The sequence below is a fragment of the Oryctolagus cuniculus genome, chromosome 1 (assembly GCF_051225735.1).
Source record: "Oryctolagus cuniculus isolate XC-2025 breed Fujian yellow rabbit chromosome 1, ASM5122573v1, whole genome shotgun sequence".
Classification (NCBI taxonomy): Eukaryota; Metazoa; Chordata; class Mammalia; order Lagomorpha; family Leporidae; genus Oryctolagus; species Oryctolagus cuniculus.
The window spans coordinates 15,901,198-15,957,167 of NC_142867.1; the positions used below are offsets into that span (position 1 = coordinate 15,901,198).

Here is a 55,970-nt window from a genome sequence, read left to right on the forward strand (position 1 = left end):
TTACATGACTTTTTGAATGAACACTAATATTTAGCTTTGTATATAAACATCACTGAGAAGGATGAAAAAGGGGAATCTTATTTTCAGGGATTTAGCTGGTTTTAGTTCCCCTTTTTTTTTGCAAGTATACTGAGCACTTTATGTTAATATTCATGTTTCCTCTAAAATTTATTTTTGTTTGATTTATATTTGTATTTTAAGTAATAATAAAAAATAGCTTTACAAAAATTGAGAATTTGCTCAATATAAGGCAGCAATATTTAAAATATGCTAAGAGTAGAACAAAAATAGACAGCCGGGTGCTTTAAGTCCTGATATTTGTCCAGTAAGATAATCCTCCTAAATCTTCACTTTTTTATTTTTATTATTTTTTTGACAGGCAGAGTTACTGAGAGAGAGAGAGACAGAGAGAAAGGTCTTCCTTTCGTTGGTTCACCTCCCAAATGGCTGTTATGGCCAGCGCGCTGCATTGATCCGAAGCCAGGAGTCAGGCGCTTCCTCCTGGTCTTCCATTTGGGTGTAGGGCCCAAGCACTTGGGCAACCTTTCACTGACCTCCCAGGCCACAGCAGAGAGCTGCAATGGAAGAAGAGCAACCAGGACAGAACCTAGCACCCTAATTGGGACTAGCAACCTGGGTGCCGACGCTGCAGGTGGAGGATTAGCCTAGTGAGCGGCGGTGCCAGCCTCCTATATCTTCACTAAATGCTATCTTCCTTTATTGTCCTTGTTTAAAAATTGCAAAAACCCTTTTACAAATTATATTCTATTTATATAAAATGTTTATTTAGTGTCATGATTTATTATTTATCTGAACATATTCTTTTTTGGGTATGCAAGATAAATTTAAAACAACTCAAAATTTTCCCACTGAAATAGAGTTTCTAACCATTACTAGGAAATACTTTTAATAACAGTGAGCGTAGGATGAAATGAAATTCCTTAAATGAAGATGAATTTACATTGGTCTGAGTGATTGGCATGGGTGGTTCAGGAATCTCTTCAGGGCATCCTTCACATCCTTGTTCCTTAGGCTATAAATGACAGGGTTAAGCATGGGGATCACTAGGGTATAGAAGACCGAGGCCATCTTGTCGGTGTCTAATGAGTGGTTGGTCCTCGGTTGCAAATACATGAACAGGAGGGTGCCATAGAACACAGTGACAGCCATCATGTGGGAGGCACAGGTGGAAAAGGCCTTTTGTCGTCCCTCCGAGGAACGGATCCTCAAAATGGCAAGGACGATGTGGAAGTAGGAGATGAGAACTACAGTCATGGAGAAAAGCAAGTTGATCCCTGAAAAGGTGAACACAGCTGTTTCTGGAATGTGGGTATCAGAACAGGACAATGCTAACAGAGGGACATCATCACAGTAAAAGTGGTTGATGACATTAGAAGAGCAGTAAGACACAGAGAACACACAGGAAGAGACTGTCAGTGCCGTGGTCAGACTCTGCAAGTATGTGAGGGAAACCAGCAGCAGGCAGATCCGCCGAGATACCACCACCATGTAGAGCAGGGGGTTACAGATGGCCACATAACGGTCATAGGCCATCACAGAGAGCATGAAAATCTCTCCCACGATGAAAAATGCAAATCCTCCCAGCTGGGCTGCACATCCATAGTAAGAGATTGTTTTCCTGGTAGCCAAGAAGTTAACCAGCATGTTAGGGGCAATGACAGTAGAATTGCCAAGGTTGATGATGGCCAAGTGCCTGAGGAAAAAGTACATGGGGGTTTGTAGTCGAGCGTCAGTGCTGGTGAGGGTGATGATGCCGAGGTTCTCCACCACGATCAACCCATAGATCACCAGGAACACACAGAAGAGGGGGATTTGTAACTCCGGAAGCTCTGAGATTCCCATGAGAATGAATTCAGTTATTTGGGTGAGATTGTTTGGAGCCATTTTTTGTTGTATTGTTCTTTTGGTAGAGAAACAGAAAACAGATAGTCATAGGTTTTAACATTTCATTTAAACAAGTTCACTTTGGTTGGAAAACTTTTGAAAGTCTTAGATTCTGATTTGCTTTTTCTCTGTCTTCTGCCAATCTTGTGAAATACAAAATCACCAGAGGTTGTTGAGATTGAGATTCTTAGAACTGTTTCACAAAAAGTATTTGTACACTGATGGAAATAATCTGTATCTAGTGAACATGTGCATTAATAATATTCTGATTACGCTGATTATATTAACATGGTTTTGGATGAGTATGGATGTGTTTATGTGTGTGTCTATGTGTATGTATGTATACATGCACACACATATATATCCACACTATGTACCTGTGTTTGTTTTTATGTGCATGGTTCCAATAACAAAAGTGAGCCTTCAAAAAGTTGACAAGGTGGGGTGACCCCCACTTACCCATTTTGTGGCTTCCATGGGTTTCTTCTCCAGCCCATGCTCATCATTAATCACCAGTGGGAATCTCTGTATTTCTGGAGAAAACTTTTGGTACTCAGAGTTTTTTCTTATTAATGTCTGCCACACCTTTCTGCTTCAGGTACTCACCATCAGCTGTATTTCTCAATATTTACTCCATTTCATTTCACTGTGAACCTGAATTGTCTTAGCTACATTTCATTCTTTCTGTCAGATGAGCTCATCTCATCCTGTCATTGTGACTTCCAGGTACTCAGACTCCTCTCTCTTGTTTCAGCAGACCACTCTTCTTTTCCCTCTCTAGCTTCTATATCCTCCCTTGAATTAAAGTTGCTTTCATTTTTCTTAATTATATTAAAATCTTATTTGTTAAATATTACTTTAACATACTTGGTGTATATAGATTGTTTACTTTAATATACTTGCATGTGGTGAGAGTAATAATGAGAGTAATAATATTTATTTAGCAAATACTCTATGTCCAGTATTATGCTAGGAATTTTTAAATAATAATCTCATTATTCTACAGGAGTACTCTAGAAAATGTATGAATTATTTTCTTTTCTAATGATATAGTTTAGTTTCAGTTAGATAAATTTAGTAGAAGAATTCACATAAAATAATAAGTTAATTGCATGATTTCAACCTTATTTAGTCTGGTTTTATTTGTGGGTGTGCTTACTTTGTTGTTGGTCTAACAATTAATAATTACGTGATTCTACCAGTGCTTATATTTTTCTTTTTTTCAAAAATAAATGTGATAATGCATATAAACAAGTGTAAGCTTATTTACACAAAGCCTGATTCCAAAAGAATGCAAAATGCATGTTACCTGCAATGGATGATGTTAACATACTCGAATGATTTCTCATGTGGCTTTCTCATTTCAATCTCAATAATTCCTTTTTTTTTTTTTTTTGACAGGCAGAGTGGACAGTGAGAGAGAAACAGAGAGAAAGGTCTTCCTTTGCCGTTTGTTCATCCTCCAATGGCCGCCGCGGCCGGCGTGCTGCGGCCGATGCACCGCGCTGATCCAATGGCAGGAGCCAGGTACTTCTCCTGGTCTCCCATGGGATGCAGGGCCCAGGCACTTGGGCCATCCTCCACTGTACTCCCTGGCCACAGCAGAGAGCTGGCCTGGAGGAGGGGCAACCGGGACAGAATCCGGCACCCCAACCGGGACTAGAACCCAGTGTGTCGGCGCCGCAAGGTGGAGGATTAGCCTAGTGAGCTGCAGCACCGGCCAATAATTCCTTCTACCATACTGAGGACATCTATCATTGAAAGAAGTATAATAAGTGAATTATATTTCTGCTTATTAGAGAAACTGGGATATAATTCAAAAAATTAGAAGATTCTAAATGTTCTCAACATGTAGAAATGATAAATGTTTGAGGAGATGAAAATGTTAGTTATTTGGATTTGGTTTATACAAAAACTGTACACCTGTGTCAAACTATCCTGCTATAAACCAAAAATGTGTATAAATATTATGGGCAAATACAAATTAAAATGGGACACAAATGAGACAGGTATTAGGTGCTGTATTGAAAACATGACTAGCAGCACTAACATCTAATATCAGAGAGCTTGGTTTCATGTCCCAGACATACTACTGATCATAGCTTACTGTGTATGTGCACCCTGGAAGAAACCTGCTGGTGATGGTTCAAGTAGTTGGGGTCCAATTATCCATCTGAGGTTCACACCATGAGTTCCCAGCTCTGGTTCCAGAATGGTCCAGTTTTGGCTATTGTGGGCATTTGAAGAATGAACCAGTGGATTGCAGCTAACCCCCTTCCTTCTCCTCTCCCTCCCTCTCTCTCTTTCTGACTTTCAAATAAACAGAATTTAAAAATTAAAAAAAAAGAATTGTGTGTTTTAATGTAAAGATATTTTATTCAATGCATCGAATATGAGTCTAAGGAACTCGACAGATCATGCTGCACCAGTTCTCCCCATCACTTGTTTGTTGCCCGTGTCTAAAATTAACTGCCTTTGTAAGCATGTTAACTTATGATGGAAAACAGTGTGACAGCATTTGATTTGGTTAAGATGCTTCCTGATGACATGAACAACTTAGCGCATTGCTTATACACTCACACAATGCAATTCAAAAATTTACCCTTATTAATTGTGATCAAGAACATCTTCAACAATAATTACTGAATTAGTACTGTGAATTTGTGCAATTCACTCTGAAAATGGGTGATAAATTCACTATCTTTATCTATTGTTAACTCCTTCCTCAACTGAAATACGAATGAGGGCATATCCAGGGCTGTTTTCCTTTCAGTATATGGATATGGTGGCAATTAAAGCAATTAAAGTTGCTTTCATTTTTCTTAATTATATTAAAATCTTATTTGTTAAATATTACTTTAACATACTTGGTGTATATAGATTGTTTACTTTAATATACTTGCATGTGGTGAGAGTAATAATGAGAGTAATAATATTTATTTAGCAAATACTCTATGTCCAGTATTATGCTAGGAATTTTTTTTTTTTTTTTGACAGGCAGAGTGGACAGTGAGAGAGAGAGAGACAGAGAGAAAGGTCTTCCTTTGCCGTTGGTTCACCCTCCAATGGCCGCCGCGGCCGGCGCGCTGCGGCCGGCGCACCGCGCTGATCCGATGGCAGGAGCCAGGAGCCAGGTGCTTTTCCTGGTCTCCCATGGGGTGCAGGGCCCAAGCACCTGGGCCATCCTCCACTGCACTCCCTGGCCACAGCAGAGGGCTGGCCTGGAAGAGGGGCAACCGGGACAGAATCCGGCGCCCCGACCGGGACTAGAACCCGGTGTGCCGGCGCCGCTAGGCGGAGGATTAGCCTAGTGAGCCGCGGCGCCGGATATGCTAGGAATTTTTAAATAATAATCTCATTATTCTACAGGAGTACTCTAGAAAATGTATGTATTACATTCTGAATGTACTTCTGAAACAAAGTTTTCTCCTGCTATATTTTCAGGATATTGCTTACTTTAGCATTTTCCATTATAAGGGCTATTTTAACTTTCTGAAAGTACTTTTCTTCAAATTAGTTTTGAGTGGAAATACTGTATAGGTCTAACAAAATTATGGATTTTCACTGCAAATTTTTAAAAAACATTTTTAATGTTAATCATTTTAATCTGTCCCTTCACATTTGGAAATGTCACAATTTGGATAAGAAATAACAACATAAATTAGTTCTTAAATGACTTCTGAGATGATTTAGGGAGGATGTGCCACTGGTTTCTCACTATGGAATTTGTGCTAAGTTTGTCAGACATGGATTGTTTTGGGGACAAACACTGAATTTCAATGTGTGCTTTAATGATCCACCAAGGAAATTAGGACTGGCAGTTGACACCAGAGAATCTTGAACAGGGCTTCTCACCAGGGACTATCTAAAATTAAAGAGGAGAAAAATTCATCTTGGTTGTCTTAAGTACTATTGTACGCCTTTCTTGGGAAAAGAATAATGTATTTCAGACACATATATGGAGCTTCCTGTGATGCAGAGTATCCTAAAATATCTGTCAGTCCAATGGAGGATAAGATTCCTCTTTAAACTAGGATAGTATGTACCCCCTGCAAGGCCACTCATTATTCTGTAAACACACCTAACCATTCTCATTCATCAGGAAGGATATGGTTCATTACTATTAAGTCCTCTCAGCATCACTTTCACTTAGCAATCTGTGGGCAGATATTTGTATCTTTTTGAAAAGACCTCTCATTTCAATCCCGAGTCTGATTCAACTGAACAATCTTCAAGACATTTGCACCTTCCATTTAGACTTAATAGTAAGTAAGCTATTTGGTATAACTTACCCATGGAGAGGATGTCAAAACCCACTCATGAGACTGCTCCAAGGAGCATCCTGGAGTTTTACTCTAAGTGTCTGGTGTCCCTGAAGATCTTCACACTGAAATATGTTTCTGGAAACAAGTCCCTGAACAGGGGAAACAAATTTCTCAAATAGAGATTCGATTCCCAAGAGAAAGGAAGACAAGTTGAATGTTCATTAGTCCAGACTACATAAAAATTTCATCAGAAGTGAAAATCTAAAGATGTCCTGGGTCTTCATAATAAACTGATTCAATGGTTTCATCAGGTTCTTTTTTGAGATGCCCCCTTATACCCTATTCTAGCTTATATCCTATACCAGTACTAATTTAGCTGGGACATACTAATTTTGGCTCTACCATGAAGAAAATTCAACAGATAGGGAGGAGAGAACTGTGGCCTTAATAGTCAGTTGAATAATGGTCAATTTTAGTGTGTATATTGGGAATACAACAGAATGTAAAGTCATCATTCTGGTATCAAGAGCAAACCCTTGAGTATTTGCCATAAAAATCAGATAATATTGAATTAAAAAAATATTAGAAAGATTGTAAGGGATTTTTTTTTAACTTTTATTTAATGAATATAAATTTCCAAAGTACAGCTTATGGATTACAATGGCTTCCCCCCCCATAACGTCTCTCCCACCCACAACCCTCCCCTTTCCCACTCCCTCTCCCCTTCCATTCACATCAAGATTCATTTTCAATTATCTTTCTATACAGAAGATCAGTTTAGCATGCATTAAGTAAAGATTTCAACAGTTTGCTCCCATACAGAAACATAAAGTGAAAAATACTGTTTGAGTACTAGTTATAGCATTACATCTCAATGTACAGCACACTAAGGACAAAGATCCTACATGAGGAGTAAGTGCACAGTGACTCCTGTTGTTGACTTAACAAATTGGCACTCTTGTTTATGGCATCAGTAATCAACCTAGGCTCTTGTCATGAGCTGCCAAGGCTATGGAAGCCCCCTGAGTTCACTGACTCTGATCATATTTAGAGAAGGCCATGGTCAAAGTGGAAGTTATCTCCTCCCTTCAGAGAAAGGTACCTCCTTTTTTGATGACCCGTTCTTTCCACTGGGATCTCACTTGCGGAGATCTTTCATTTAGTTTTTTTTTTTTTTTTTTTTTTTTTTTTTTTCCAGAGTGTCTTGGCTTTCCATGCCTGAAATACTCTCATGGGCTTTTCAGCTGGATCCGCATGCCTTAAGGGCTGATTCTGAGGGCAGAGTGCTGTATAGGACATCTGCCATTCTATGGGTCTGCTGTGTATCTCACTTCCCATGTTGGATCATTCTCTCCCTTTTTGATTCTATCAGCTAGTATTTGCAGACACTATTCTTGTTTATGTGATCCCTTTGTTTCTTAGTCCTATCATTATGATCAAGGTGGCATGTACCAATGCCATCTCACTAATCCCAGTGATCAATTTCAATTTCTGTAAGGGATTTAATAGCCACACTTTAATGAAAATCTTAAGGCATCAGTCATACACATGTTCTTTTTTCTGGTTTTATTTAAAAGGATCTGAATGGGAACTGTATTTTTCCTAGAAGTCAGAAACCAAAATATATACAAATACCATAATTGAGTACTTATAACGTTTTGTATTTTCACCACTGTGTGGAATTTTAGTCATTATTTTTACAATATAAATGCAAAACTCTGATTTGAATAGTTTACTGTTGTATTGTCAGCCTCTAGACTAATTGTCAATGTAGAGTATTCAAGATACTTTTTGATAGATTAAATGATGAAGTGAAGGAGTGAATATATCATGCAACTTAAAATATTGCTCAAACAAATTTTTATTCCAGTGACATATTCAGGTTTTATGTGATTTTAAATTTGATGAAGAAGCAGGGCCAATTTTCATAACATTCTCTAGAGTATTCTCTTATTTTAGGATAGGAAAATTTTGCTTTTTTTTTCCTTCTTGGTACCTATTGAGTATCAAAATACTTAAATTAGAGCAAGCCCACTTGTGGATTTTAATCAAAAATAACTGAACCCAGAATCTCAGAAAGATATTGTGCACACCCATGTGCATTGCTGCATTACTCATAGTAACTGAGCTGTCGAAATCCTATGAATGACTGTACATGGAAAATAAAGAAAATGTGATATATATATATATATACACACATACACAATGGGGTGTTGTTTTGCCTTAAAAGAGGAGGCTATTCTGCAACATGTGGCAAAGAAAATGAATCTTGTGAACATTAGCCTTAATGAAATTGTTGTGCTCAGATTGTTAGATCCCCACAGAGACCCCAAGAGAGTCGATCACACCGAACTGCAATAGCAAGGTTTATTCGGGCGTACAAGCCGCGACAGGGACCCCATCCAACCAACCAGCACAGCGGAGGAAGGAGTGAGGCCCCGGTCTTTGGGAGAGTTTTTAAAGGAAAAAAGGGCTACATCAGCAGGAAAAAAAGAGTTACATACAGCATGGAAGCTTTGGGCGCAGGGAGTTACAGCGGAGGCTTACAGCACAGGAGCTTTGGGTACAGGGAGTTACTTTGTTTAGCAATGTCTACTGTGCTGTCCTTGGTCTACTGAGCTAGCTGTCCCTGGTGAGCTTTGATAACTCTGGAATTCCTGAATGCCTGCTTTTCCAAGGACTCGGGTCTGCCATGGGAAAAGGAGCCTGCTTTTTTATTGTTTTAAAATGGAGTCACTTTGGTTCTTCATTCCCCCTTGTTTTTGTACTTGTTTGAAAAACCGAGTCATGGGTTTTGGACTGATATTTTATAGGTTTTACAAACATTTAAGGGTTTATATTGGGACCGTTGGACCATTAATTGAATGGTGTCCAATCTGTTTCATAAACTGTACAAGTTTTTTAACAATGGAATGGCTGAAGGTTAAAATTAAAATCAGGAGAACAAGGGGCCCTATGAGTCCTGATAGTAGGGTGGCTTGCCATGGAGAAGACTTGAACCAAGACTCAAACCACCCCTGAAAGGCCTCCTGTTTTTTGTTTTTTGCTTTTTTTTTTTTTTTTTTTGTCAGCCCCTCCCTGATCTTAGCCAGTCATGTTATCTTTTATTAGGCCCGAGTGATCGGTGTAAAAGCAGCATTTTTTTCCAGAGTGGCACACAGCCCACCACATCAGTCCCAGAAGTCCAAGAGGTGCAGACGGATGACGATCCGTCTTCGGTCACCCCTGCCGACGTGGAGCAATGAGGCACTCTGCGCTGCCATGGGGCGATGTCTTAAGCCGCTGTCTCCTGGGTGGGGGGCCGAGCACATTCCTGTAGTAGCATTTGGTTGACCGCCTGGTTGCCGAAGGCCTTGGTTCGCTCCATCACCAGCTGTAAACACTTAACCAGACACTGTAGTATAGAGACAGGGCGAGAATAAAGCAGATTCCAGCCAAAACCGGGAGAAAAGTCACTCATTAGTGTGGGAGAGGATTACCAGTACACACCTGTTGGGAATATAAATGGCGATCTACTACAGAGAACAAAGAATTTACAGGAATCCTCAGCGTTTAATTTCTGCTCTACTTTTATACACAGAATAATGACTAGTTATTTGCAGTATGTCTTTTAACTTTTTAAGTTAGTGCATTTACTTTTCCTGAACAAGGCGGAGCTGCAGCTGCTATGTGTAACTGAGACAGTAGTTGATATTTAATAGGAAACACTGCTCACAGAACTGTATTCCCTACTAGCCAAATTTACCTAATAATGAATTATTTTGATAATGGAGAGTAGATTCCATATGCACTAATTATACAGATGTTAAAGTCACAGTTTTAAACAAGGTAATTTACATTTTGAAGTACACTATTTATGGTAATACTGTTTAAAAGATACTACTGCTGCCCCCACAGGATATGTACAGAATGTCTGTATACCACTGACTTTAATAAGCAACAAAATTACAAAGGAATGAGGCCCAGGAGTGGGCCAGACAGGGTCCAGAACAAAGGACAGAGTTGCTAATAGAGGAGTCAAGAAAGGTGTTGTCCAAGTTACAAATAAGTTATCTGATTGAGAGACAAAGAGAACTTGATAGAAGCGGCTTGATAATAACCTGGTGGGCTTTGGGCCTTGTAAGTTAAGGGACCTAGACCTATTTATCTTTTTACATAGGGTACATTTTAAGGGAGGTGTGAACCTCCTTGGGGAAGGCACTCTGTTGACTTTTATTACTTACCTGGCCTGGGAGGAGAGCTGGCCAGGTAAAGCCAGGTGGCATCTCCAACAGAAAACTTACAGCTCTGTCTGCAATGTTACGGACCCTACTTGTCCATTCTCTCAATAGTGGTGGTCACTTTGGAGACTGGGCTAAGTGAAGGGGTTTTCAGCTTAGAGCCAATAAGATCTGTGGCTCTGACCTGAAGTCCTTCGACTCCAGGGCAGTTCCATTTTCAGTGATCCAACTCTTGGCTGGCAGAGCTCCCAGGGCTCTTTATAAGCTGACTTTTGCTGAAGCCCAGGTTTACCACATTGAAAGTCACTGCAGTGGACTGGCCTGTTGGGTCTCCCTGAGGGCAGATCACTGCACAGAGCTGCCTGTAATAGGCCTGCCACCCATCTTTACATTGCTTCTGATGCCCAGCTCTCTTTTTCCTCTGGTTTTTGTTAAATCAGACCAGAGAATGAAAGTCAAGGGAGTGCTCAGTCCCACCTCTAATTTTTGTTGCCTAGACTAGAAGTCTATAGTCATAGGGTTGTTTTTTATGAATATTTAGCTGGGCTGAGTTACTCTGATTTCTGAACATGGTTGACCTTTAACAGAACTGACTTATGTCCTTACCCAAATAGCTATGCAAGGATACTGCCAGATTGTCACTACAAAATTTTACCAGTTACGAGCTATGCTTAAAAGCTTTGCACCACCAGAGACAAAACAGATACATTACTCTGTGTGTTGTTGCCTGGCAGTGGCTTTAATTTTCTAAGCTAGTCTTTATTCCAAGTAATTAAGTAATCTCACAAGGAATAATCATATATGGCAGGCAATAGGGTCAAAAAGGTAGGGCAGCTCTTCCATGCACAAACATTTTAAGAGTAATATCAAATGAAAACTTAGCAAGTAGATTTAATTATTAGACAACAATTTAGGAAAACACTTACCAGAAGGTCCAATGTCCTTTACAAATGTTAAGAATACATGTACTTGGAAACATCTCTTAAGTACCCAACATGGTGTAGCTTGTTTAACCAGCAAATATAAGCACAAGTATATAAAATGTTTCCAGTTTTTTTTTTTTAACAAGTTTATAGAGATTTAGGTTACACAAATTTTTGATTAACTTTAGCTGTTTAAACTTATGGGAAACATTTTGTTACAGATTACAATATAATCAAGCTCTACAGCAATATGAACACTTGAGATAACTTTCTTGTATAGATAACATTTAGTCCAGCAGAGACATTAGAAAAACATACATAATTGATACAGAGGAGTTGATTTAAAGGCTAACCACATTTAGATAGATGCATTTAGTTTCACAGCAAACTACAGGGTCACGTACATCAGAACAATAAAGCAGTTTCAGTAACAGCTGTTAAAATCTTAAACCTTTTTTATAAATTACTAATTGATTTCAATTACTTTTTGATTTTAGTAACCTCAGTGAACCATAATTTTTTTTCAGTTGATACCTGTAATACATTATGGGCTTTATCACTTTACAGAGTCATCCCAAAGTACTGAATACAATAGATGTAGCTGGAAAAAGTCCATTGCAACCTATTGTAGGACAGTTAAACACAGAACCAACAACGCTTTAGTTTTATGAGTAGTAAATCTGATATACAAAACTGTGGATGACAAAAGACCTTAAGTTGTTATATTTAAAATTACAAACTCGTTAACCAAGAAGAGACACTTATGTTTACTTTACATAGTATTTTGAAAACACCTGTAGGATTTTACAGGGCACACTTAACTTTTTTAGGCCTCTGGGACCCCTTTACCAAGATGACCATTATGTTTAGTAATACTAGATTACCAGACTTTATAATTTTCAGACATTTGTATTAATACCATTTTATATTATGACATAATACAGACCAAATTTGATCATTGTTACAGGGTAATTATTTAAAGGTTTGAAAATAAGCACATATTTAAATAACCCATAGCTCCTAATAAAAACTCAGTTGTTTTTAAACAATTAGAATTTAACAGAGACATTAAGAGAACATAATAGATTACTTTAACTTATTGCTTTAACAGAGAATCAGTAATAGCTTTTGTGTCCAAAATTTTTTATAACTTTTCGTGACTTTTACACACCCTTTTAAACTTACTTGAAACATTTTATTTTTATACTTGTGATGTCTTTTTATCTGTCCAGACAACATTTTTAAACAAGGTAACTGTCGCAAGCGCCTACTGTCACGTAGCTCAACAGTAGCAAGTGCAACGTACGACTTGTCAGTCACGGGGAAGAAAGGAACACACGAACACAAGACTGTCTTTTCCAATTTTATTATTCACATACCAGTGACACACCAGGGGTTTTATATCACATTACTCATCAGAATGCTCATTGATGTCAATACGCTTATCAGTACCAATATACTCATCAATCTATCCTATTTAACACACTTATCACTAAACTTAACACTATTATTTAATGTGACTTAACTATTTAACTACTCAATCACTTAATCATTTAACTACTTGACTTAACCACATAACTACTTAACTACTTAACTTAATACATCTACCCAATCTTAACAATATCACTTATCTGCCAGGCAATCAATATTATTATACCACAAGTCACAACAAACACTATTAAAATAATCTTAAGTACTATCACCATGGACAATACATGCACAGCAAAAGAGTCAATACATAACATTGGTTTGCTACGTATCTAGGCTTGCAAAACTGTCACAAATGTGTTTCTCCTGCGGGGAGTGTCCAGTGTCCAGAGTTCAGTGTCCCAGCAGGTACGGAACTCGGACCAATCACTTACAGGAAGGAAGTTGTGGGAAGGTTGTCTCTCTGGGCAGTAGGCTCAAGGTTCTAGGTGGACAAACAGGCGAGAAGTTGGAGAGGTCCCCTGCTGAGAGGCCTGGTCTGGCTCTGTGGTCAACTCTGGCAGTGGGCTGATAAGGACTCCAGGCGAGGTGGTGAGACAGCAGCTCCGCTGGTCATCAATGGCCGGGCAGCACCGCAGCAGTTCCAGATGACCTCTTGATCCCGTTGTCACCTTGTGCCGCATAGCAAAAGCTAGCAGGCTGGCTCTTCGTCTCCAAATGTGAGGAGATCCAGAGGTTCACTCACACTGGGCCACACACACACGTACACACACACAGTGGGGTCTTACAGCTCAGGGACAGCTCTGCAGGTTGGCTTGAGCTGCTACCTACTCCACGCAGAGTAGCAGGCTGCCACTTCAGCTCCGGCTGTGTGGAGATCCAGAGGTTCACACACACGGGGCCCCTTACTCGGCTGCAAGGCCGAAAGTGTTACAGCAACTTTTATTAGACAGGAACGAGACCAGAAGGTGACAGCTCATGCAGCTAAAGCCGCTTAGGAACGGCGGCTAAGGTCGCTCAGGAACAGGTACAGCTCCAAGAGCTGTGGCTGGAACAAGTCAGGAACGGGTCAGGATCTCTTCAGGGACAGCTCAGGGACAGCTCGGCTCAGCTCCGCGCTTCTTTCTTTTGCTCCCAGTGGTTTACGCGCACCAGGCCATGATCCCCAAAAGGATGGAGAGCAGCACCAGGGCTCCTCTTTTATTCTCATTTTTTGGCAATCCTCCAATTTGCCATCATACAACTTGTGTAATTTTATTGGTTTTTACTTATGTTTGAATGGCCCAGTCAATACTGCTCCCGCCTTACTTGTGTTTGAATGGTCCAGTCAGCGTGGGTAGGAGGGTATTGCCCGCAGTGCACCGTTATCAGACGGACCAGAGATGTCTGCTTGGTATGATTAGGAGCGTCTCCCTAACAGCCGTTAGGCATTGCCTCAGCTCCTGACTTATAACTCCACTTTACTTTTATTTTGTGGCTAGTGGTAACTTCTTAACTCAATGTTTTATTGTGTTTCCACAGTTCATCTCCTTTTCAGGTAAGAGGTGATCCGTGACTCTTTCTGAGATTCCTGTGGGATTCCCCACAGTAACACATCAAATTTTAGCATTAATTACTTTTAAGTGATGTTGAACTATGACTTAAGATGCTGATAATATATATATATATATCTGAATTTAATAAAATAAAATTGTATTTACCTAAAACAAGTGTTAATTACCTATTACTGTTTTATTGAGTACTGACCACCCAGAAATTTTTTAAAACAAATTGCAAAATAAGTTCAGCAAGTTACAAAGCACTATCTTCTGGCTTGCACGAGATAAAACAGAAGAGCCATCAGAAGGGTGGGATACCCGATTTGTTTCAGTGATAAGACAGGGAGAGTAGACTTTGGACCAGACCTGATTTTAAGATAAAGTTCAAATTCTGAGATAAGGTAAGGGGAGGAGAGCTACCCAGTCCACGCCAGTCTCTAAGGCCAAATTCGAATTTTGCGCCAATCTTGCGCACAGCCACTTTGAGACCCGCCAACAGAGCCTAGGGATAGACATGGAGTCACTCCTTTACAGAAATTAACCCAATTGTAATTGTCCTTTTTAACATTTACATTGGTCCAACATGCCAGAGGCTGTTTACCTTGGAGACCTGTTGCAGATATGGGTAAGGCTGGGAGTGAGATTTACACCCTCTTTCCCGGATTTTTAAGGTCCAGCAAGAACTCACTGGATGCCACCATTGGCCCCCAAGGGCTCCCGCTGGCTTTCCGCGCTTCATTGAATTTCCTTACTTTGACATTTAGAGCACTGGGCAGAAATTACATCACGTTAACACAAGCCACGGGCCCTCATCATGCTTTAACAGTTGGATTCCCCTGGTCTGCACCAGTTCTAAGTCAGCTGCTGGGCGCCGGCCAAGGCGAGCCGCTTCGCGGGACCGGCCACGGGACGGGCCTGGCAGGGGGGAGGGGGGGCATGCGCCTGCAAGGCACCGTGGGAAAAGGCAAGGGGTCTCCTCCTCGCACCCCGACCCTGGGAGCGCTGCACATGCAGCGCCTGCCAGGCTCCCCGAAGGCAGCCACAACTCCTGTTGCAGCTGGGGCGATCCATGGGAAGGGCCCAGCTCGCATCCAGAGTCCCCGCCTCCTGCTCCCGGGGGGGGGGGGGACTGGGGGATTGGGGTAGCACCTTGTCCAGCTGCGGCGCGCACCGAACTCCGCTTCATGCTCCAGCCCGACCAACCCAGCCCTTAACCTACATTATTATGAGTCACTTTTTTTACATTTTTTTTTCCACTGTGCAAGAGTTAGATCCAGTGGAGTTGCCCCCATGTTCTGTCTAGTTAAGTCAGTTGTCAACAGAAATAACACAAACACCACTTAACAAAAAGACAAACACGGCACCCGTACAGAATTTCCGCGGACAGATTCAGATGGTTATATTACAGAAGATCTCTACTGCTCTGTGGGCAAACCTCCGGGAGTATGAAGGAGACCAAAGACCTTACAGGTGGGACCAGAACTCTGCAGCAGTCCCTCTTCTCTTCATCCCTAGATACAGATTGGACCTACCCAGGTACCCAGATACAGATTGGACCTTCCCAGGTCCCAGACGAGGAATCAGGACGTCTCCCATTTCCTCCGGGGTGTGCCCTGTGAGCGTGTCCACTCAGGAAGTGACCCTCCACAGATTCAGAATACAGATGCAACAGCTGATGCTACAGATTCAGATTTAGACACAATTAAACAATGAACAAATAGACTAACGAACTCACCCAGTCAAGGTCGCTGGGGGGGCTGTTGGGGATCACAATCCCAGACGAGCCCCCAAATTATGTTGTGCCCAGATTGTTAGATCCCCACAGAGACCCCCAGAGAGTTGATCACACCGAACTGCAATAGCAAGGTTTATTTGGGCATACAAGCCACGACAAAGACCCCATCCAACCAACCAGCACAGCGGAGGAAGGAGTGAGGCCCCGGTCTTTGGGAGAGTTTTTAAAGGAAAAAGGGCTACATCAGCAGGAAAAAAGAGTTACATACAGCCTGGAAGCTTTGGGCGCAAGGAGTTACAGCGGGGGCTGACAGGGAGTTACTTTGTTTAGCAATCTCTACTGTGCTGTCCTTGTATTAACGGAGAAATTGCAGGGTTCTTGTCTTCGCGCAAGAAAGAATTCAGGCGTGAGACAGAGAGTAGTGGGAGGTAAAATAGCAAGGTTTATTAGGGAAGGGACATCCATAAGGATGGATGGGCACCTCTCCAGACAGGACCTGGGAAAGAGTGCAGTTGCTTGGACTGAGGGGTGGGGGGGGAAGGAGTGAGGTTACATGGTTGAGTGGAGTACACCTGGCCAGACCAGGTGGACAGCTCAGCAGAGAGGCAGAGAGCTGAGCGTGCAGTCCAGTTGAGGCCGGGGGTATGTTCACATACAGAACACTCAGTCTCCTTGTTTGTTCTTAGTCTATGGTCCCTAAACACGGACTACTGTGCTATAAAATATTCTCAATTCTTGCTTTTGTAATTCATCTCTTTGTGTCAAGGAAAACAAAATATTTTATTGTTTTTTCACTAATGCATTTACAGTATTTAGAAGTATGAATAGTATTGAGAACATGAATAAATATATGTCGAGTCTATATGTGCAATACGCTATAGAGGAAAACAGAAAATTCACACCCAGATCTAATTGTAAGACTTATAATCATTGTGAACTTTAGTAAACAATATCCCATATTTTATTCAATGTCCTTTGCAGGGCATATTTTACATCCTTGTTCCTCAAGCTATAGATCAAGGGATTCAACATGGGGATAATCAGGGTATAAAATATAGATGCTACTTTATCAGTATCAAAAGAATGACTGGACTTGGGCTGCACATACATAAATATCAAAGTCCCATAGAACACTGTGACCACTGTCAGGTGTGATCCACAGGTGGAGAAAGCCTTGTATCTGCCCTCAGCAGAGTTCATCCTGAGAATAGCAATAAGTATAAGCAAGTAAGAGATAAGAACTATTAGAAGAGATGAAACTAAATTGAAAGCTGCTAAGATCAGAATTATCATTTCAATTTCATGTGTATTTGAGCAGACCAAAGATAACAAAGGGAGACTATCACAATAGAAATGACTGATTACATTGTAGCCACAGAAAGTTAAAGTAAAAATCTTTGTGGTGACAAGAAGAGACACAAATGTACAATAAAGATAGGGAATTGCCACCAGCACCCAACATACCCTTTGTGACATAATGACTGTGTAGAGCAAAGGTTTACAAATGGCCACATAGCGGTCATAGGACATTGCTGACAGAATAAAAAGCTCACTAATAATGAATACGAGAAAAAAAGAAAGCTGTGTAGCACAAAAATAATAGGATATTGTATTCTGATCCACAACAAAGTTAACTAACATTTTGGGTCCCACAGCTGTAGAATAACCAAGATCTGTAATAGCCAGGTGTCTGAGAAAAAAGTACATGGGAGTGTGCAGCTTGTTGTCTGTCTTGGTGAGGATGATCATGCCCAGGTTGCCCACTGCTGAGATCAGATAAATGATGAGGAACAACACAAATAGTGGAGCCTGCAGCTCCGGGCGATCTGTGATTCCCATCAGAATGAATTCCTTCACCACTGTGATGTTGTGTCTTTCCATGCAGGTTGATCAGAAAACCTATTCTGGATAATGGCATCAGTATAGTCAGTAGATTTTAGAATTTTCATCTGGTTGATATTTATCATGAAAAACTAGTGAAAATAAAATACATCTCAACTCCCAATTCTGAATATTTGAAAATTAGCCCATCTCTACATTAAAAATGTATGTAAGTAGATAAAACAACATAGATATATGAGTGGTTTTCAGTTGGGGTCATATTACAAAAGTAATATTATCCATTGTCAAAGAGGTATTTTGGTAATCATAACTGGGATCTGAGTTGCTGCTGGTGTCCAATAGTTAGATGGCAATTATGCTCATATACATTTTAATTATGCAGTGTATAGATGACAACAGTATTCAGCCAAAACCACCAGTCGTGAAAAGATTGAGAAACTCATATAGAAAGACTGGTAGACATAGATAAGAATGCAGATATATATATAAATATGAATGCAAACTTAGTTCATAAAGTTTGGGTAAAGAGGAATTAAAATATTTATTTAGGAGCAAAAACATTGAAATACATGCATATAAGTGGTTTTCAAAATGTATGCAAATGTGCTATGACAAACTATTATGCATAGAATTCAAAACTGTTACCTTTGAATTCCAATTTCCATGAACTTTTAGATAATCCTTTATATATAAAGCCAAAATGAAAAAAATTCTAAATATTGTTCATTTTAATATTGTTAAAGCTTTGGGTGTTCAATAAATGGACAATTGTTGCAGTATCATTTAAGTTTTTATTTACTATTTATATAATTTTAATTATAATGAATCTATTAATTATATGTAATATAATTCCATTATGTATATACCAGTTACATATATAAAATTAATAAAATTTGAAAAATGCATTGTATTCCTGACATCAAATGTATTCCTATAAAATCCTTATGTCTACAGATGGACAGTCAAAATCAACTCTTGATAGAGATTGGATAGTTGCATGAGAAAGAAGTCTGTAAATCACATTGGGGATAGTCTTTATATAAGAAAATGTGCCAGAATATGTATGTATATACATGGGTACGTAGATAGGTAGAATCCCTACAGCACTTTAAGTTATGGTATACACATAGATGACATTGGACAAACTATATATATATATGTGTGTGTGTATATATATATATATATATGTATTCTCATATATAAAACCAACATTTCCTTGCAGGGTTGTTGGGAAAGATAATTGATGATTAAATTATCTTCCATGTCCATTTACTGGAAATAGTCTCAAATATTATGTGAACAGTATTTTATTTTTGTGTTTTTTTATTTAGGGTGATAGTAGCTTACCAGAAAGGTATTTTCTTCACAAATAAACATGTACATTCTTCTCATATGTGACTTAACTTTTTTCCCAAATCTGTAATGATGAATAGGTGAAAGATCAAGTAAGAAAGAACACATGAAATTCATCTCAATTCCTACCTTAGCCTCCTACCCATGAATAAAATTGGACAACATGGTGTTGTTTTGTATTACTTCTATTTCTATTTCTGTAAGTATCTTAATATAGGTTAACTTGATATAAATTCACTGAAATATCCATCTTCCTTAGGAAGATTTTTATCATAACTGAGATATATTTAGTTGTCTATAACAAATCATAGCCGGCGTCGAACTCAATAGGCTACTCCTCTGCCTTGCGGCGTCGGCACACCGGGTTCTAGTCCCGGTCAGTGCACCGGATTCTGTCCCCGTTGCCCCTCTTCCAGGCCAGCTCTCTGCTGTGGCCCGGGAGTGCAGTGGAGGATGGCCCAAGTGCTTGGGCCCTGCACCCTATGGGAGACCAAGAGGAAGCACCTGGCTCCTGGCTTCCGATCAGAGCAGTGCGCCGGCTGCAGTGCGCCTGCCAGGGCGGCCATTGGAGGGTGAACCAACGGCAAAGGAAGACCTTTCTCTCTGTCTCTCTCACTGTCCACTCTGCCTGTCAAAAACAAAAACAAACAAACAAACAAACAAACAAAAAAACCAAATCAGATGTACTTTATCATGTGGGAACCTGGGGAGTATGGAAAAAAAAGACAAATTATGAGACATGTCTTTCTAATTTGCTTTATACATTGAACACTCATAAAAATTTTCCTTTTGATAAGGAATTTTTTTTCTATTTTGACAGGTAGAGTTATAGACAGTGAGAGAAAGAGACAAAGAGAAAGGTCTTCCTTCCATTGGTTCACTCCCCAAATGGCCACCACGGCTGGGGCTGCACCAATCCAAAGCCAGGAGCCAGGTGCTTTCTCTTGATCTCCCATGGGGGTGCAGGGGCCCAAGCGCTTGGGCCATCCTCCACTGACCTCCCAGGCCACAGCAGAGAGCTGGACTGGAAGAGAAGCAGCCAGGACTAGAATAAGGCACCCATATGGGATGCCAGCGCCACAGGTGGAGGATTAGCCAAATGAGCCACTGCGCCAGCCCCAGGAATACTATATTTTTAAAGGGAAAAATTTGTTTTGACCTTTCGTAATAAATTTTATAAAATTTTATGTTGAATAAAATTTTCAGTTTGTTACACAATAGTATTTTGGGGACTAGATAAAATGCACTAAAGATGAACTTATACCTGGATTCTTGAATGAGATTAAAATCCTTTTGCACATTAAGATCCTAAAAATTCAAATATCCTGTGACTATTTAAATTTCACCATATACGAGTGAAATAGACATCTTTTCATTTCATTATTCGTTATAACCCCTGCCTAGATTCCTACTGAGCTATGTTCTTTTTACTTCTTATTTGTTGAATTTTATTTAGTGTAACATTAAGCCTTTGACAATGATGGAAATTAAAAATAATTTATCTCAAAGATTAAAAATAGTAAAGAACCCTCCAAGAGATATGACACACAATGCAGATAATTATGTGTAACAAGCAAAGGTATAGCTGAGTATCTAGAATAACTTGAAGATTAAGAAGTATATTCTAATAGCATATATGTGGCATAATACATAAGATAATTATTATTCATGTAAAAAATTTGAGAAATAATGATTTATGCATGATTTAGAGAAAAACTGTACTCTGTACAATGAAATCATGGAGGTAAATGGTCTCTGAATAAGCTATAAGAAAATAAAAACACATAAGTTTACAGCATTGTATTTGTATAGGTGATTACATATAATTTGCATGTAATTTTGTTAATACCATGCATAAGGTTATCGTTACCAGATAGTCTCTCAGGCTCCTATGTAAACACATTTGTTTTAGTAGAAATATGGAAAAATGGGGGGCCAAATTGTTTCATAACAGGTAATACTACCATCTACTGTGGCGACTTCCCATATGGACACTGCTTTATGTCCCAGCTGCTCTGCTTCTGATCCAGCTTGTGCTAACGGCCTGGGAATAGCAGCAGAGGACGGCCTAAGTGTTTGGGCTCCAAATACCCCTGTGGGAGACAGGCAAGCAGCTCCAGGCCCAGCTGGGCAGTTGTGGCCATGTGAATTATCAGCAGATGCAAGACCTCTATCTCTCCTTCTGTCTCTGTAACTCTTTCAAAATAAATAAATAAAACTGTTTTTAAAAAAAGAAATACAGAAAAATGTATCTGATTATAACATTAGAGAAACAGCTGTACTAAATACAATAAGAAACAGTGAAAAGCTTTTTGTTTTGTTTTGATTTGACTTGGCTTGCCTTTGTTAAAGACTGAGAAATAAAGTTCCCATGGTAAGGGCCAATTTCCATAAAAGGTAAGGAACGTATTATCCCACCAGTGCTGTAGTTCAAGGTTTAAAAAGACAAATTGATTTTCGTAATGTACTACCTTTGCAGATTTCTAATATTTTATTTTAAAAAACATTCTTGTTGAGAAATATTCCATCTATTTTTTTTGTCAAATCCCACTGCAAAATGAAGAAGGTTTTTCCATGACCAATAAAACGGTGTAGTTAAAATTTATTAATTAACAATTTGACAGTCTTGTTTATGGCATCAATAATCACCCTAGGCTCTTTTCATGAGTTGCCAAGGCTATGGAAGCCTTTTGAGTTCACCGACTCTGATCATATTTAGACAAGGTCGTAGTCAAAGTGGAAGTTCTCTATTAATTAGCAAACAATGCTTTTCATGCGGGAATATGAAATAGAAAATTCCTTTCCCCAAAAAACGATCAGAAATGAGTCATATTTAGGAATAAATATATATAATAAATAAATAGTGACTAATAATAATTCATTTTTGAGCAAAAACAAAACGAGTCTCGAGGTACTAACAACTGTGTAGGTGGAAGGCCATCAAAATAAGAGGACGCACCTCTGCAGTTCCAAATTCTGCCCCTGGGAGAACCCATGTCCCTTTGCCTTTTATCACTTGATGTGTGCTCAATATATAATTATTTGTAATAAATGTTTTTTTAATTTCTGAACTCACAGTGTATGAGTTTAAAGGATTCTCATGAATGCTTAACCTCTCATGTGAAAATGTATGTGAAGAAAATTCATGCGAAGCAAAAAGGAGAGAGGTCCTAATACGGCCAGGCCTTATTGGGAAGCAGAAGGCACACACTTAGAGTGGAAAAGAATACATTTTGTCATAACTCTGACATCTAATATAAGTGAAAATTTTCATATGTCACTGAAACATTGCAAATACATACGCATTGCATGACGCCGCCTTGGTTATCTGCAGTGAAACCTCACTGTTGACTCTCCCGTGGTGTATTTCTTCACTCTCCCAAGGTGTTTCTTAACATGGCATTTTTGAGGACAATTTATGGATTTTTTTTCACCTTTTGAGACTCTCCCTGAGGAGATGCCAACCAATTTGTTGATCATCCCTAAAGTATTTGAAAATTTAATGAAATACCGGGAGGTTGTCCACTAATTACCAGTGACAATTTATAATGAATTGTGAATTGTGATTTTATTTTTTTTTTTTGTCTGTTGTACACTCCTGCAATCCCACTTGACGCTATTTATCCAAAGCCTTTGGTATCAGGATTTCAGAGATTTACGAGTGTTGCCGTATACATTGATGCCTGGTTTGAAATATGGAATCATGGGGCTGGTATTGGGGCATGGCAGGTAAAGCCATCGCCTGCAGTGCTGGTATCCCATATGGGCACCAGTTTGAGTCCTGGCTGTTCCACTTCTAATCCACCTCCCTGTTAATGTGCCTGGGAAAGCAGAAGAAGATGGCCCAAATGTTTGCCACCCATGTGGGAGACCCAGAGGAAGCGCCTGGTTCCTGATTTCAGATTGGCCCAGCTCCAGATATTGAGGCTGTTTGGAGAATGAATCAGCAGATAGATCTCTCCCTCTTTGTCTCTCCCTCTCTCTCTGTGTATCTCTGTGTTTCAAGTAAATAAATTTTTAAAAATGAAAAAAATATGGAAACAACCTAAGTATGCAATTGGTTAATGAATAATAAGTAAAATGTGGTATATTCAAGAAGTCTTCAAAATGCTTATGAAAATGTGTATTATAAAAAATTGTGCATACATTTCAATATGGTTTGCAACAAAACAACAAACTACATGCATTTTAATTCTACTTCTCCACAACCTCATTTTTTTTTTAAAGATTTATTGTCTTATTTAAAAGGTAGAGTTGCAAAGAGAAGCAGAGGCAGGGACCATCTGCTGGTCCACTCCCCAACATGTCCATAATGGCTAGGGCTTTGCCAAACCAAGTTCCCCAGTTCTCCCATGTGGGTGTCAGGGTCCAGGACTAGGGCCATCCCTCTCTGCCTTCCCAAGCACATTAGCAGGGAGATGGGTCAGAAGTGGATCAACCAGGATTCGAAGTGAAGACCATATGGGACACCAACACTGTATAAAAAAAGTAAAAGTAAAAAAAAAATAAACTAAGTATCAATATATGCTATAATAGTATGACTCCTGGAGACATATTTTTGTTATTTTGAAGCAGATAAGTAAAAAATAGCTCTCTGCTTTGTCCTGGGAAAGCAGTGGAAGATGGCCCAAGTGTTTGGGCCTCTGTACCCACATGGGAGACCTGGAAGAAACTCCTGGCTCCTGGCTTCAGACTGGTCCAGCTCTGGCCATTGCAGTCCTTTGGGGAGTGAACCAGCAGATGAAGAATCTTTCCTTCTGTCTCTCACTCTCTCTGAAATTCTACTTCTCAAATAAATAAATAAATATTAAAAAAAATAAAATAGCTCATTTTCTAGTTAGTGAATTTTACCTCAGTGAATTATTTTAAAAACAGCTATATTTTACATGTTTGTTATTTGTGTGTCTTAAGTGAAGTACATAATTTTATTTTTAGCCATGTAATATACAGGCATTCTTAATAAAAATTGTCTAATAGATGAAATAAAATTACTGCTCACTTAATTAGCTTATGATAGCTTTTGACTTATTTTTTTTTTTAAGATTTTATTTATTTGTTTGAGAGGCAGAGTTACAGAGAATTCAAAGCCAGGAACCAGGAGCTTGCTTCGGGTCTCCCATGCAGGTACAGGAGCTCAATCACTTGGGCCAATTTCAACTGCTTTCCCAGGTCATAAGCAGAGAGCTAGATTAGAAAATGAGCAGCTGAGATACGAACCGGGGCCTGTGTGGGATGCTAGAGCCGCAGATGGAAGCTTAGCTTGTTACACCACAGTGCCAGCCTTTGGCTTATTTTTATAGCTGAGAATACTTGAATAATTTTTCTTTGAATGCACTCAACTTTAAAAACAAAAAATAAGTAGAGGTGTGTGGCACAGCACTTATTATGAAGTTGGGAAGCGTGTATCTCATTTTGGAATGCCTATGTTCAAGTTCTGGATTTGTTGCCTTCACAACTCCCTGCTAATGAAGAACCTGGGAGGCAACAGTGATGACTCACACAGTTGGGTCCCTGCCACCTGTGAGAAAGACCTGAATTTAGCTCCTTGTTTAGGCTCAGGTCTGTCCTAGATGTTGTGGACATTTGGGGAATGAATCAACAGATGGGAGCACTCTTTCGCTCTCGCTCTCTCCATTCTCCCTCATCTTCTGTGTCTCTGTCTATAAATTCAGTAAATGTAAAATAAAGCAAACAATAGATGAAAATAAGAGGGTTTTTGACTACCCTTAAGGGTTCTGGTAAATATTAACAATGTAATCATGCATTTTCCTTAGTAAAAACATAACTCGTGTTCACAGTGTTTATTACCTGAAAATACAATTTATAAAACATATTCCCTTTAGAGCCTTTAGCTCATTTTTACCATATAAATTCCATTTATGTAGCTGAAACTTTTATTTATTCCTTTGTCTTTCTATTAGTACTTGTCCTCATGTTTTATCAAGATGAGTGTTCTTTACCATTTCTCACACCCAAGTTGTCACTCGCTAAGATTAAATTATGTGCTCACCAACAAAATATACTCTGCAGATATTTTAAATAAATTTATTTGATATACTAAAGAACGTCTATTGTAAAAACTTATTCTTTTAATTGGCTTGTGTGGGGAGCAACTCGGACTAGACTAAGTTACTGAAATTAAGACTTATTCTATGCATCTGCTCTCCCACAATATGGCGCTGGGAGAGGAGTAAACAGCTTCTACAAGGCTGCCTCCAGTTCAACCAATAAACTGTAGGACCTGCTCCTGATTGGAGGAGAGCAGCGTACTCGGCGTGTGGGTAGCAGAGTTGGGATTGGTGGAAGAGGACTATAAAGGAGGAGAGAGACAACATGCGCCAGGAACATCTATCTGAAGGAACACCTGAGCAGCCCCCGAGAGAGCCGGCCGGCGGTGTGCCGCTCCCCCGCGGAAGTGGGGAAAGTGGCAGGGGGAACCGCCCTTCCACGGAGGTGGAAGGGTCGGTAGCCAACCGGGAAGAACCAGCAGCAAACCCGGGGAGGGCCGAGCAGACGAAAGAACAACGCAGGGTCCTGTGTCGTTCCTCCACGAAGAGGGGGAGCGACAATAATGGTGCCATGACTCGGATAGGAAACCTAGGCAGGGTTTAGTGTCGTTCCTCCACGAAAAGGGGGAGCGACAGCTTGCTTTTGGATTCATCCATATTAATTCAATTAGATAAAAATTCTGATTTTGTTGAATATATAAAATTAGGAATATATAATTATAGTCTCAGTTGTCTATTGTTTTAATTTGACAGGTAGAGTTATAGACAGTTAGAGAGAGACAGAGAGAAAGGTCTTCCTTCCATTGGTTCACTCCCCCAATGGCTGCCACGGCCGGCGCTATGCTGATCTGAAGCCAGGAGCCCGGTGCTTCCTCCAAGTCTCCCACGCAGGTTCAGGGACCCAAGCTCTTGGGCCATCCTCCACTGCACTCCCAGGCCATAGCAGAGAGCTGGACTGGAAGAGGAGCAACTCGGATTAGAACCCGGGGTGCTGGCGCCGCAGGTGGAGGATTAGCCAAGTGAGCCACGGCGCTGGCCCTCAGTTGTCTATTAATTTTATATTCCTACTAGAAGACTGGAAATATTTTCTTTTTTTAAAAAAAAGATTTTTTATTTATATGAAAAGTAGAGTTACAGAGATTGAAAGAGAGACAGAGGGAGGGAGGGAGAGAGAGAGAGAGAGAGAGAGAGAGAGAGAGAGAGAGAGAATCTTCTATCTGTTGGTTTATTTCTCAAATGGCCACAATGGCTAGGACTGAGCCAGGCAGAGGACAGGAGCCAGGAGCTTCTTCCAAGTCTTCCACTTGGATGCAGGGGATCAAAAACTCAGATATCTTCCACTGCTTTCCCAGGTACATCAGCAGGGGTCTGGGATCAGAAGTGGAGCAGGGAGAACTCTACCAGTGCCCTTATTGGATGCCTGCGCTGCAGTTTGAGGCTGAACCTCCTGCACAACAATGCTGGCTCCTGGAAATATTTTTTTCTTACTCCACCTCATCAGCAGTACTTTGAAGTCACTGGTAAATTTGTGTCAATTGTATGAGTATGGAAGAATGTTTTGTATCATTTTACATTATATTATCCAAATCATTTTAAAGTACATATATTATCCCTAAACAGTTTCTTATTTTGTGAATTGTCTGCATATATACTTTATTTAATATCCTATGACTTTTAGGTCTACTATTGTTTAATTTTTTTTTGACAGGCAGAGTGGACAGTGAGAGAGAGAGACAGAGAGAAAGGTCTTCCTTTTGCCGTTGGTTCACCCTCAAATGGCCGCCGCAGCCGGCGCACTGCAGCTGATCCGAAGGCAGGAGCCAGGTACTTATCCTGGTCTCCCATGAGGTGCAGGTTTTATGCTGTGTTTAAGATCTCTGCAATGCTTAATAACACACACACACACACATACACACAGTAATTAATGGGGCTGTCTTCATTCACATGGTGTAAATATGTGCAAATAATGATTAAAAGTGACCATGACTGGGGCCAGCACTGTGAGGCAGCGGGTTAAAGCCCCAGTCTGCAGCGTTGCCATCCCATACAGGCGCCAGTTCGAGTCCTGGCTGCTCCACTTCCGATCCAGCTCTCTGCGATGGCCTGGGAAAGTGGTGGAAGTTCTTGGGCCACTGCACCCTTGTGGGAGACGTGGAGGAAGCTCCTGACTCAGCTCCAGCTCAGCTCTGGCTATTGCGATCATTTGGGGAGTGAACCAGCAGAATGGAAGACCTTTCTCTCCCTCTCTGGCTCTGCTTCTCTCTGTAACTCTCTCTTTCAAATAAATGAAATACTTCTTTTAAAAAAATGACCATGACTTTGTTTTGACATATTAAGGAAGGAACCATGTGATATCGGAGGACAGGCAAAGTGTTTCCAAACAGGAAACAAATCTGAGACACTGTGTAGGAATGCCTCCTATTAAGATATACTCTGTATTTTTACGGTTGAAGTATCCATTCTAGAAAAAATACCTCTTGGTTGTACTCTGTGTTCTAAGAATATTGTCCTGTTGTGAATAACAAATAAAATAAATAAATGCTAAGTAACACACTGAGTTCACAAAATAGTCAGACACTAGAGCAGGCTCAGCTGTGAAGATCCCAGATAAGATGCATCCATTCCACATCCGATTACCTGGGTTCCATTCTGAATTCCAGCTCCCAAATATTTGTCTCATCTCAGAGCAAGTCCTGTTCAGAGTAAGATTATGGCTCAAGTAGTTTAGTCCCTGCCATCCATGTGGGAAACCTGAATTGACTTCTGGTCTTCTGGCTTGGCCGTGGAGAGCCCTGGATACTGCAACTGCAGGCATTTGGACAGTGACCCAGTAAATGGTAAATGGGAATATTTCTCTCTCTCTCTCTCTCTCTCCCTCTCTCCCTCTCTCCCTCTCTCTCTCTCCTCTCTCACACACAAAGAAAAAATAAAACATTAAATAATGATCAAATATGAAGGAGAGAAGGTAAACACTATCACTGAAAATCATCTATGAAAGGCACAGTTTTCTGCAATGAAAATGTGGTCTGTGGGAAGCAGGGCTTACATGAACAAAGTCAAGACCCTCTTCTGAACTTTTGTCCCTGGGCAATAAGGAATAGTGCTAACCCTTAGAGCATCACAAAGTAGTACAGGTTAAAGAAAACAGAACCAAAAACTGAGAATAATCAGATCTTTAGGGAATCCCATGGAGATGGCTGAGAATTTAGTCATGGGAAGAATCCAATCTGCTAAGCAGTTTGTACTTTACACTCTGAATTGGGCATTTTATTATTGTTATTATTATTATTATTCAGCTTAAGGATAGGCTTCATAAGTGCTAACATGTAGTGTTTATATTCTGGGGCATTTTGAATAAGGGTTTATGCCTATACTCTGTAAACACAGTGAAGAGGTCGAGATATACTCTGATAGGTAAGCCCAGTAAGGGCATCTTGAAATTTGGCCACATTACCTGTGATACTTGAACCACAGGCTCCAATTAGCTTGTTGCATAGACTTATGGATAAAGCTCAATGCCTTGAACTGAAATAGATTCCAGTAACTCCATGGAAAATGTCCTATATCTATGAGGACAGTGGATTTTCCTGGGATTGAGTGGTATTTGATCAAGCTAATCAAGTATAATGAAAAAAAATCTTTCAAATTTCAGTTCTGGGATCTTCCATACAATTGGAAAATAAATAAGAAAAAGAAAAATGTATTTGAAGATTATACATGAAGGAATTAAGGGCATGCCATCTCAAGATATGCAAACTGGTTTATTGATAATTTCAACCTAAAATCACCTGAAGAATTGTGACTTCAGAAAGTTCCAGTTTTGCCCTGTGTTTTCCTATGTTCAAAAAGCCATAATATTCTTTTGATGAAAAGATTTGTCTATTCATATATTTGGAAAGGACAGTCACAGAGACCAGAGACAGCAGGAATGAGCTAGAAAGAGAGAGATCATCTATCCACTGAATCCACTCCCAAATTGTTACAATGGTCAGGGCTGGGCCACGCCAAAACCAGGAGCCTAGAATCCCGTTCATTATCTTCCACTTGGGTGGGAGGGATCCAAGCACATGGAGCCACTAACTTTTGCCTTCTCAAGAAAATTAATAGGAAACTGGATCAAAAGTGGGGCAGTCAGGACTCAAATTAGCACACACATATGGGATGTTGGCCTTGCAAGCGGTGGCTTAACCCACTGTGACACAATACCAGCACCCCATTCAGATTCTTTAAAACAGATGTCCTTTGTGTACTTTGTGTTCTAAAATGGTAAACAGCCTTAATCATTAAGTATTAATGAATAATCTTGCTATAGTAACTTTATCTTTTCCTAGATTGGTTCTCTGAACGTATGTCCCTTAGCGATGTCCATAGAAGTAATTACCCTAGTTTAGAGATTTGTCTGTCCTACCATTCCTGCACACATTTAGGTTCTTAGATTGAAGAGCATAAGCACATTATTCTCTTATCTTTCCTTCAGAATTCACACTCTTGTGATGATCTTCGCATACTTGCAAAATTAGTAAAACTTGTATGTTTGTCTCTTGTTAATCATACACTATATTAATTCATTTCCAAAATTCAGTTAAAGAGTTCACATACGAACTAAGGAGAGGGGAGCCAGAATGAATCTCTCATATCTGTATATCTGTATCTAGCTATCTATATATAGAGAGAGATCCATAACTTGTACAACTATTAGTATCTACATGGAAACACATCTATGTGGTATCTACATAATCAATATGATCATAGCACAAAGAAAATGAAGGGGTTTCATTCTGTATGCAGAAACAGCATGTGCAGGGGGTTGCTCAAGGTCTTTGTTTTAAATGACCAAAAAGAAATGAATTACACCAACAAACTGAAACAAACGTTTCCATCATAACTTCTTTATATTGAGGTGCAGAATATCACTCTCAAAGTTCTCAATTGAGTTTTTAGTATGAAAAATAAACTTTATTGATAAACTTATTATTCCCAAACACTCTTGCCATTGCCTCTTTTACATCTTTGTTCCTCAAACTATAGATGATGGGATTCAACATTGGGATCACAATGGTATAAAATATCGACACTATCATGTCATGCTCCAAAGCATAACTGGAACTTGGTCTCACATACATGAAAAGCACAGTACCATGAAAAATGGACACTCCAGTTAGGTGGGAGCCACAGGTAGAGAAAACTTTGCGTTTCCCTTCAGAAGAACGCATCCTCAGAATGGCTAACAGAATGAAACCGTAGGAGATTAGAACAATTAATATAGTTGATAATTCTATAGAGCCAGCAAAGTAGAAGAGTAGAAGCTGGTTCATTTGGGTATCTGAACAAGAAATAGCCAGGAGAGGAGGGATATCACAAAAGATATGTCTAATTTCATTGGATCCACAGAAAGACAGGCTAAATGTGGCCACTGTGTGCACAATGGCGTGCAAAATTCCACCAATATAACAAGCGATGATGAGTGGTACATAGACCTTGGGTGACATGCTCACTGAGTACAGAAGTGGGTTGTAGATGGCCACATAGCGATCATATGCCATGGCAGCTAAGAGAAAGCATTCTGTGGTTCCGAGGGTAACAGCAAGAAACATTTGTGCTGCACATCCTAGGAATGGAATGGCTTTATTCTTTGATACAAAATCTACTAACATATTTGGGGTAATAACCGAGGAATAGCAGGCATCTACAGAAGACAACACACTCAGAAAATAATACATGGGGTTGTGGAGCCGGGAATCCCCAATGACCAATACAATCAGTCCTAAATTTCCCAAGAGGGTAAAGAGGTAGATTGCTAGAAACAGGAAGAAGAAGACGATCTGAAGTTCAAGATTTTCTGTGAAGCCCTTCAGAACAAACGTGGTAACCTCACTGATATTTTTCATGCTGAAATATCATAAAACAAACTTGAAGATATCAATAAAATTACAGTTCAATTTACTACAAAAAGGACAAACAATACTGTGAACATAATTTCCCAAAAGTGGATTAGAAGACAGTGGCATGATGATAGATTGGTCGACAGTTCATGCCACTCACTGCAGAATCAAATGGAAGGTAGGAGTGATTGAACTCATGTCATTTGTAAAGTAATCAAGTCACATTTTAAATTTACCACTGAATTCTACTAACTGTTTTCATATTAAAACTCCATATGAGTATCTAAAAATATTATCCCAACATCTAAATAAATGAGATTGGATACCAGTGGGCAAAGTATTAGAATAGAATATCAGAATTCTAGAACTTTCAGCAATTGTGCATTTTACAATGATTTTAATAATTTAATCAAATGTAGAACACTCCTATTTCTCTTTAATTGATACTGATACTAATTAACGTTTTAATTAATTTATTAATGTTTTAGTTTTGTAAAATTCGAATAAATATTGATGGAAACTTTATAACAATAAAATCAACTTTAACAATCTAATGTACTGCATTGTATTAGATCTATAGCTCATTCTATATGATTAATTCCATTAAAGCATATTTTTACCATTTTTTGTTGTTCTGCCCATGATGAATTTGTGAATTGTAAAAACTTCTGATACATAGAATTCCACATGTAAATTACTGCAAATTTACTTTTATACTACAGAAGGATTAATTTTGCTTTGGAAAATATACTACAGTTAACTTCCTCTTGATATAGGCATTTATACTAGATTCCTAATAAAAATAATACTGGGCATGACTAATTACTCTTAACACATTTTCAAATAATTCAGAGTCATATAGAGAAAATTATTATAGTTCTTGGATATTACATAGAATCAGATCAACTCTAAAAGATGATAGAAATCTATTTACAGTAATCTGATTTGGATAGAAGGAAGAAAGCTCCATACAGCTTGGGCTAAATGATAAAATGCTAACTTTGCAAAAGAGGAGAGAAATGATAACAGTGGTTTGTTGAGCATTTGCTTCAGGCATGGATTTTTCTGTGCACACTACTTTATTTAATCCTGTGACAATTTTCATAGCTAATATTGCCTGAGCCAAGATTCAATCCTGGGTCTCACTCACAGGGCATTTGCTTTCTGCTGTTTTTCACTAATTCCTACTAAACCATGGCTTAATTCTACAAAAGGCCCACCCTTGATACAAGGAAATAAAACACAGACTGATTTTTTTTTTTGTTTTTAGATTTTTTTAACTTTTGCCTTTTGCTTTATTTTTTCGGTTTCCTGGTTTTATTTTTAAATTACATTTATTTTTAAGATTTAATAATACCATTTTGCCATAATCATTCATATGTATATATTATATACATACACATACATATTATTTTTCTGTGAAACACATGTTGATGTCACTTAATATGGGATTCATTGCATTGTGCATAAAATGAGTAAAGGACAGTATATCATGTAGATTATATTGTTAACAGAGGTGGATAGTCAAAGGTTACTGTCTTCATGCAAGAAAGATTTCAAGTAATTGCTCTTGTTCTATAATCTTGTTAGATGGGTTCCAGGCCTCTCCCTGGAGGCAGCTCAGGGGAATCCCCTGTGCCCTGCATTCAAGGAAGCTTTTAGATTCTATAACACTGTGCTGAAGTTTGTAGGAGGATTTAGAGGCACTCATCATCCAGAAAATCCCACCTACAGTTTCCCAAGAGAGGAAGAAGGAGAGAAGAAAGAGGGACCTCATACTCACATCCATAAAAATTCCAGTCTGAATATTCAGTGGGTGCTCTGTTCTTTCCTTAGATGGCCACAAGCTCTGTCAGATGTATTTCTCTTCATTAAACTTTGCAAAAAGCAAAATAACATCCAGGTAAGTTAGATACTGAAAAAACAAAACAAAACAAAACAAAAGCCAGTTCCTACCTCAGTTTCCATTATGCTTTGTCTCACATCTGAATTCTATTCACGCATGCAATAGGCTAGAAACAGTTTAGTATGAGGACTTGGTGTTTCCTACCTAAAACCCACAGGGTAAAGTAACATAATTGTGACACTCCAACTCCTAGACACCTTCAAAGTATTTGATATATACTCTTACCTGAGTAAACAAGTGCAGGTTTAGTTGCACCATAAATGTGACTAATTTAGGTTGTTTATATCCACGTGTTCAACTGCTGATGAAACCCACAGGAGATGACCCTGGGGAAATAAACCTAAATTATCTTCTAGTCAGTATAGCAACATGATTACATACTTAATAATAAAAACAGATAGGGTTCTGGAACAGGCACAACATGGGGCTATTTGTTGAATAAATATTGTTATTTGAACTGTAATTTAAAGTGCTTTAGGTGCCAGTTTTGGCACAGTAGTGAAGACAATACATGGGATGCTTGAAGCCCATATCAAGCACCTGGGTTTGAGGACCTGCTCTGATTCTGGTCCCAGTTCCCTGCTAATGAGAACCTTGAGAGGCTTCAGTGAGGGCTCCAGTATCTGTATTACTGCAATTTACACTGGAGACCCAGATCCAGTTCCCAGGCTCCTGGTTTAGACCTAGGCTAGCCTGGGCTGTTATTCTCAGGTGGAGAAGAAGGAGAAAGATACCTCTTTATCTGCCCATATACCTGTCTTTCCTTCTCTGTGTATCTCTACCTTTCAAATACTAAATTAATTAATTTAAAAAAAGGCACTTCACGTCTGCATTTTCCTGATTAGTGATGCTGAACATATTTTCATACACCTGTTGACACTTTTCATGTCCTATTTGTAGAAAATTATAGCCTCCTCATCTGTTCTCCTCTCACTTCTCTCTCATCTCTGCTCCTTTCTCTTCTATCTCCTGCTCGCTCTCTCTTCCTCCTGCTCTCTCTCTTCTCTCCTCGCTAGCTCCTCTCCTCTTTGTCTCTCTCTCTCTCTTATATGCTCTCCTTCTCTCTCTTTTTCCCTCTTTGCCCCTTCCCTCCAGCCTGCTGGGTTTTCCCCAATAAACCCTTTCCCTTAACAAAAAGAAAATTATATTCAGGTCCTCTGCCCCATAATTAAGTATCACCATCATTGTCATTGTTATTGTTATTTCCTATTGAGTTGAAAGTGTTTCTCATTTTTTTCAATGTCAATTCCTTATTATATAAATGCTTTGCAAATATTTCCTTCTATTCTGTAGGTTGCCTTTTCTGTGTGCTGATTTTTGCCTACAGAGTGCAGAAGCCTTTAGCTAAATATAAGTACCTGTCACGAGCGCCTACTGTCACGCAGCTCGACAGTAGCAAGTAGACGGATGACTTGTCAGTCATGGAGACACCAGGCCACAAGATTGCCTTTCCAATGAGAGATTTTATTTTTTACACACCAGGGTTTTTTTTATCACACTACTCATCGGCATGTTCATTGAAGTCAATACGCTTATCAGTATCAATATATTTATCAATCTATACTATTTAATACATTTATCAATAAACTTAACACTATTACTTAATGTGACTTAACTATTTAACTACTTAGCTTAACATAAGTAATCTTCTACTTAACTTACTATAATAACACTTAACTATCAGAGTAGCACTATTTCCTTAATGACTAGAGGACTACTAAAATCAATACCATCAATATCAATATCAATATTACTACTTGAGCTTATTCATTAATCCACAGATCACAGTATACAGTGTTAAAGTAACTTTGAGGTTATCCAATTATTATTGTTTTTTTGACAGGTAGAGTGGACAGTGAGAGAGACAGAGAGAAAGGTCTTCCTTTTCCGTTGGTTTACCCCACAATGGCCACTGCGGCCGGCTCACTGCGGCGGGTGCACCGCGCTGATCCGAAGGCAGGAACCAGGTGCTTTGCCTGGTATCCCATGTGGGTGCAGGGCCCAAGCACTTGGGCCATCCTCCACTGCACTCCCTGGCCACAGCAGAGAGCTGGACTGGAAGAGGAGCAACTGGGACAGAATCTGGTGCCCCAACTGGGACTAGAACCTGGTGTGCTGGCGCCACAAGCGGAGTATTAGCCTATTGAGCCAAGGCACCGGCTGAGGGTTATCCAATTATAATAGTATATGTACATCAAGGTCTCCAGCATTATTTGCAGATACCTTGCATAGGATCAAAACATAGGGTCAAAGCATAGTTATATTATATTACACATGACTAACATTATTTGTAAAAGCTATATTTTCAAGGCTCGCCTCACGGTCACAAAAAAGAGTGTCAGTGTTCAAGGTCCAGAGCTCCACGTCTCAGCAGAGACGGATCTCAGATCAGTCACTTAAAGGCAGGAAGTTGTGGGAAGGCTGTCACTCTGGGCAGTAGGCTCAAAGTTCCCAGTCGGATGGCCAGGAGAGAAGTTGGAGAGATCCCTGCTGAGAGGCCTGGTCTGGGTTTTGTGGTCAGGTCTGGCAGTAAGCTGATAAGGGGTCCAGGCACGGAGGTGAGGTGGCATCTCGGCTGGAGTTTTGATCCTGTAGTCACCTTGTGTCGTTTAGCAAGGGGGCTAACGGGCTGGCTCTTCAGCTCCAAGTGCGAGGAGATCCAGAGGTTCACATGCACTGGGCCACACACACACACACATACTCACACACAGACAGTGGGGTATTACAGCTCAGGGACAGCTCTGCAGGTCAGCTTGTGCCACTACCTGCTCCATGCAGAGTAGCGGGCTGCCTCTTCAGCTCCAGATGTGTGGAGTTCCAGAGGTTCACACACACTGGGCCACGATCCCCGAAAGGATGGTGAGTGGTGCATGGGCTCCCTTTTATCCACATTTTCCGGCAGTCCTCCAGCTTGCCATTCTCCGACTTGATGTGCAATCAAATCTGTTTCCTCCTTGCTTGCAGTTGAACAGTCCAATCAATACTGTTCCCGCCTTACTTATGTTTGAAGGGTCTAGTTAGCGTGGGTAGGAAGGTATTGTCCATAGCACACTGATCTTACTGACCAGTATGATTAGGAGTGTCTCCCTAACAGCCATTATTATCGCCTCAGCTCTTGACTTATTATGAATAACTCCACTTTATTTTTATTTTGTGGCTAATGGCAACTTCTCAATGTTTTACTGTGAAGTTTTCACAGTTCATCTCCTTTCCAGGTAAGTGGTGATCCATGACTCTTTTTTTGAGATTCCTGTGGGATTCTCCACAGTACCATTTGATTTGTTTTGTTTATGTTGACTGGCTTTGGTGTTCTATCCAATAAATCATTGCTGAGCCCAAAACGCTGAGTCAGTTTTCTGTTTTTTTTTTTTTTTCCTAGAAATTTCACCCATGAATCTTTTATTCTTTTTAGATGTTCTCTCTTGTTAATATGATATAACAAAGTTAATGTGGTTCCAAAATGCAATTCTAAGAATGTAATGGCTCTTCCCTTACAGTCTGCCTTCCTCCTCCCTATTCTTTCCTTCTTCCTTTGTTTTGTTCTTTTCTTTCTTTCTCTTTATTTATTTATATTTAGTTTTTCTTGTTTAATTTTTATAACAGAATATTTTTATTTACATTATATTCAAAGGCATTTTGTTCCACTAAACAAAGAGTTTAACAAGTATAGGCAAGGTCTATAAACAATAATCCATTCTAAGTGTCAATTTCACTCATATCAGTATATTTATATACAGTATATTTATTTATTTAAGTATATATACTCATATACAGTAAATTTTAAAATAATCACAAATCATTATGCTATGCTAATATATCTATAAATATATATTAACTATCATAAATAAGAGAAAATGTGATTTTTTTATTTGGATCTCATTTAATTCAGCCTAATGATCTAAGGTTGTATTTATTTTGTTGAAAAGGTCAGGATTTCAAACTTTTCTTCTAAGATTTATTTATTTGTCTGAAAGCCAAAGCTGTAGACAGGAAGAGACATAGAAAGAGAGATTTTTCCATCAATGGTTCACTTCCTATATGTTCACAAGGGCCAGGATAGAGGCATTCTAAAGCCAGTAATCAGGTGCTTGTTCCAGGTCTCCATGGGCTTACAGGGACCCAAGCAATTAGGCCATTTTCTGCTGCTTTTCCCAGGCCTTCGGTAGGGAACAGGATCAGAAGTGGAGCACTTGGGACATGAAACAGCACCCCTTTGGGGAGCTGGTGTCACAGATGGTAGCTTTGCTTAATCTACTATGCAGCAGCACCAGCCACTGGATTTCATTCTTTTTTGTGGCTGAGCAATATTGCTACTTCTATATAGACATCACAGTTCTTTATCCAGCCATCAGTTGATAGACATCCAGCTTTGTCCCATGTCTTAGCTATTGTGAGTTGAGCTAATATAAACATTAGTACCCAGGAGGCTCTTTCATATGTTGCCTTCATTTCATTTGGATACAGTCCCTGGAGTGGGATGGTTGGTCACAGGGAGTTCTGTATTTTCAGTTTTTCGAGGAATCTCCATACTGCCTTTCATAACGATTGTACCAGTTTACAGTCTCACCAGCAGGGTTTTAGGGTACCATTTTATTCTGCACATCCTCAGCAGCATTTGCTGTTTTTGTTTTTGTGTGACAGCTGTTCCAACTGGAGGGAGGTGGTAACTCATTACAGTTTCTATTCGTATTTCTCTACTTGGTACTGATCCTGAGCATTTCTTTAATGTGTCTATTGGCCCTTTGTACTTCCTCCTTTAAAAAATTCCTGTTCATATACTTAGCCCATTTTTTTAACTGTATTGCTTTGCTTTTCTCCTGTTCCTTATATATTATGGACATGAATCCTTTACAAGAGACAAGGTTTGTAAATATTTTCTCCATTCTGTTCTAGGACTCTTCACTTTGTAGCTTGTTTCCTTTGCTGTGCAGAGATGTCTTAGCTTGCTGCATTCCCATTTGTCCGGGTTTGCTTGCAATGCATGTACTTCTGGTTTCTTATCCAAGAAGTGTTTTATTATGCCAATGTCTTTCAGTGTTTCTCTTATATTTTGTCTTGCAATTTTATTTCTCAAGTTTAGGACCTTGATCCATTGTAAGTTGATTTTTTCCATAGGACTAAGGTGGGGTCTTGTTTCAAACTTTTTATTGGAAATTGAGTTTTCCCAACATTGTTTGTAGAAGAGTCTCTAGTTTCTCCAGGGAGATATTTTAGCTTATTTATCAAAATTCAGTTTGTTGTAGATTTATAGATTGCTTTTTAGGTTTTCTACTTTGTCTCATTTGTCTGCATGTCTATTTTTCTTCCAGTACCAAGTTGTTTTGATGTTAACAGTCCTGCAGTATGTCTTGAAATATGACATTGTGGGCCAGTGCCATGGCTCACTTGGTTAACCCTCCACCTGCGGTGCCGGCACACCACGTTCTAGTCCTGTTGGGGTGCTGGATTCTGTCCCAGTTGCTCCTCTTCCAGTCCAGCTCTCTGCTGTGGTCCGGGAGTGCAGTGGAGGATGGTTCAAGCGCTTGGGCCCTGCACCTGCATGGGAGACCAGGAGGAAGCACCTAGCTCCTGGCTTTGGATCGGCACAGTGCACTGGCCACAGCACCCCGGCTGTAGCGGCGATTTGGGGGGTGAACCAACGGAAAAAGGAAGACCTTTCTCTCTGTCTCTCTCTCTCACTAATTCTGCCTTCTTTCCCCCCCAAAAAAGAAAGAAATATGACATTGTGATGCCTCCTACTTCGCTTTTATTAAGATTACTTTGAATATTGAAGGTCTTTCATATTTCCATGTGAATTTTAGGATTTTGTTTTTCTGTGAAAATGTCCTTGAATTTTGATTGGGTCACATTGAATCTGTAAATTGCTTTTGATAGTATTTACTTACACTGTGATGATATTAATTCTTCCAATCCAGAAACAAGGAAGATTTTTCCATTTTTGTTTCTTTTTTTTAAATAATATTTTATAGTATTCATTTGGAGATCTTTCACACCTTTGGTTAAATTGAATCCAGGATATTTAAATGCTTCATACCCATTTTGAATGGGACAGATCATACTAATTCTTTCTCAGCCACAGTGTGGGTGATCCTGTGCCTAGTTAGGAGTCTGCCTGCCTACCCTATGCAGGAGGTTAAGAGAGCATGGCACATCATGCCTCTTTGGACACTGATCAGGGGTTCAGCACGCTGAGCCACACACGACCTGACTGCAAGCAGGCGGTAGGAGCCCCAGGCACATCCCTCCCCATTCCTGTTGAAGGGCTTGTAATTGTCAATCAGGTAAACAGTTCCTGGGTGTGGCCCAGACCCATTAGGACCACCTGGAAGGCAAGGTAGGCTATGTGACCTTCAAGTTGATTGGAGAGACATAGAGGAGCCAGTATAGGCTTAATCCTATAGAATAGTGTTTCACTGAACTAGCTACTCCTTCTTTGCCTGCCCCATAAAAGCCTGTTCCATGATTTTTTTTTAAAACAGGCAGAGTGGACAGTGAGAGAGAGAGAGACAGAGAAAAAGGTCTTCCTTTTCCATTAGTTTACCCCCCAGTGGCGGCTGTGGCCTGCGCACCACGCTGATCTGAAGCCAGGAGCCAGTTGCTTCTCCTGGTCTCCCATGCAGGTGCAAGGCCCAAGCACTTGAACCATCCTCCACTGCACTCCCGGGCCACAGCAGAGAGCTGGAATGGAAGAGGAGCAACCGGGACAGAATCCAGCGCTCCAACCAGGACTAGAACCTGGGGTGCTGGTGCCACAGGCGGAGGATTAGCCTATTGAGCTGCTGCACCGGCCTCCATGATTGTTAATAAACCAACGTGTTCACCGAAACTTGTCTCTAGTGCTTCTTGTCTAAGAACGCCTTCGCCCTACCATCCCTACAGTGTGGGCCTTGCAGGACGAGCCCACTCCATAGCATTGTTACTATATCAAAATTGTATTGATTTTTGTGTGTCAATTCTATATCCTGAAAATTTGCTGGATTCTAGTATGAGTTCTAATAGTCTTTTAGTGGAGTCTTTTGGTTCCCCTATCTATAGCATCATGTCATCTGAAAACAGTAATAGTTTCACTTCCTCTTTTCAATTTGTATCCCTTTGATTACTTTTCCTTGCATATTTGTTCTGGCTGAAACTTTCAGGACTATATTGAGTAATAATATTGAGAATGGGCATTCTTTTCTGGTTCTGGATCTTAGTAGAAAGGCTTTCAGCTTTCCCCTATTCAATATGATGCCTGCTGGGATGCCCACTCTCACCACTGCTATTTAACATAGTTCTGGAAGTTTTAGCCAGAGCCATCAGACAAGAAAAAGAAATCAAAGGAATACAAATCAAGAAGGAGGAAGTCAAACTATCCCTCTTTGCAGACGATATGATTCTGTACTTAGAGGATCCAAAGAACTCTACTAAGAGACTATTGGAACTCATAGAGGAGTTTGGCAAAGTGGCAGGATATAAAATCAATGCACAAAAATCAACAGCCTTTGTATACACAAGCAATGCCATGACTGAGAAAGAGCTGCTAAGGTCAATCCCATTCACAATAGCTACAAAAACAATCAAATACCTTGGAATAAACTTAACCAAGGACGTTAAAAATCTCTACGATGAAAATTACAAAACCTTAAAGAAAGAAATAGAAGAGGATACCAAAAAATGGAAAAATCTTCCATGCTCATGGATTGGAAGAATCAACATCATCAAAATGTCCATTCTCCCAAAAGCAATTTATAGATTCAATGCAATCCCAATCAAGATACCAAAGACATTCTTCGCAGATCTAGAAAAAATGATGCTGAAATTCATATGGAGGCACAAGAGACCTCGAATAGCTAAAGCAATCTTGTACAACAAAAACAAAGCCGGAGGCATCACAATACCAGACTTCAGGACATACTACAGGGCAGTTGTAATCAAAACAGCATGGTACTGGTACAGAAACAGATGGATAGACCAATGGAACAGAATTAAAACACCAGAAATCAACCCAAACATCTACAGCCAACTTATATTTGATCAAGGATCTAAAACTAATTCCTGGAGCAAGGACAGTCTATTCAATAAATGGTGCTGGGAAAACTGGATTTCCACGTGCAGAATCATGAAGCAAGACCCCTACCTTACACCTTACACAAAAATCCACTCAACGTGGATTAAAGACCTAAATCTTCGTCCTGACACCATTAAGTTATTAGAGAACATTGGAGAAACCCTTCAAGATATTGGCACAGGCAAAGAATTTCTGGAAAAGACCCGGGAGGCACAGACAGTCAAAGCCAAAATCAACTATTGGGATTGCATCAAATTGAGAAGTTTCTGTACTGCAAAAGAAACAGTCAGGAGAGTGAAGAGACAACCGACAGAATGGGAAAAAATATTTGCAAACTATGCAACAGATAAAGGGTTAATAACCAGAATCTACAAAGAGATCAAGAAACTCCACAAAAACAAAACCAACAACCCACTTAAGAGATGGGCCAAGGACTTCAATAGACATTTTTCAAAAGAGGAAATCCAAATGGCCAACAGGCACATGAAAAAATGTTCAAGGTCACTAGCAATCAGGGAAATGCAAATCAAAACCACAATGAGGTTTCACCTCACCCCGGTTAGAATGGCTCACATACAGAAATCTACCAACAACAGATGCTGGCGAGGATGTGGGGAAAAAGGGACACTAACCCACTGTTGGTGGGAATGCAAACTGGTCAAGCCACTATGGAAATCAGTCTGGAGATTCCTCAGAAACCTGAATATAACCCTACCATTCGACCCAGCCATCCCACTCCTTGGAATTTACCCAAAGGAGTTTAAATTGATAAACAAAAAAGCGGTCTGCACCCTAATGTTTATTGCAGCACAATTCACAATAGCCAAGACCTGGAACCAACCTAAATGCCCATCAACGGTAGACTGGATAAAGAAATTATGGGATATGTACTCTTTAGAGTACTATACCGCAGTAAGAAACAACGAAATCCAGTCATTTGCAACAAAATGGAGGAATCTGGAACACATCATGCTGAGTGAAGTAAGCCAGTCCCAAAGGGACAAATACCATATGTTCTCCCTGATTGGTGACAACTGACTCAACACCAAAAAGGAAACCTCCTGAAGTGAAATGGACACTATGAGAAATGGTGACTTGATCAGCATAGCCCTGACTGCTAATGGACAACTTAATACATTATCCCTCATAGTATTTTTTTTTGTCTGTTCTACTTAATATGACTGGTTTAATTCTGTAATTATCACACAGTTATTCTTAAGTGTTGAAAATTAACTGAAATGTGATTCCCGTTAAACATAAGAGTGGGAATAAGAGAGGGAAGAGATGTATAATTTGGGACATGCTCGGGCTGACTTGCCCCAATTGGTAGAGTTGGAAACATACCAGGGGATTCCAATTCAATCCCATCAAGGTGGCATGTGCCAATGCCATCTCACTACTCCAAGTGATCAATTTCAGTTCACAATTGATCATAATGAAAGGACTAAGAGTCAAAGGGAGCACATAAACAAGTCTAGTATCTGCTAACACCAACCGATAGAATAAATAAAGGGGAGAGTGATCCAACATGGGAAGTGAGATACTCAGCAGACTCATAGAATGGCGGATGTCCTAAATAGCACTCTGGCCTCAGAATCAGCCCTAAAGGCACTCGGATCTGGCTGAAAAGCCCATGAGAGTATTTCAGGCATGGAAAGCCAAGACACTCTGGCAAAAAGATCTCTGTGAGTGAGATCCCAGTGGAAAGAACAGGTCTTCAAAGAGGGAGGTGCCTTTCTCTGAAGGGAGGAGAGAACCTCCACTTTGACTATGACCGTGTCTAAACAAGATAAGAGTCGGAGAACTCAAGGGGCTTCCATAGCCTTGGAAACTCATAACTGGTGCATAGGGAGATTACTGATGCCATAGACAGGAGTGTCAATTGGTAAAGTCAACAACAGAAGTCACTGTGCACTTACTCCTCATGTAGGATCTCTGTCCTTAACGTGCTGTACACTGAGGCTTAATGCTATAACGAGTACTCAAACAGCATATTTCACTTTGTGTTTCTATGGGGGTGCAAACGACTGAAATCTTTACTTAATGTACACTAAACTGATCTTCTGTAAAAAAAAAAAAAAAAGAAAAAAAGAAAGAAAGAAATTTTCAATTCCCAACTTGACTCTCACTGGGATTAAACATGACAATAGCTCTGATCTGATTTCATCATCATTTAAAAAAAATCATCTATTATTTTTCACTTTATGTTTCTGTGTGGGAGCAAACTGTTGAAATACTTACTTAATGTATACTAAGCTGATCTTCTGTATATTAAGATAATCGAAAATGAATCTTGATGTGAATGGAAGGGGAGAGGGAGTGGGAAAGGGGAGGGTTGTGGGTGGGAGGGACGGTATGGGGGGGGAAGCCATTGTAACCCATGAGTCGTACTTTGGAAATTTATATTCATTAAATAAAAGATAAAAGAAAAAAAAATATGATGCCTGCTGAGAGTTTGTTTTATATTGCTTTTATTGAGTTCAGGTGAATTCCTTCTATACAAAAAATTTTAACAAGTTTTTTATCGTGAAATGATATATTAATTTCTCAAATGCTTTCTCTGCATTTTATTGATATAATCATATATTTTCCTTTATGTTGATGAAAGGTTGTATTATATTTTCTAATTTGCATATATTGAACCATCACTGTATCACAGGAATAAATCCCACTTGGTCCAAACATATAATTTTTTTGCTGTAGTTTTTTGGATTCAGTCATGCTGAATAGGGAGAAGTTGTACTAGCTTAAGGCTCAGATACAAGAAAGAACAAAGGAAGGATCACATAACCCTGGGAACTGATTGAGGAAAATTTTCAAGAGAGAATGGACAGAACAGAGACTATGGAGCAATGAGGAGATAGAATAGACTCACAGCACTGTCAAGGTCTCCTGCATATTCACTGCAGGCACTCAGCTTGGAAGAACCGTCTTCACAGGCCAGAGGAGAAGAGAGTGCAATAGGCTTTTCCCTAGGGAGATTTGACTAAAGAATTCCATGGGACTCACTGGCTTTAAGTCCAGCCTGGGGAGCTGTAACAGGGAGAGGAGGCTGAGTGATTGCTTTACTCAGTGAAAGAAGACCACACCACTCTTCTTCCCTCCTGCCACCATAGCACCAGTTTAAATTGGCTGAGGTAAAGCTGTAGCCAATCTCTGTCCTTAATCAGGGAATAATGGGTTGCTTGCACTTGGGATGGGACAGCTAGCAGTGTGGGGAATGGGCCCCCTGTATTCTATGATTTGAGAGTTCTTGGAGTAAGCAGTGGAGCTTAGAGAGACTTGGGATGCGGCTGGATTCCTGTGCACCCATGTGGTCTGACTACGAATACTGAAAGTTTCCTTCCCTTTAGAAACCAAGCACAAGTCTCAGGCACTCTACTGACTCAGGTATGCACATTTCCAAGATTAGGGACTTCAATTAAAAATAATCCCCCAGAGGTGAAAAAAAGTGATCCCCCAGATATATAAAGACCAATGTAAAAACACAAGAAACATGAGCAATGAAGGCTATATGACTCTCCACAAGGAACATAGTAATACATTAATATTGGACTGCAAAGAAAGAGAGATTGAAAAAATGGCTGAAAAGGAATTTTTAAAAAGTGTTTTTAAGGTTACTCAAGACATAGAGAAACTGTTACATAAAATAAGGAAACTCATACAGGTCACAGACGAGGAATTATGCAAAGAGATAGAGATAATAAAAGTCAGACAGAACTAGTAAAAATGAAGTATTCCATAAGTAAAAAAATACAGTAAAAAGCCTTAACAACAGATTTGGTGAGGTAGAATAAAGAATATCTAATCTAAAAGATTTTCTGTAATGACTCAGAGAAGAAGAAAAAGTAGAAGGAAGAGGAGGAGGAGCAGGAGGAGGAGAAATTACAAAGTTCATAAAGTTCATAAAAAATAAAAACAAAGTGTTCAGGATCTATGGGATACAATAAAACAAAGAAACACAGAAGTCTTAGGAATTCTAGTACATATGAAAAAAAGGAATGCCTTCAAAATTCATTTAGTGGATATTTTACCAGAAAAATCCCTCAATTTGCACAAAGATATAAACATCCAAATACAAGAAGCATATAGACCCCCAAAAAGGCATGATCAGAAAAGATTCTCACTATGATAGATTATAGCCAAACTTTTGAAGGTAAAACATAAAAGAATATCTAAAATACACAGGACAGATATTCCATATCACCTTTAAGGATTCTCCATTAAATTAACAGGAGATTTACAAACAAAACCCTACAGGGGGCCGGCACCTTGGCTCAGTGGGCTAATCCTCCGCCTTGCAGCACCGGCACACTGGGTTCTAGTCCCGGTTGGGGTGCCGGATTCTGTCCCGGTTGCCCCTCTTCCAGGCTAGCTCTCTGCTGTGGCCAGGGAGTGCAGTGGAGGATGGCCCAAGTGCTTGGGCCCTGCACCCCATGGGAGACCAGGAGAAGCAGCTGGCTCCTGCCTTCGGATCAGTGTGGTCGTCCAGCCGCGGCGGCCATTGGAAGGTGAACCAACGGCAAAAGGAAGACCTTTCTCTCTGTCTCTCTCTCTCACTGTCCACTCTGCCTGTCAAAAAAAAAAAAAAAAAAAAAAAAAAAAAAAAAACCTACAGGGGAAGAAAGAATGGAGAGATACAGCCCAAGTCCAAAAAATGTCAACCTAGAAATCTTACCTAGTGAAATTTCCCATTCATAAGTGAAGGTGAAATAAAAATGATCCAAACAAAAAACAATAAACAAAAATGAAAGTATTTGTCACTCCTGAACAGCCTTACAAATGATACTTAAGCATATACTACACACAGAAATATAAAAAGACATTTGATATCATGAAATAATATGAACACAGAAAACTTCTTAGTGATAGAACAAAGGAGATTCAAAACAGATCATAAGAATATTCATAGAAAAATGATGGTACCAAATCATTATTTATCAGTAATAACCTTGAATGAAAATAGGCTAAATTGTCCAATTAAAATATATGGACTGGCTTATTAGATTAAAGATAATAATAATAATAAAAGACCTATATATTTGCTGCCTCTAATAAGCACACTTTACAAATAAAGATACACACTGTCTAAAAAAAATGATGGAAATAGGTATTCCAGGTACATGGAAATCAAAAGTGAGTAACAGTAGCTATACTCAAATCAGACAAAAAAGACTTTAACACAAAAATTTTTAAAAGAGACAAAGCAGTTTACTATGTAATAGTTAACAGAAGCTTTGATGCTACTAAATGTATATGCACCCAAGGCCAAGGCATCCAGTTTTATGAATCAAATGTTAATGGATCTGGAGGGAGATGTAAGCACCCATACAATAATAATGGGGGACTTACACACCCATTTACATCAATGAACTGATCAACGAGACAAAATTCCACAAACAAAATAAAATAAGCAATCTGTACTATAGACTAAATGGACCTAATAGATATCTACAGTACATTCCATCCCAAATCTGCAGAATACACATCTTTTCATCAATGAATGGAACATTCTTTAAGACAAATCATATACTAGGCCATAGTACAAATTTCCACAAATTAAAAAAAAAAAATGAAGTCACATCATGTGTCTTTTCTGACCACAAAGAATAAAGCTGGGAGTTGACAATAAAAGAAATGCTACAAAATATATAAACACATATAGACTGAACACCATGCTCCTGAATGAATAGGGAGTCATAGAAAAGGAAGAAAAAAAAGTTCTTGAAATGTTTAGAAATGAATTCATAGCATATCAAATCTTATGAGATACAGAAAAAGCAGTGTTGAAGGAATTTCTATACCAAAAAGTGTCTACATCAAAAATTGGAAAGGTATCAAATAATAGGAAGGAATCTAAATTAGTAAGAGGAAAGAATTGATAGAAATTAGAGGAAAATCAATGAATAGAAAAAAATTATTAATTATACAAAAGATCAGTGAAATAAAGAGCTGTTTTTGAAAAAAATAGAACTGATAAAACATTGGCTCAAGAAGACTCAAATTGACAAAATCAGAGATGAGAAAGGAAATGTTACAAGGAATACCAGAGAAATACAAAGAAAAATAAAGAATTAAAGAATTATAACAGCTCTAGGCCTACAAATTGGGAAATCTAGAAGAAATGGACAGATTTCTGCACAAACATTGTTAAAGGAAACTGGATTGGGAAAATGTCCTTAGTTCCAACAGGCACCAGAGGCTGAATGGAAAATCAGAAGCAGATTAACGTTGATGGATACAGTAGAATTACTTTCCAAGACTGAGCATGAACCAGGTTTTTTACAACATTCATAGTTTCAACAACATCATGCCTTAACTGTAACAGCATTGGTGGGTTTAACTGCAGCCTATTTACACAACTGTCACACAAAATCATACCTGTGTGCCCCTCAATCACCGTAGTTGACTTAGCTGCAATTGAAGCATTTTTCAGAAAACCTCCTGTTCCCAGAAAATCTCTGCTTCAAAGCTTCTAATTTCTTCTTGCATCTTGTTGAGGCTTTATTTTCTCTTCAATATTATTTACCAAAATTGAGGCACGAAGATACAGAAAACCTGAAGACACCAATTACCAAGGCTGAGATTGAATCACCAATAAAGAGGCCCCCAACCAAAAAAAAAAAATTGCAGACAGATTGGCTTTGCTTATTTATGTTGAACTTTTAAGGAAGAACTAATCCTAATGCTTCTTAAATTATTCAAAGTAATTTAAATAGAGGGAACCCTTCCAAACGCATTCTATGAGGTCAGCAAATATTAATCCCCAAACCAGAGAAAAAAATACAGCAACAAAAGAGAACTATAGACCATATCCCTGATGAACATAGATGCAAAAATCTCCAACAAATTACCCAAAGATTCCTCAGGTCTTATTTTTACATCTTTAATATATTTGGAGTTTTTTTTTTTTTTTAATAGTGTTATATTAAAAGTGATTGCCTAGGGCTGAGTGAAGGGAAACACATTTTGATATTCGGTGCACATGAAATTTCAGCTATACACAAGGATGAATTCCAGAGATCTAGTGAATAACACTGTACCCATAGGTAACAAATATGTAATATAAACTTGAAAGATTGTTGAAAATGTAGGTCTTATTATCCTTTAGAAAAATTAAGCTATTTAACACTAAATAAGAACTCCTGAGACATTAAACATGATTTTACATAACAATTCCAGCACTAGGTAAGAACTCAACTTCATTGAGGTTGAGTTCCCTCACCCTGGAAATATAATCCATCTTATCTTGCAATCAATCAGCAGAAAGGATAAGTAACAATAGTGTGAAATCACAATATTTTCATTTTTCAATATAGCAAGTGGATTACAATGATTCAAATAAACTATACATCTATTCTATTCATATTATAAAATGCTTGAGTAAATTGAAGAACATGTATTGTGTCGCTCCCCCTCTTTACGGAGGAACGACACAGGACCCTGCGCTGTTCTTTTTTCTGCTTGGCCCTCCCCGGGTTTGCTGCTGGTCCTTCCCGGGTTGGCTGCTGACCCCTCCACCTCCGTGGAAGGGCGGTTCCCCCTGCCACTTTCCCCACTTCCGCAGGGGAGCAGCACACCGCCGGCCGGCTCTCTCGGGGGCTGCTCAGGTGTTCCCCTTGGATGTTCCTGGTGCATGTTGTCTCTCTCCTCCTTTATAGTCCTCTTCCACCAATCCCAACTCTGCTACCCACAAGCCGAGTACGCTGCTCTCCTCCAATCAGGAGCAGGATCAGCTCCTGTAGGTCATTACTCAAGTTGGCGAGAGGCAGATGCGTAGAAGTTGTTACTCCCTTCTCAGCGCCATATTGTGGGAAAGCAGATGCATAGAATAAGTCTTAATTCCAGTAACAGTCTAGTCCGAGTTGCTCCCCACATATTGAAACAATTATTATGGATAATAAAAGTACAAAAATGTTGTAAGCATAAGAAGGAAATAAAATTTAAACTCCATTGGATATCACAAATCACAAGATTTTGTGGTTTCAGAACACTAATTCACAGCTTATTTGGAAGAAATAGAAATATTTATATATCTGTATCAATATGTTTATATATGTGTATATATAATATTGTGTATAAATATAGAGTATATGTCAAACATACATGATATATATATATAAAATAAATTTAAATAGACCTATTTACATTTGTAGACAAAGGAAGCCAATAGAATTCCAATAGAATTTTTATTTTGCAAATATATTCTTTAGAAGCTCATAACGTACCGACAGATTGAAAGCAATACTGTATTTGAGAGAAAGAGATAACTAGTTTCAGGGACCAGAAACACCATGAAATGCCCAAAACAGTGGAGAATGTGTGATTTCATAGCAATTTGGTCTTTTACACAGGGTGTAGATTGTAACACTATAGTGAGGGATTCATCTGCGTGAAAAGATGTCAAATGGATAGAATTCTCTTCAGTGACAACTTTTAAGATGAGTACACAACAGATATAAAATGTTCATATACAGTCACAATTTACCTTAGAAATTTTTAATGTGTTCTATTGAGCATAGTGTCTATTTTTCTCTAATACGTTAATCTCATGATTATTTTAGAATTAAGTACTGAAATCAGATTATGTATATAGTCCTTTTTTATTTTTATTTTTCAAAATTGATTTGATTCTCTTTGTGTTTCATATAAATGATAGAATCAACTTGGCAACTTATGAAAAACGAGTTTAGTTTCAATTATTGAGGAGGCATTGAATGTACAGAAATTTATTATAGTCTATAATTAATACATTTATTTTTCACTTCTATCATTATATTTTGTACCCTAACGAAATTTGTGTATAGATGTAGGTGTTCACAGTTTTTACAAAAGTTCCCCAATAGTTTTATGTACAAGGTCAGATTCAAGTTCACAGATTAGTATATGGGATCCCTATAAGACAAGACAAGATGACTCTCTAAACCTCAAAAAAATTGAAACTTACCTCTACTGGCTCTCTAATGTTCCAATGTGTATTACTTAACATCTTAATTATCTGTATGCTGCCCCATCTCTCCTGTCAATGCTTCCTAATAATGTATCCTTTTCTTACCCCCTCTGTTACACTCTCAGTGAACTTTTTGTTTTTCCTATCATTTAAAAGGAGGAATACATAAAATTTTAATGATTCTAGTAATATTTATTTATAGTGATACATTATGTCATAGGTCATATTTTCATATTATGCCATCATGTATATGTTTGGGGATTTTGTGAGATTTCATAAGTTACATTTCCAAGAAGAGGAAACAGGGCTTCAAAGAATTTGCCAACTCCGTGACACTCCAATAATTGCCATCAGAGTTGGGGCTATGTCCTCTATCATTAGATCTCCTTTCACCAAGGGATCAATTTTTCAAACCAAAGGCTAAGGAGTTATTATAATAATTTTCATTAAGTCGTTCATTATTTAATCAATGTTTATGTGTTTACTGTGCAAAAAAAAATCACCTTGATAGAGTTTTGTCCCTGAAAAGAATTAGTGTGTTCCTCCCTGGAGAGTTTCCATGGACTCTAAGTGCTTGAGAAGCTAATATAAGATACCAAAGGCACAGTATTCATAGTCACAATATTCCACAATTGAATCGGGAGAACATTTTCTATGGTAAGAAAGAAGACTTCTGTTCACTTACAAGATATTTTTGAAGTTATATCGAATTTGAAGCTGTAGTCTTTAATATTTAAATTTAAGAGAAAGATTATATTAAATTCAAAGTGTATTACAAATTCAATCATCTACTTTCTAGGTAACATAACAAGATAAAAAGCAGGGATTCCCTACATATTTTATCAATAAAGCTGTATAATAAGATTTGATTAACTTTCTTGATGATGAAACATGAGTTAGAGAAGAGTAAAATTTTGGGCTGTATTTAAAATTTTGAAAAATGATTAGATGGAGACAAAATTACCTTTTAATCAACAGTGGGATATATTTCACTTTGGGATCATTGTCTTCATCTTATGAAGAAGAGCAAACACATTTAAATTTATTATTTTAGTTTCCTAATTGCTTTACAATTAATGTTTTAAAAAAATTCATGGTCTATTCAACCATCAGAACATATTTTCTTTACCAAGGAACTCAAACACACAAAAATGCTATATCGCTACTATTTTGGCGGATAGCATTTCAATGTTTAAGGCAAGTTGCCATAACTGCAACATGATTAATAACACAGAGTGTGGAGTCAGAGCAGCCTGTTCATCAGTCCCAACTCAGCTACTAAGTGACTGTCTAAAGGTGACCAACCTATGGGTCCAGATAGATCTCAGGTTTCTTAGCTAAATAAGGATGCTGATTTATTATTAATTTTATAGGCTTCTGTGTGAGTAACATAGAGATAAGGATGCATCATTGCTAACCCCTTAGGGCTGTTGAATGCTATGTGAAGGGTGCCATCACAACTTCTTCTTAACCACAGTAACATTATTCTCACAGACGTCTCAAATTCAGAATTTATGGCTATGTGTTTTAGGAACTGATTTTATTTTAGTTTTAGAGATTGATCATGTTGTGTTTCTTTCTCTCATCCATGAGGGAAATCACTTAGACATTTCCATATTCTTTACATATCAATTAATATGAATGCCTGTTTGAAGACCAGTGTGGATGAAGTAGTTAAATCTCATGCCACAGTTCCTTAATCAAAGTATAAAGTGCTCTAATGGGACACAATTTGGAAAAAAATGCACTTTAATTCATAAGCTATCTTGTTGTTCCACAAATAAGATTGAAGACAGCAAGTGTTACTAGCGAATTCTATTGACAAGAGTATCATGGGAATTTAAATAAACATATTACTCTACTTCAATGGGTACTACTGATATACAATAACAGAAACTCATGTTAAAATGAGTAAAAAATATGTGACAGAGTATCAGAAGTCATTATGTTTAATCTTTAATATACATTTAGTGTCATAAAATGTACAAAAAACAAAAAGAATTTGCTTCTGGTTTGGAATCTACTAATTGCTCAATTTTTCATTTCATATTTAATTTTATAAATAGCTATTTTAATGTATAAATAAAATATGGAGATCATATTTCATAGGCTTGCATTCTTCAATATAAGTAAAGCTTCAAGTAATAGAACAAATATACATGAAAATTCTAGTTACTTTTATTATTCTTCCATTTGAAAGGAGAGTTAACTTTTTCAAGTTCACATTTACAATAAATTCTAAATTTTTAATATAGAGTTTTAGGGCACACATGCAATTTTTTCTTCCATGATACCTTTTTTCTGATATGTCAGAAAGTGTAAGTTTAGAATTACAATGCAATTGTAATTTCTCCTGTGTATGTATGTCAAATGTATTTTGTAATGGGTTATTTTAGTAAACTACCCATCTGTACACTCCACAGAAATTTTTTTGTATATTTTTTCTTTCCATTGTGCTTCTTCCTTTACTGCCTAATTCCTGTTTGACCATGATATTTTACAATTTATATTTTTGTTTATATTCTGCTGATTCTTGCATGAGAGATGGAGAGAGAGGGAATGTGAATCAATTGAGTAAGAGAAGCGGAAGAAAAAGAGAATCGGAATTTTAAAAATACAAATGTACTCTGTGATACTCAGAACTACATTAATTCATATTTACATTATTCATTCTTTAAGAGTTATTTTGTCAATATAACAATTCAAGAAAAATTACTCATTGGTATTAGGTTTTTGTGTAATGTAGAGCTTCTCAGTATTTAAAAACAAATAAAAATTCAACTCAATTGTATTTTTCACTCTAAACATGAGGCTGCAATGATACATTTTTGGGGTTCTACATCCCCATGTTTATGAAGTTATTTCTGTGTGCGTTTTTCTGGGATATTGTAGATAAGTAGTTTTCTTCTCTTTCTGACACTTTTTAATCCGCTCATTCTCTTCTTTATAGGTGAGTGTCTCAACATGGCTGAATTACAACATGATTCTCATCAAAGACATAAAGTATTTGTCAGATTTGTGAGATTCATTAGAGTTTGTACCTGAACTTATGTATGTCAGAGTGTTTAACTCACTTTTAATCTGGTGAGTAAGAAACAAAGTTCAGCATGATAAAATTCCCCTGAAACCAGAGTGGATCCAATTTATGTTTCAGTTAGTGAGCTTTCGTTGTAGTAACAGATGGCACTATAATTTTTTAACATACTTTCTTTATTCATCTTTCATTGAATGGGAAAATTTATTAGAACATCTGGAATAAAGCGCACTCCTTTGTGGGAAATATAATGACTATCTTTCAGCAGTAGCTTCTGTAAAGAAACATTAACTAATTATTTAACAGTTCCTTTAGAAACTTCATGAACAACTGCAATACGGTATCACAAACTTCTATAAAATGTTATTCGTTGTTGGTTGCTTTTTGATAAAAACGTGTCTGACAACATCTAAAGACTTTTCAAACCCAATGAACATATGAATTGCAAAATACATTGTGTTGTTTCAATTAAATGTGAAAAATAATGATGCCATAGTTTCAAATATAGACACTGTGGTGATATGCATCTCAAGAAAAAAAAATCCCTTAAAACAAATGTGTTGCGTTGTTTTTATTTGCATACAAAGTGCATCTATCTACAGAATACTGTTTGTTGTTCTTTCTACTGGAACCAAATAATTCTGAAAAGAAAGGTCATGCAATAATTTTGTTGTAATCCCATGTGACAAGGTCAAATGTATGTATTTCTTAATTTTTTTAAAATTTATTTTAACAACATTTATTTATTTTATTTATTTATTTATTTTATTTAACAACATTTTCTAGTCACTGGCAACCTAAAAATAATTTAGATCATCCTTTTTATTTATATTCAAAACAATATTATGAGTGGTTATTCCTATTCTAACAACTGCAACATTAAAGAAAGGCATTTCAGGGGGCCAACATTGTGGCATATCTGGTAAAGCAGCTGCCTGCTACACCGACATCCCATATAGGTGCCAGTTCAAGCCCTTGCTGCTCCACTTCTGATCCAGCTCCCTGATAATGCACCTGGAAAAGTAGCAGAAGATGGCCCAAGTGCTTGGGCCCTGCACAGACATGGGAGATCTGGAAGCAGCTCCTGTCTCCTGGCCTAGAACTGGCCAAGCCCCAGCTGTTACTGGCCATTTGGGGAGTGAAACATCAGGTGGAAAATCTCTCTTTCCCTTTGTCTCTCCCTCTCTCTCTGTAGCTCTACTTTTCAAATAAATAAAATATATATATATATATATATATTATTTTTGACAGGCAGAGTGGACAGTGAGAGAGAGAGAGAGAGACAGAGAGAAAGGTCTTTCTTTTGCCATTGGTTCACCCTCCAATGACCGCCGTGGCCAGCGTGCTGCGGCTGGTGCACCACGCTGGTCCGATGGCAGGAGCCAGGTGCTTCTCCTGGTCTCCCATGCAGGTGCAGGGCCCAAGCACTTGGGCCATCCTCCACTGCACTCCCTGGCCACAGCAGAGAGCTGGCCTGGAAGAGGGGCAACCGGGACAGAAGCCGGCGCCCCAACTGGGACTAGAACCCGGGGTGCTGGCGCCGCAAGGCAGAGGATTAACCTATTGAGCCGCGGCACCAGCCAAAATAAATATTTTAAAAAGAAAGGCCTTTCATGCATTTTGTGGCAAAACTAGGATTATGGTGTGTGCTTTCCACCATAACCATTTTTTAAAGCCTTTCTTTTTTTGTTTATTTGCTTGTTTACTTGCTTCTTTTCCTTTCCAGAGGTAGAGAGATAGAGGAGAAAATTAGACAAAAAGTGAGAAAGCACCATCACTGGTCATTCTCCAAATGACAGCAATGGCCTGGGGACTGAAACCAGGAGCCAGAAACAAAATTCAGGTCCCATATGTGTGACAGAAAGCCATCTACTTAGCCATTGCCCCTGCTCCATAGGGTCTGCACTAGCAAGAAGCTGGAGTCAGGAGCAGGAGATGTTTACTGAAACCAGGCACTCCAATGTGGACTGGATGCTAGTCTAGACCTACACACTCACTATATTACTTTTGATCTAAATATTCCTACACACGTTCATATGTGAAACTTAAAGTTGATTTAAAATGAGAAACAAAAAGGGGTAAAAAAAGGAGAAAGTGAATTGCGACATAGCGACTTAACTGGACAGAACATTGTTTCAAAATGATGGCATTAGCCAATAAATAAAAAAAAATTTCATTTTACTCTTACAGCAAAATATATCCATTTGGGTCCAACTTTTTTAACACTGCCTATCCTGTTACCAGCAAGGAAATGGTTATGCCAGTCTAAGAAACAAACATGAAGATATACTAGGGTGGTCTCTATTTTCACAGGATTATCTTCAGAACCAATAAATAATGATTGAAATGGATGGAATGTCATCATATTTGGATGTACACAGAATTCACTTGACAAATATGTCGGAAGTCACTGTATTCATTTTGATGGGCTTCACAGATGACTTTGACCTGCAAGTCATCCTATTTTTACTTTTCCTAGGAATCTACCTCTTTACTCTGATAGGAAATTTAGGACTGGTTATATTGGTCATTGGGAATTCTCAGCTTCACAACCCCATGTACTATTTTCTGAGTGTTTTATCATCCTTGGATGCCTGCTATTCTACAGTTGTCACTCCCAAAATGTTGGTCAATTTCCTGTCAGAAGATAAATCTATTTCATATTACGGATGTGCAACTCAGATGCTTCTCTTCGTTAGTTTTGGGAGCACAGAATCCTTCCTGTTGGCTGCTATGGCATATGATCGCTATGTAGCCATCTACAACCCACTTCTGTACTCTGTGAGCATGTCACCCAGAGTTTATGTGCCACTCATCATTGCTTCCTATGCTGGTGGCATTTTGCATGCTACATTGCACACAGTGGCCACATTTAGTCTGTCCTTCTGTGCATCCAATGAAATTAGACATGTCTTCTGTGATATCCCTCCACTC

General features: G+C 38.8%; 4 protein-coding genes across 4 annotated transcripts in view; 1 reads left to right on the top strand and 3 right to left on the bottom strand.

The window, feature by feature from the left end:
* Positions 1 to 957: 957 nt before the first annotated feature.
* Positions 958 to 1,905, bottom strand: LOC127490244 (olfactory receptor 8J2-like). The gene has a single exon (XM_051842440.2). The coding sequence runs from the start codon at positions 1,903 to 1,905 to the stop codon at positions 958 to 960; it is 948 nt and encodes a 315-aa protein (XP_051698400.2).
* A 15,048-nt stretch (positions 1,906 to 16,953) lies between these two features.
* LOC127490245 (olfactory receptor 8K3-like) lies at positions 16,954 to 17,895 on the bottom strand. The gene has a single exon (XM_089327787.1). The coding sequence runs from the start codon at positions 17,893 to 17,895 to the stop codon at positions 16,954 to 16,956; it is 942 nt and encodes a 313-aa protein (XP_089183913.1).
* Positions 17,896 to 30,154: 12,259 nt separating this feature from the next.
* LOC127484900 (olfactory receptor 5T2-like) lies at positions 30,155 to 31,150 on the bottom strand. Its single transcript, XM_089303190.1, has one exon. The coding sequence runs from the start codon at positions 31,103 to 31,105 to the stop codon at positions 30,155 to 30,157; it is 951 nt and encodes a 316-aa protein (XP_089159316.1). The 5' UTR covers positions 31,106 to 31,150.
* A 24,232-nt stretch (positions 31,151 to 55,382) lies between these two features.
* LOC100348966 (olfactory receptor 5T9-like) overlaps positions 55,383 to 55,970 on the top strand; it is a 969-nt gene continuing 381 nt past the window's right edge. The window contains exon 1 of the mRNA XM_089303198.1: positions 55,383 to 55,970. This exon is cut by the window's right edge and continues 381 nt beyond it. Coding sequence (XP_089159324.1) covers positions 55,383 to 55,970 — 588 coding nt within the window.

Bases quoted from the DNA above. Each gene is read 5' to 3' on its own strand.
- LOC127490244 (XM_051842440.2), bottom strand. From the start codon at position 1,905: ATGGCTCCAAACAATCTCACCCAAATAACTGAATTCATTCTCATGGGA.
- LOC127490245 (XM_089327787.1), bottom strand. From the start codon at position 17,895: ATGGAAAGACACAACATCACAGTGGTGAAGGAATTCATTCTGATGGGA.
- LOC127484900 (XM_089303190.1), bottom strand. From the start codon at position 31,105: ATGAAAAATATCAGTGAGGTTACCACGTTTGTTCTGAAGGGCTTCACA.